Source organism: Schistocerca serialis, chromosome 3 (genome assembly GCF_023864345.2).
Source record: "Schistocerca serialis cubense isolate TAMUIC-IGC-003099 chromosome 3, iqSchSeri2.2, whole genome shotgun sequence".
NCBI classification, from domain to species: Eukaryota; Metazoa; Arthropoda; class Insecta; order Orthoptera; family Acrididae; genus Schistocerca; species Schistocerca serialis.
The window spans coordinates 382,813,219-382,885,307 of record NC_064640.1 but is presented as its reverse complement, the minus strand read 5'-3'; positions in this window follow the sequence as shown (position 1 = coordinate 382,885,307).

The window sequence follows — 72,089 nt, the reverse complement described above, 5'->3', positions numbered from 1 at the left end:
GACCGCAGCGGTCGCTCGGCTCCAGACTGTAGCGCCTAGAACCACACGGCCAGATAGAACTCAACAGAAACAACCACAGGGAAGTGTGATAGGGCCGTTGCTGCTGACAATATATGTAAATGATCCAGTAGAAAGCGTCGGATGCCCTTTAAGGCTATTCGCAGATGATGCAGTTGTTTATACCAAAGTAGGAACGCCAGAAAATAGTAAGAATTTGCAGAACGACGTGCAGAGAATTGATGAATGGTCCAAATAAAGGTTCAAATGGCTCTGAGCACTATGGGACTTAACTGCTGAGGTCATCAGTCCCCTAGAACTTAGAACTACTTAAACCTAACTAACTTTAGGACATCACACACATCCATGCCCGAGGCAGGGAGGATTCGAACCTGCGACCGTAGCGGTCGCACGGTTCCAGACTGTAGCGCCTAGAACCGCTCGGCCACTCCGGCCGGCGATGAATGGTGCAGACTCTGGCATTTGAACCTGAACGTAAATAAATGTAACATATTGCGCATACATAGGAAAAGAAATCCACTACTGTACAGCTACACTACTGATGAAAACAGCTAGAGACAGCGGCTGCCGTAAAATATCTAGGCGTAACTATACAGTGCGACCTTAAGAGGAATAACCATATAAAACAGATAGTGGGAAAAGCAGACACAAGACTCTGATTCATCGGAAGAATCTTAAGGAAATGTAACTCATCCACGAAAGAAGTGGCTTATAAGGCTCTTGTTCGCCAGATTCTTGAGTATTGTTCATCTATCTGGGATGCTTATCAGGTAGGACTGGTAGAAGAGATAGAGAAGATCCAACGAAGAGCGGCGCGTTTCGTCACGCGATCGTTTAGCTGGCGAGAGAGCGTTACGGAGATGCTAAACAAACTCCACCGGCAGACGTTCCAAGAGAGACGTTGTACATGACGGAGAGACTTACTACTGACATTTCGCGACTGCACTTTTCAGGAGGAGTCAGACAACATATTACTTCCCCCCACATACGTCTCGCGTATTGACCACGAGGAGAAAATTCGAGAAAGTAGAGCCAATACAGAGGCTTACCGACAATTATTCTTCCCACGCACTATTCGCGAGTGGAACAGGGTTGGAGGGATCAGATAGTGGTACCGACAGTACCCTCCGCCATATACCATTAGGTGGCTTGCGGAGTATTATGTAGATGTAGTTGAAAATAGGTTTACTTTTCGGAGCAAACGAAAACGCTAGAACTGTTGCTATTAGATATTAAATTAACACGCAGAAACTCAAGAAACTAAATTGTTAAAGCACACAGATGATATTATAAAATTCGCTCTTGGTTAGGAACTCGTAAAAGTCACACAATCGGTTACTTCCCTATTGTAATTGCATCGGCCATATAGCCCTCCTTTGGGGTACTACTGAAGTTCATTTCACATTTGTGCATTTTGCTCCGTAAAGAGCGACCTGTTGAGTTCTGTTTGCAAGAAAATCCCGTATCAAATATCAAATCTGGTCCGATACTCTGTAAGTATGTGTTTTTTCACCAAACAACAATGCGGAGCTGCATAGAATGCCTTCCGGAAAGTAGGGTTCAAATGGTTCTGAGCACTATGGGACTAAACTGCTGAGGTCATTAGTCCCCTAGAACTTAGAACTAGTTAAACCTAACTAACCTAAGGACATCACAAACATCCATGCCCGAGGCAGGATTCGAACCTGCGACCGTAGCGGTCTTGCGGTTCCAGACTGCAGCGCCTTTAACCGCACGGCCACTTCGGCCAGCGGAAAGTAGGGAATACGGCGTTAACGTGAACGCCTTTGCCTACGGCGCTCAGTATCTCATAGACGGACAGAGAGACAGAGAGAGACAGCTGAGCTTCGCAATATTTCTGTTTGTTGAATCAATTTCGGTTTTTATAGAGGAGAATATTCGTTCTAGAAGAATGTCATAATGCGTGAGAATAAAACGTGTTCCATAAATCTACTAGAGGCAGACGTCTGTGATGTATGCTTGTAAAGCTGCATGGTGGCAGCGTAAACACATTACTTGAAATAACACGACGCAGAATACGGAATAACTGCGGTGAATACATAATGAATGACACATATCTCAGCGATAGCTCCCAGCTTAGGAACAAAATCAACAGGAAGTTAAAGCAAGTAAAAGAAAGGTTCCTTGAAGACAGATGCAAAGAAATTGAAGACCTTCTGAAGAAAGGGAACCTTGAATTACCATACAAAACAGTGAAACGCTTCTTCTCACGAGGACAAAGGATTAGATGTAATGCCCTAATAAGAGAGGATAATAAGATGGTGTATAATCATGAAGATATAGCACTTACGTGGAAGGAATACCTAGAGAAATTATATGGAGGCAACGTACAAGATGACATGATTGAAAGTGAGGACGAAGTAGATAAAGATGAACTAGGAGACAGCATACAAAGGTCTGAATTTGATCAGGCACTACAGGCACTTAAGCACGGAAAAGCACCAGGAATTGACTCATTGCCTGCACAAATCATCAAAGCAGCTGGAACAGAAATATAAGATAAATTGTATAAATTAATCTGCCAAATATATGATACTGGAGAGCTGCCTGAGGACTTCAAAAAGTGTATTATTGTTCCATTACCAAAGAAAATGCCAGCAAAATCGTGTGCACAATACAGAACCCTCAGCCTAACATCACATGCATCAAAAATTTTGACGACCATCCTCCTCAGAAGAATTGAAGGGAACGTGGAATGCATGCTCACAGAAGACCAGTTTGGCTTTAGAAGAGGGAGAGGTACGCGAGAAGCCATTATGGCCCTAAGGCTCATAATAGAAAAAAGAATGGAAAAAGGAAAGGACACCTATATAGCATTTATTGACCTCGAAAAAGCCTTTGATAAGGTTGAATGGAAAAAACTATTCCAGATATTGAGGGAAACTGGAGCTAAGTACAAGGACAGGAGAACGATATGGATCATATACAAAGAAGAGAGATGTGGGGAACATCAACAACAAGCAAAAATTAAACAGGGTGTGAGACAGGGATGTGCACTCTCCCCTGTCCTCTTTAATATGTACATACAGAAAGCAATGGACGAGGTCAGAGAAAAAGTTAGGACAAGCTAATGGAATCAGGATCCAGGGAAAAATAGTTGATATGCTGCGTTTTGCGGATGACATTGCTGTCCTAGCGGAAAATGAGGAAGAATTACAAGTAGTGTTGGAGGAAATGGAAAACACTCTTGCTACACGGTACAACATGAAAATTAATAAGTCAAAAACAAAAATCTTAGTTGCAAGCAAACAAAATAATCAAGCAATTACGAATATAAGATTGAATGGAGAGAAGCTGAAAGAAATACAAGACTTTGTCTACTTGGGAAGCAGAATAACATCAGATGGTCGTAGTAGGAAAGATGTAATAAGTAGAATAAATCAGGCAAAGATTGCATTCTATAAAAGGAAAGGACTCCTCACATCAAATATGATAAGTCTGTCGTTAAGGAAGCGGTTAATAAAGACCTTTGTTGGGAGTGTGCTTCTCTACGGCAGCGAAACCTGGACACTTGGAGAGGACGAAAGAAGAAGGATTGAAGGATTCGAAATGTGGTGTCTGCGAAGGATGTTAAAAATTCCATGGACGGCCAGGATGACAAATGAAGAAGTCCTGCAGAGAGCGGAGGAAGTTCCAGTTCTTTGGAAGACGGTCAAGAAGAGGAGAGATATATGGATGGGACACATTCTGAGACATGACAGTCTTCTCCACACTATAACGGAAGGCCTTGTGGAGGGCAAAAGGGCAAGAGGCAGACCTAGAAGAAAGTACATAAGCCAGATAATGCAGGACCTAGGATGCGGAAGTTTCACGGAATTGAAGAGGCTGGCCGGACAATCGCACTGAATGGAGAGCTGCTGCAAATCAATCTTAGGATTGGCAACTTAAGAAGAAGAAGCTCCCAGAATCGAAGATAGATCAGCCACATTACTCACGGGGATCGGAAATGTAAAATGTTAATGTGATATTAGTAAAGCGCAGAGGCATCCATGCTGAAGTCCCAGAAATATTAAGGCTTATTAAAGGTAACAATTCCCAATTTTATTGGGAACAGAAAGTTGGTTGAAGCCACAAGTGAGCAGAAATGTAATCCTAAGTTCAGATTGGAATATATAGTGTGCCCATAATTAAGGTTCCAGTTTCAGAACGCTGTAGAAGGGAAACCACTCCTCAAAATGACGTCATATTTGAACAGCGTATTACTTACAGCAGGTGAAATGTCATGGGTAAAAAGAATAAAAAATAAATAAACAAATAAAAGTAAATTAACGAAAATTTCACCAACTTAACTGGAATCGGCTACAAACAACACACAAATCGCAGTACGAGGGGCATGGTTTGAGTTGAACATTTCGCCATCAGCGCCGCTCAGTATGCATGACTGCAAAAGTTCGGCATTCAACAGCTGTGGACCTGTTCGTTAGTACGCCCATACATCACGGCATGGTCGTATGGTATCCGATAGGAAAATCAGTATTTAATTATCCTGAAGCAACAAGCCGCATAAAAAGAAAAGACATTGTTTTCTAATTTTCGTGAGACTGCCGCAAGACATGTTCAGTAAGCTGTCCACCGTTTTCTGCCACAAGTTGAAATCGAGAAATAGCATTTTCCAAAACAGACCGAAGTCTGTCAGATGTCACGCTAAGAATGCGTTGCGTAATGCGTGTCTTCAATGCAGCTACATTCGTAATAGGAGCACTGAACAGAACGTCTTTCAGCTAACTCCACAGTCAGGAGTCACACGGATTAAGATCATGTGATGTGGGCGGCCAGCCTGTAGAGAAATGACAGCTGGTAATTCTAGCATTTCCTAAATTCCTCTGCAGCAGCCGCTTCACTGGCTGTGCAACGTGCAGAGGAGCGCCACCTGGCATAAAAATGATCCTACTCATACATCCAAGCTGTTGAAGGGTTGGAACGACATTGGTGCGCAAAAGACTTTCATAGCGTTCACCAGTGCTGGTACAGGTAAGGACCGGCAGCACCCATCTCCTTGATAAAATGCGGCTCTGCGGTAAATGATGCCGTCAACCAGCACCACACACTCAGCTTTGCAAGATTAGGTAGTACCGTCTGACGTGCGGACGGATTTTCAGTTGCTCACATTCTGCAATTCTGCGTATTGACATGCCCTTGGAGATAGAAATGGGCTTCGCTCGTCCACAGAACGTTACATGCTCATTCACTGCCAACTTCCATGCGAGCAAGAAATTCTAGAGCAAACGTTTGTCTTGCTGGCAAGTCAAGAGGAACCAAATCCTTATCATGACTGATTTTCTATGGTTAACAGTGCAGGATGTTTCACAGGATTTTATGCACCAGGTTCGCAGGCATTCTCAACTTCCGGGCAGTTGTCCGTACACTGTATGTTTGCACACCACCAGTCGACCTCTCCTGCAATGCTGTGGCCACATTTTCGACAGTCGTAGGATCAACTTCTTTCCTCCCTCTGTTTCACTGCACTTGAAAAGGACCTGTCTTTTCAAATTTTGTAATCATTGTCTCCAGACCCTTGGCATACATAGGACGAAGGCCTTTTTTCAAATCGTCTAGGAAGTTCTGCAGCGCTACATGTGCGTATTAACCGTTCTTGTAAAAGAGCCTTACCAGCACTGCGCAATACGTCATGCAGGCAGTCATGTTGTCACGTTGGGTCCCTGGGACGCAAACTCCGGAAAGGTCGTGCATCACGTGTCCGTTAGTATGCATATTCTGACGTTTATAGCGCTGTCTGTTCCTCGAATTTCTGTTGTTCTTTTGTTTCTGCTTTTTTTTTTCATGACGTTTCCCCTCACGCCAGTAATGTGCTCCTCGAGATCGACGTCATTCTGAGCAGTGGGTCTCTTCTTTTTCTACAGCGTTTTGAAACTGGAACTTTAATTATGGACACCCTGCATACACTTTAAACACCAGTAGTGGCGACACATTGCAAAATAGTACCGGGTCAAGCAACAGGCCGCTATTTTGGACGTTTTTATGAGGTACTAAAAACTATACGAACACAGATTAGACAAAGTGTGTTGCAGTAGATACTGGTGATGCAAACGCGATAACAGGAATGGACGCTCTGCTTCCTTCACAGTGGTGCCCTTGTCATAAAAACAATAAAATTCTTTCTGAAATTGTAGAAATGGTTAATTTTATTAAAATACGGAAGAGGTTGTTAAACTATGCTATGAAATGAGAGAAAATAAGGAAGTCCCATCTTTTCCAATAAGTGAAATGGTTATCACGAGGGATAGTGTTAACTCGAGTACAGGAATTGCGAGACGAATTAATAATATTTTTCCAGGATAAACAAACGCCATTCTCATTGTTTTTCAGAGTAACGAGTGTATGTTGTTGTTGCCTTCCTTAGCTGATGTATTTCCGCATTTAAACGAATTGAATCAAGATTTCAAGAACGTTATAAAAAAACGTTTCATTTGTGGCAGACAAAGTTCATACCTTGATTGAGAAGCTCGATATCTGGATTATTCGGTTTCGAGGCAAAAATTTTTATATGTTATATCTCAATGAACAAGACATTGTTACTCGCCACAGCTTGTATTGCATAAAGATCTACATCTAAATATCTACATACGTCTACATATCTGAGGGAAAAACGACTGTTTGAACGCCTCAGTACGAGCTCTAATTTCCCTTATCTTTGAATGGTGATCATTGCGCGATTTGAAAGTTGGTGGTAATAATATATACTCTACATCCTCGGCGAAGATCGGATTTTGGAATTTAGTGAGCACCCCCTTCCGTTTAGCGCGTCGTCTATCTGAAAATGTGTCCCACTTCAAACTTTCTATGAGATTTTTAACGCTCTCGCGATGGTTAAATGTACCAGTCACGAACCTTGCCGCTCTTCTATGGACCTTCTCAAACTCTTGAATCAGACCCAACTGGTAAGGGTCCCACACAGACGAACAATACTCTAAGACTGGACGAACTAAAGTATTGTAAGCAATTTCCTTTGGTGAAGGACTGCATCCCTTCAGGATTCTACCAATAAATCGCAATCTAGAGTTCGACTTACCCGTTACTTGTGTAATCTGAGCATTTCATTTGAGATCATTTCGATTAGTCACAACCAGATACCTGACGGGTGTTACCGCTTCCAAAGACTGGGCATTTATTTTGTACTCGTAGATTAATGGGAATTTTCACTTTGTTATACGCAGTATGCTACACTTACTAATATTGAGAGATAACTGCCAGTCATTACACCAGACATTTATTCTCTGCAAATCCTCATTCATTTGTTCTCAACTTCCGTGTGATACTACTTTCCTACAAACTACAGTATCATCAGCAAACAGTCTAATGCCGCTGTCAATAACGTCAACCAGACTGTTTATGTAAATCGTAAAAAGCAGCGGACGTATTACGCTGCCCTGGGGCACACCTGATGTTACACTTATTTCTGTTGAAGTCTTCCAACTCAGGACGACATACTGCTCTCTGTCTGTTACAAAACTTTCTATACAACCGCATATGTCATCGGATAGACTGTAAGCGCGCACTTTTTGGAGCAAGAAACAGTGCCGAACTAGCCGAACGGAGTGGCCGAGCGGTTCTAGGCGCTACAGTCTGGAACCGCACGACCGCTACGGTCGCAGGTTCGAATCCTGCCTCGGGCATGGATGTGTGTGATGTCCTTAGGTTAGTTAGGTTTAAGTAGTTCTAAGTTCTAGGGGACTGATGACCTCAGAAGTTAAGTCACATAGTGCTCAGAGTCATTTTTTGAACCAGTGCCGAACTAATGCATTTGTGCGACCTAAAACCCAGTTGAGTGTTTTCCGGAAGTTAAAAACGGTTTCTCGAAGGGACAGGTAGTGAATCCGTTTGGTGAAAACGTTGTTGCCGTCGCTAAGCTACCAGTTGAAATTCGCGGCCAGGTCATCGAAATGTCTATCGACAAAACGCTACAACTGCAATTTACGTCTGACGATTCAAACAGGTTTTGGCTTGCTCGTCGAAATGAATATGGAAATTTATACACAATAGCATTGAAAAACATTAATCGGTTTGGTCACGTCTTGCCCCTGTTAAAAGGACTTTTCGTCAACAGTTGCACTAAAGCTAAATACAAGAATCACCTTTAATCACTCAAAAACAAATTGATTTTTATTATTTCTGACGTAGATGCACGTACGAAGAAACTTTTAAACGACAAACAAATGCAACCATCAAATTAATTTCTTTTTCTTACGTGTGCGCTTATTGTAAGTAATATGTTTATAAGAAATTATTTATTGTCATGAAACGATTTGATTATTGTTTATGATATTTGAAAACCCCCTTTAATATCACCTCGAGCCCAATGGGGGACGCGATTCCCGGTCTGAGAAACAATGAATGAGGATTGTTCAAAATACGTTACTGTGTTAGTGAGAGGAATCGGCTGGCTGTAGAGGGAATGATTACGTATATGATCCGTCTCGATGATAACCATAAAAATATTCATGCAGTGTATGTGAAAGGGAGAAGTGGCAGCTCACACACCATCCAGATCGACAGCACTAAGTAAAGCTGCTGGTAACGCAGAGGCGCTCGATAGCATTTAGCTTCCGTAACGAATTTCCGTGGGGCGAGTGAAAGCCAGGTTAATCTGGGAAGTGTGTCACGGTTTGAGTTAAGTTGGTGGCACGCGGAAGTGCTGGGGTCGGCGCGACAGCGCGCCGCACTCAGGCCGCCTCACGAGCAATGGCGCGCCCTGTCGTTACCCCCTCCCCAGCCTGCTGCTGACCACCGGCATCCAGCTTCATGTGCTCTGCCCCTGTGGAGCTGCGGCTATACACACACTACTAAGAATCAAGGCCTTTCCGACTGAACCACTTTGCGACATTCGTTTACAATCGGGAAATTTTTTCTGTACGATGTTTTTCGTACTCAGTAGTGCAATATGTCTTAGGCATTAAGATTCTTTGAATATTAAAATTATATGTCGGATTAAGACACAGTTATATTCTCTCAGATAGAACAGAAACATATACAGTCACATCGCAGTATGCGATCTGTGCAAACACATAGAGCAACAAATTCACGACTTCCCTGTATGTATAAACATGTTTAGTACTTTAGCACTTAGAGAAGTGCAGATATCTCTTCATGCTTCGAGATTACCTTTTTTTTACTTAAGTCAAAGAATAAATATCTGGTTAACATACTGTAATGTTAAATCAGTTATCCCTTCCAGACACAACGTATGGAACTGACATATTAATCAAATATAATTGTCATAGAAAAACAGTATTTCCAACATAGTAATCTGAGTCACACAAACACACTAGTGCCAACATACGTAACACTTGTGGCACATATCATGTCCCTGCTTCCTCTAGACACACCCTGTTTCCCTTTAGGTGAAGACATAACGGTAACATGGTTCATTACTCAATTACTGGTCAATACAAGGTGATCGAAAAGTCGCGGGCATCAAAAAATAAATATATGTAAATAAAATTTCATAACCACACACACATAGCTTATAAGACCAGCTCAAAATGGTTGCCGCTTTCAATCCCCCATGCACGAACTCGTTTCGCCATGTTTGAGGTCACTTGGCGGAGAATTTTGATATTGACAATGTTAATCTCCATTGTTACGTGAATATTGTTCCTCTAGCACCTGTCGCCTGATTTTATAGAACCTTGCTTTAAGGTATCACCACAAGAAGGAGTCTGGAGACGATAAATAGGGAGAACATGGGTCATCATCATTTACAAATGAGTTATTCACCAAAAAATTCGTTTAAGATACTGGTTTCTTCATTATATCTACATGAATACTCTGAAGTTCACAATTAAGTACCTGGCAGAGTGTTCATCGAACCACCTTCAAGCTATTTCGTGACTCTTGAGCACTCTAACAGCTCTCGGGAAAAACGAAGACTTGAATCTTCTTGTGGGAACTCTGGCTTATTTTATTACAGTGATAATTATTCCCCATGTATGTAGGTGCCCACAAAATAATTTTACATTCGAGAGAGAAAGTTGCGGACTGAAATGTCATGAGTAGATTCCACAGCAACGAACAACGAATTTGTTTAAATGACTATCACATTAATTTTTGTATAATATCCGGGGCACTCCATCCTCTATTTCGCGATGGTAAAAAACTCGCTGCCCTTCTATCCTATCTGGTGCGGAACCCACACCACGTAGCAATACTCCAGAAGAGAACGGGCAATCGTAGTTTAGGCAGTCTTTCGAGTAGACCTGTTGTATTTTCTCTTTGTTCACTTTCACCACAACATTATGTGATCCTTCCAATTAACGTTATTCGAAATTGCAATCCTAAGTATTTAGTTGAATTCACCGTCTTTAGATTTGTGTGATTCATCGTGTAACCGAAATCTGTAGATGTGTAGCAGGGGGCATCGTCCAGCTACAACCAACAATTGCCTGTAGAAACAAAATGTGCAGTGTCGTTATGGCTTGCATCACTTTTCATTGTAGTTTTAAAGAAAATAGGGCCCACTAATCAACGACGTGATACTGCACACCACGCTCCAACTTTCTCGCAGTGCTACTTGTTTTCATCAAGACATGTAGATGTACGGTTGACCAAAATATTGTTTTTTTTTTTTTTTTTTTTTTTTTTACTATTCACGTAACACGTCATAAGGGGAGAAACTCGGTCCATTTCTGCGAGTCCATGGATCTCAACATACGGCCGAAAGTATATTGAGCTAGATGGTTTTCTTTAGCCGGCACCTTCAGTTCCTCCTCACCATGAAAATGATATGCACGAAATTTCAACCTCCGTATCGCTTTGCCGGCGTCTCCACATCAGATTGGCTCAAATGGCTCTAAGCACTATGGGACTTAACATCTGAGGTCATCAGTCCCCTAGACTTAGAACTACCTAAACATAAGGACATCTCACACATCCATGCCAGAGACAGGATTCGAACCTGCGACCGTAGCAGCAGCGTGGTTCCGGACTGAAGCGCCTAGAACCGCTCGGCCACAGCGGCTGGCAGATGAAATTGGATAGACAACCTCCTTCATTATTTTTATGATGAACGCAGCCAGTTTGGCGTCCGCTAGAATGGTTCAAATGGCTCTGAGCACTATGGGACTTAACATCAATGGTCATCAGTCCCCTAGAACTTAGAACTACTTAAACCTAACTAACCTAAGGACAACACACAACACCCAGTCATCACGAGGCAGAGATAATCCCTGACCCCGCCGGAAATCGAACCCGGGAACCCGGCCGTGGGAAGCGAGAACGCTACCGCACGACCACGAGCTGCGGACTGCTAGAATGGTTAGTCTCCCTGCTGTCTTCTTGTCTGCAACTGATTCACATTACCGGAAACGAGCGTTTAATCCCACTGTTGCTAAACATCGCGGCATTGGGACATCTGCATATTTCTGACTAAATGCGCCTACAACACGTGCATAAAACAAATAGGTAAAACACTGTCCAACAATGAAAATTCGTTGCATCTGCGAAACGTCATGTTTAGCAAGCAGTGAACTACGCAGTAATACAGTCATCGTGTGAACTGTAACCGGTACATTGGCGTCTTGGCTTGGACTCGGTAATACCTGTGGTAATCTCTTTAGGTGGCTGATCGATCGAATGCAGTGCAGCTCCGATTTACAGAAACATTACTTTTATGCGTGCTACTCTTCACTCTGAATTCCATAGGCTGAGGGATGTCTCGTGAAATGCATCTTAAATATGTGAGTCCCTCACAGTGTAGGGCAGCATACTCACGCGTTATTAAATTGTACGCCAGCCTAGTCCGCTGTAACTAGCTCTGACGTCATAAATATTACGCAATACTTTAAAATGAAGTAAATAACCTGAAACGTTTCTAGCATGTCAGGAGTAATACAAAATCAATCAAAATCAATATGTGTTGAATATCAGCTCAATAACTTTAACCATTTTCGAAATTTGGATGTTATTCTGTAAAAATCATTGGCGCAACAGAAAAGAGCTAGAAACTTAAAAATTTATATTTAGATTCCTTTTGCATAATAATTTAGTAGAAACAGTATTCTGGATCTCACAAATTAAAATTTTAGTTGAAATTCATGATTTTCTGGTTTTTGTCTTAGAAATTAAGGAAGCAAGATCGATTAAGTAGGCGAATAAATAAAGCTAGGATGTTTAAATTTAAGTAGAAGGGAGATCCGCTATAATGATAAAAATGTTAGAAGTTTCAACAGAATAACTATAAATCTATAGCTATAGCGTATCTCCAAAGAGCAAGTTCAGAGCTCGTCTACTGCGTGTAGTGTAATTAAATTAATTCTCTCGCCCAAAACATTTGACTTAGCCACGTCAGACTTTTATTATGATGACTTACTTGTGTGCTGATTGCACAATTAAATTGAAAGCTTCATCGGCCATCAGCAAAGGAAGCAATGATTTATTCGATAACTTAAAGTGGTGCATTACTAGCCTAGCGGCTAGTCGGGAGAGCAGATTTGATCAGGCGTTCCCTTAGCCGTCCGCACCGCGGCTTTATATGTAAGAACGCTGCGCGAGAAGAGGACGGCCCCAGTTCTCTCCAGACGCTGATTAGCGCACCACCTGTACCGAGATCGCGTCGCGTCGGTATCGTTGATATAAACAGCCTCGGATGCAGTAATAAGTTATTCGGGATACGCGTAACCATGAAATCGTTTTCGAGTGAAGTGTTAATTTTGGCATGACGTTAATGATCTGTCTTTAGTTTGCGTATGTCGTATTTTCGTGTGCCGCCGCAGGACACATTCTACCACTATTAGCGTGGCGTTTGATGAACATTACCATCAAATTATGGAGAGCATTCACTTAAACATTTAATTTGAACTGTTATAGCTGCATCAGTGCATTAGACTCTCGACTGCTCTGGTAGTTGGATTGTGTGGATTCTTTTTGGTCTGTGACTTTCAGAATATAGCGAACATTTTAGAGAGAATGGTTTTTGATTACGAATCCCAGACAATCTCCTAATTCCTCATAGCTATAAGCTGTAGCTATAAATGTATTTCTCAGATGAAGTGGGCACTAGGAATTCTAATTACAGGCTTCACGTTTTGCTAATCACTTTCTGGTTGCCAGTATTGTAGCTAGAGAGCCAGTGTTGAGAACGGCAAACACCATAAATACAAAACATTTATTCTAATATTAATCCACCCGCCGCCCCACATATGGTGTATCGGCCAGGAAACAAACTGAGTAAAAGTGAAAGTGATTTTTAAATATTCGGATTCGGAAGTGAAATGCGACACGCAACTGAGCAATGGAACAGTGAAAGACAGTGTTACGTGTGCATGTGGACGACGCAATTGGATTAACAACGCATCTGGATTGTGGAGCTGGCGCTGAGTCTAGCTGCACTGCTGGCATCGCGAGAAGTCAGTCTCGCCGCACCACAGTCATCCGTCAGAGCGACCGGAGCCGCGTCTACTGTTGCGGGCTATGCCCACAACACAGCAGTTGTCGAGGTGCCGTCTGCAGTTCAACGCGCCGCGTCACATCAGTAATCCTGGTACGCCGCGCCGGCAACGCCATACGTCGTGCAGATGGAACTAAGTTAAGTGAAAAGCTGTTAAAACTTTTACTAACCTGCACTAAAAGACTTGTCGGCGATTGAACTGCAAAAAGAAACAAAGGTTAAACCTAAGTAAGGACCTATGTCTGTTGAAGGAACTGTAAATCCAGACAACGGTTCAAGTGTAAATATGCATGAAAATAGTAATGTTAAAGTGAAATCCGAACTAGTGTCCTCTGACAGTAGTGTGAAAAAGGGCAATGATTCAATAATAGAGACCCGTAGTAAAGCAGAAATCAGAAAGTGTTAAGTTATTGGATGATAGTTTCTCTGATGAATTAAAAATGAAACAGTCATCAGAGATGGTACAGTTTAAAAAGGAGAAGTTATATATGACTGATCAATCAGAAGATTCATTTAGTTTTGATGATTCTGGTGTTGTAGCTAGTTTTTAGTCACCTGAGTGTGATAAAAAGCCAGCTAGTGAGCAACCCAAAGATACTGGGGCTATTGATTTAAATGTAATATTACAAGCAATAGCTGCCAGTAATGCAGAAATGACAGCAAGTAACGCTAGAATGACAGCTGAGTTAAAATCTGATATAATTGAGGTAAATAACAGGATTGTGGCCAGCCAAACCAATTTTAATAAACAGTTTGAGGCAATGGACAATAAATTAGAATCCAATAAAGCTGAATTAGAGACTTCATTCAAGACTGGCAGCAATAAGTTGAAAGAGGATCTGGACAGTTTAAATTATAAAATTGATTACAACCATGAGGATATTAAGAGAAAGGTTGCTGAACAGTTATCTGAGATGTATAAAACAGTAAAACCCGAAGTAGCTGAGGTTCACAAAGACTTACAAATGGAAGATGCGAAGCTGGAGCACAAGTTAACAGAAAAGATCGAGGCGGAATCTGAACTGTGCTCAGATAGGTTTAAAGATGTTAATATAAAAGTAAACATATGTTAAGCAGAAGTAGACGCAATCAGAACTGATACTACTCATATTGTGCAAAGAGTAGATAATGTTGAAATGAGAGTAGAAAATATTAGTACTAACATTGCTAACATTGAGAGTAAAGTGGCTTCAGTAACTTCTGGTAATGGTAGTATGCAACAAGTTGTAGCTGCAAACGCCGCTTTTATCGGGTGTCGGCAGTTCTTGCGGTTCGATCCAGATAAAAATATCCACCCACTAGATATCTGGAACGATTTTGATGATGTGATTCCACCAACTTGGTCTGAACGAGAGAAAATCTCATTTATTAGAAGCCATTTAGCGGGTGGCGCCATGCGTTGGTCAGCTGATGTTATGTTGAAGTGTAAAACATTAGCGGAATTTAAAACAGCTTTCATTAATGAGTATTGGTCTAGCAGTAAGCAAAATGAAGTGTTGAGAGAATTTTGGAGTGGAAAACGCTTCAATGCAGGCAAGGAATCTATTAAAGAGTTTGCCAGGTCATGGATCTCACGTTTGTCACATTTGACCGAAAAGCTAAAACCTGAAATGATAATACTAGGTCTTGAAGCCAAACTGGCATGGTATTGGCAAACTAGAATTATATCTGCCCCTGGAGACAATCTGGATCGTTTCATTGAATATTTGGAACGTGTAGAGCGTGTGGCTGCCAATGAGGAGCAAGCACGTAATAACAGAAATGCTAATAACACTAGTAGTAATTTTAAGAACGAGCAGAATGGCAATGTAAACATCAGAACAGTAGGTGTTCGCCATCCTAAGAAAGGTAGGAATTGGAAAAATAATTCCCAGAACCAACAATGGCATCCAAGTGATAGTAATTTTGTTCCTAACAAAAATGTGCAAGTAAACAACAGTGTTGAAAGCAATGCTGTGCCAGTTAACTATAATGCAAATAAAGGTAACAGTAGTAGGCAGAGGCTGGAAAACTAGTTCCCGTCTATGTGGATACTGGCGCTCACCAGGAGGTTGCTTTTCCTAAGCCAGTAATTACAATAACTAGTATAACAGATCAGAATACTCAAACTGAGGATTCGGATGATGGGTCGGAAGCATCCAATGATACTGCAGAAATAGTAAACCACTCACAAGATTTGATAGATACCGTTTTAGAGACGCTTTCTAAGTAGGAAGAGAAAGAGAGGGCGCAGCAGTGTAACGGTAGGGAAGAGCTACAAAATACTGAATTGTCAGGTGAAGAAGCAGAAGAAATTCATGCTTATATTTACGATGAGGATAATGTGCTCTTATCTAAAGTGCCTGTGCAGGATGTTGATACTGTACTAATAGATTTAGGACAGAAGGTAAGTGATAATGCAGAGGATAGCATGGTGGGGGTCGATGAACCCAGTAGCTGTGACCAGTTGTCACTGGAGAAGGAACCCGACGATAATAGTGAAAGTGGTTTAGCTGTAACTAGTGTTATGCCCGGTCTGGAGGCGAAGAATCGCTCAGACTACAGTAATTTGGGTCATGTTCAGCAAACTAAATGTAATCAAGTCGTGCGGTGTTTCGATTTGAAATTAAGAGACCGACTGGAAAAGGCAGCTGAAAATGTAGTCCAGGAAACCCTTACACACTTTAACCTAGATGTAATGAAGACAGATGTCGATAACTTTAGTTGGAGACAAATCCAAAAGGAACTATTGGATGAGTTTGAGAAACCACCTGTACAACCTAGAATAAGCCACCCTATAATAATAGTGAATATGTTGGGTATCAATGTACGTTGTCTCTTAGACAGTGGAAGTGAGGTGAGTGCGATATCTCAGTCCTTCTTTGATGTATTACCTGGTAAAGACAAGCTTAAAGTAATGAGGGTATCAGGACTAAGAATAATTGGTGCTACTGGCAAGGTGTCAAACACGGTAAAGCAAGAAGCTTTACTGCCCTTTGATATTAATGGTAATTTAATTGATCACCCATGTTGAATTGTAAACAATCTCAGTATTGAGGCTTTAACTGGCAAAGATTTCTTGTCGAAATATCAGAGAGTTGTTGACTTTGAAAGAAGCCAGTTAAAATTGGTCTTGCCGATAACCGGAGTAATTACGGTACCTTTTATTGATAAACATGTAGTAACTAATGATGAAACTTGGGAGCTGCCTATACGAGTTCTGAAAAATAGGAGATATTGGGACGAAGGTGTTAATCTTAGTAAAAGTAAGCTAAACACAGAAGAAGAAGAAGTAATTATTTTGGACAAAATAGAAGCTAAATTGCAGGAAATCGATAAAATTTCAGCTAATCAGAAGGAAGAACTGTGACAGGTTTTAAAAAGGCATCATAAGGTATTTTCAAATCGACCTCGCGTGGTCAAAGGTTATGAATGTCAATTAAAGGTGAAACATGGCCAAGTGTTTTTCAGGAAGCCATACCAAATACATGTAGCTATTCTGTAGGGAGGAGGTTGTTCTGTAACCTCTACACAGTGTGGCAACTGTGCCGTCCCAGCTGTGTGAGATCTTCTTTCCTTTTCAGATCTCACTCATTCTTCATCTTTCCTATCCACCAAAATTTTGGCTCTTACTCTCAAATACTAAAATCTTCTGGTATGACTATGAAGCCAGCATTAAGCTAATGAATTCTGTAGGGAGGAGGTTGTTCTGTAACCTCTACACAGTGTGGCAGCTGTGCAGTCCCAGCTAGGTGAAATCTTCTTTCCCATTTCAGGTATCACTCTATCTTCATCTTTCCTATCCACCAAAGTTTCGACTCCTTCTTTGCAATACAAAAATTTTCCGTCATGACTATCAAGCCATGAGTTCTGTAACCATTCTATCCACCGATTAGTGAAGAAAATACCTAATGTGACAAACCTAACAGTGACATAAACAACAGAGAAGTATGATGTAATTAAGATACAAAGGTATTTCAGTAACAAGTATGTATAGAACCCTGGTAATATTATAAGTACAAAGTTGTTGTTTTATTGGAAATGGTCCACCAACAGTAATTAAAAAAGATATACAAATTCGTGTACAAGCAGGATCTTAAGTGGCAGTGAAACCTATTGTATGCGGTAGAGCTAACTAATTAATAGTAAAAGAGATTGCTTAGTGTTATGAAAAATATGCAGATAAGTTGTAAGAATGAACTCACCTTGTATAGCAAGGAATGGCAGTGTAATAGAATTGAACAGTGTTTGTGGTTGAGGCGTGAAGGACACGTCCTTGAAGTATTTATAAGGTTGGAGCTGGCCATTATTTTGGTGTTGGGTGTGCGGTGACACATCTACATGTATTGAGGTTATGAGTTGGAGGTGTGAATGCGACCATAGGTAACCTTATGTTAGAAGACACAGAGCAGCTCATGGTGTCCGATAGGTTTAAGGAATTTAGCATTACGCTCGTCCATAATTACTTAATGCACTTTAGTGGTAGGTCGAGAGAGACTACCTGTGGTTTCAGCGTCCGATCGAGTGGAAATGAATTGCCTCGTGAGCAAACTGATCAGCTGCAATACACTATAGATATGAAATAAATGTGCTATCCTATGCTTTAAATCATAATGGAGTGAGTATTACTTAAGTTCATACACTAGCAAAGTAAGTAAGTACATAATGGCAGACGTGAAACATTATTTATAGCTCAGCATAAATACACTTCGATGAAGTAAATATATAATTGCAGATGTGGAACTGACACAGCAGCAGAGGACCAATAAGTGGATTTAGTAGTCAGCTAAACGTAGTGTGTTTTGAACACTCAGAACTGTACTATTACCACAAGTTACTCACATGTACAAAGAAGCTGAGAAGACAACTACTAATCAAATATACTCATACTATCTCTAAGAATAAGATAATCGAAGATGAGTCGGCTAAGTAAATAAAATACAATTGTATCAAGAATGTACCGAGCATTGGTTCAGTGTTCCGGCCCAGAAATAATAAATTGAGATTAAATAGGATTTATGATTGTATGCCTTGAGCATAAATTTTCTCTAGTACGTGACTAACGGCGTTTTGAGCCATTTGTTTACTGATTTTATGACAGTTAAGTAACCGCGAGAGTAAAATTGAAAAAGTTGTGTTAACTTTGTTCCAGTAACATATTTCATTGTGACCCACCCTTAGATATTAAGTGAACAGAGTCTGAGGCACTCTTTTTGTTTGTTCTACAGGACAAACCCGATAATGGCAGCCTGGTAGCTGCGTGAAAGCGTGGAGTGACTTGGACACAACTCACAGTGACCCCTCCCCTTTCCTCATGTAATTTAGAGTGAACGTGAAGGACGCACACCATAGCAAATTCCCCTCCTCTACCCTTGTGAATGGAAGTGTAGAACGCCAGCCAAAGCGGCTACAACAACGTGTGTAAAAATGAAATTGTCATGATTTGTGAAATTTTCTTTCAGGTTTAGAAAGGACTGCTAAGATATAATTATCTGTACAAGTATCGTGAATAACTGTGTTATTTTCTTTGAATGTGTTTGTGTAAAAATATTTACAGACAATTTAATGGATTTAAGATTTTCATATTTTTTCATATTTTTATGTGTTTGTCTGTCTAAGGCAATATGTATACCAAAGTTTTTCATTGCTTTTTGCTTAAATTTTGAGTGATAATGTTGCTTAAGAGGCAGTGAACATCCCAGCAATTTAAATAATTGAAGTACATAATTAGTTTTCTTTTAATATTTCTATATGTTTACACTTCAATTTTAATTTTCATAGGGAGTTAAGCTGTACTCTTGCTTCCCTTTTTGAAATTTTTTTTCATTTACATTCAAAAAAATTAAGTAGAGTGTGATGTATGGAAGCAGCATACTCACGCATTATAAAATTCACATCAGTCTTTCCATTGTGCGCCAGCCTAGTCCGCTGTAACTAGGTCTGACATCATAAATATTGTGCAATACTTCAAAATGAAGTAAATAACCTGAAACGTTTCTAGCATGTCAGGAGTAATACAAAATCAATATGTGTTGAATATCAGCTCAATAACTTTAACCATTTTCGAAATTTGGACGTTATTCTGTAAAAATCATTGGCGCAACAGAAAAGAGCTAGAAACTTAAAAATTTATATTTAGATTCCTTTTGCATAATAATTTAGTAGAAACAGTATTCTGGATCTTACAAATTAATATTTTAGTTGAAATTCATGATTTTCTGGTTTTTGTCTTAGAAATTAAGGAAGCAAGATCGATTAAGTAGGCGAATAAATAAAGCTAGGATGTTTAAATTTAAGTAGAAGGGAGATCCGCTATAATGATAAAAATGTGAGAAGTTTCAACAGAATAACTATAAATCTATAGCTATAGCGTATCTCCAAAGAGCAAGTCCAGAGCTCGTCTACTGCGTGTAGAGTAATTAAATTAATTCTCTCGCCCAAAACATTTGACTTAGCCACGTCAGACTTTTATTATGATGACTTACTTGTGTGCTGATTGCACAATTAAATTGAAAGCTTCATCGGCCATCAGCAAAGGAAGCAATGATTTATTCGATAACTTAAAGTGGTGCATTACTAGCCTAGCGGCTAGTCGGGAGAGCAGATTTGATCAGGCGTTCCCTTAGCCATCCGCACCGCGGCTTTATATGTAAGAACGCTGCGCGAGAAGAGGACGGCCCCAGTTCTCTCCAGACGCTGATTAGCGCACCACCTGTACCGGGAGTCGCGTCGCGTCGGTATCGTTGATATAAACAGCCTCGGATGCAGTAATAAGTTACTCGGGATACGCGTAACCATGAAATCGTTTTCGAGTGAAGTGTTAATTTTGGCATGACGTTAATGATCTATCTTTAGTTTGCGTATGTCGTATTTTCGCGTGCCGCCGCAGGACAGAGCGTTTGATGAACATTACCATCAAATTATGGCGAGCATTCACGTAAACATTTAATTTGAACTGTTATAGTTGCATCAGCGCATTAGACTCTCGACTGCTCTGGTAGTTGGATTGTGTGGATTCTTTTTGGTCTGTGACTTTCAGAATATAGCGAACATTTTAGAGAGAATGGTTTTTGATTATGAATCCCAGACAATCTCCTAATTCCTCAGAGCTATAAGCTGTAGCTAATTACAGGCTTCATGGTTTGCTAATCACTTTCTGGTTGCCAATATTGTAGTTAGAGAGCCAGTGTTGAGAACGGCAAACAGAATAAATACAAAACATTTATTCTAATATTAATCCACCTGCAGCCCCACAACAGATTAACAAAGGTCCGCGGGCACTGAATTAATCATTACAGAATATTGATAGAGGTGTGTTGACATGAGGATGAATGTGCTAAAAAGATGAAATAAGCCGTACCCATCATGATATTAGCACTAACTAGTTGAGTGAAATGTCCCATTCATACAGCACAGCAAACAATACGATTTGATCTAGGTAATATCCAATTACAGACATGTTTGTCTAGGCAACGTGAGTGAGAACTAATCTAAGTTTCTGTACAATGCCTTTGCTTTATTATATTAAGTAAGTTATAGAATTTTGCACGAATATAGGTTTTGAGGTATCTTTATCTCTTGTTTCGACTGAATTAAATCAGTTACTTCTAAAATCTGTTTTAAGAAGAATCTAAAAACAAGTAATGCAGTATGCTCGTATCCCTGGTTTAGTGGAATTAGCTCATGGAAATTGTCCTCGACAAAATCTCATATCTCTCTATGAATGAGAGATACTTCTGTCAATAAATTTGCCATTTTTATTCATAATTTCTAAAAAGAAAACGGAACTGAATGACAAGATAATTGCTTAAATATCTGCAAAATGACTAGGGAGCTCCAAGCAATTTCTTGTTACAATGGAAAGCGTATGTCATTTTATGTCATAACACACTTTTAATATACGAAAATTCGTATTCAGATATCCATCAAGTGTCTGCTATCGTTTTTCAAATGATGAGAGCGGTGCAGTCATGAGAATTACATCAAAAGCTGGAAAATAATTTCCGAAAATAATTCTTGGGTTATTGCCCAAGCATTCTTCACCGTTACCATCAAATGCAAGCAAAAGAGCTCCTGTGTTATTGGGGAAGCAGCAGAGATGAACAGTGTAACAGAATCCGTGCAGCAACCAATAATGCATGGCTAAATATCTCAAAAGGGAAGTGCACTGCCTGAGGAAGACAGAAATCACAGTTCGTATCCTGCTCTTTAACACAGTTTTAAGGAAAATGAGGAAGGAATATGAGGATTTAAAGTCCATTTTAAGGGATGATTGTTAAAAACTATGTAGAAGTACGGAACAGATCACTTTTCCAAAGTAAACATATCTGAATGATTAGACATGGAATTGAAACTCACTCGTCACAAGTGCATCACCTCACTCGGTCACTATTTAAAGTATCAGGAAGTCATGTAACTGATAACCTACCATCGCAGGGTTAAGGATTCGTTGTGTCTTAGGTATATCTTGGTACATGGAGGATGCACAGAATCATATTACAAGAGAAACGTTTCGTTTATGCAGTTTATACAGAAACCTTTTTATTATGCGGTACGTCAAGAGCAACAGTAGGTTTGGGGTTGGGTTGTTTGGGGGAAGAGACCAAACAGCAAAGTCATCGGTCTCATCGGATTCGGGAAGGACGTGGAAGGAAGTCGACCGTGCCCTTTCAGAGGTACCATCCCGGAATTTGCCTGGAGCGATTTGGGGAAGTCACGGAAAACCTAAATCAGGATGGCCGGACACGGGATTGAACCGTCGTCCTCCCGAATGCGAGTCCAATGTGTTAACAACTGCGCTGCCTCACTCGGTAAGAGCAACTGTATCTAGGATTATGACGATGTACGCAACGTTATCAAATTAAGTTTACAGGCGCTAAATGAAACAGTAATCATGAGTCATATTTAATTGAAAAGCATCTCAGGTTGGGGAATAACAGTGAACTGCTGCAAAGAAACTAAAAAGAAGACCTAAAATCATTGCCCTGAAAAATACGTTTTCACGTGAGCAGTTGGACGAAACCTTCATAAACTTAGCAAAAGGGTGAGAATTACCGAAAACGGTATTTTGTAGCGGGGAAGAATGTATGCGAATGTAATTCTTTGCGGCGACATTATTGAATAAATGATTCGCGGAGTCCTTGCCGCATCAGATATATCAGTCTCGAACTTTCGACGACTGCCTCCCTCGTCATCACCTGGATATATTTCAGTAGATCTTTAGGTAATTAAGATGGCCGAATTTTGTCATCGAGAGGTCACAGAGCCATATGCTACCAGAGATTACGTCAATGTCTGTTGCTGAAGGATATTGTCAGCGATGCTGATTTCGTTAGATGATGGACGACTCACGTCCTTCTCCGTTGCCTTTTAGTATCATCTTTCCTTTTCCGTGCATGGATCCCCTTCCCCATTTAATCAGCACTTACTGCTGGAAATGGTTTGACCTGTGCCAGCTTTTTCCAGGATGGAGGATAAAAGTAGTGAAATGCCCTCTAAGAGCTCCTGCAATACTTCGTCGCCTTGATTATCCAGATAGGACGTCGAAATTACCTGTAGAACTGCCCGTCGATCGACGGTTTCTGGAGTGCTGCTTGGTTCTATCTAAAACCAAGAAGCAGTGGCAGCCAGATGATCTCAAAAATCTCCTGGCTAAAATGAATATTTCACAAGACATGGACTCATACGGTTCTTTTTAGGAACCTCCAGCTATAAACTTTGGACATGTCATCAAGTTATGTCAAATCACCATTCAAGGCATAAGTAAATCAAAATGCGAAGTCTTACAGAATATTTTATCAAAGTATAACATCGATGTTGTTGTTGTTCAGGAAACGCTTACTGAAAATGAAGAGTAAATGAATCAGAGAGGAAAAATTCGTAGCTTTGAATTACTGGAAGCAACGTACCACCGTGCTTACTAATTGGCAACACACGTACGAGTGTCAGTCCAGAACGCACATCTATACTCTGTATTTGATCTCAATGTCATTCACGAAGTTATAGGAGAAACAACAATAGTTAATGTATACAAACCTCCAGCTATCTCCTGGCCTCCATATGTCATTCCGGTATCATCACAGCACCCCGCCATATACCTCGGAGATTTTAACAGCCACCGTGCACAATGGAAGTACAAGGAAAATGATGGAAATGTTGAAGCCGTAGTAAATCGGGCAGAAGACAATATCTTATATTTGGTGTTTGTTGCAAAGTATAAAGGAATGTTCTTTCAGCAGCTTGGAGACAGGAGTATAAGCCCGATCTAAGCTTTGTAACAAGTAATGAAAATATATTACCTGTCCAAAGTTCGCGGTTCTTATTACACGGCATCCCTCACAGTCAACACCATCCAATCTTAGTTGAAATAGGAACAAATATCCCACTCGTTTCATTTTTTCCACGACATAGATGGAACTTCAGAAAAGCAAAGCGGGATGTAATTGCTAAAAATCTGGACGAATGTCGTGGTTGGATTCCCCTAAAGGCAAAAAAAAAAAAAAAAAACTGTGAGATGTTTGTTGGAGCTTCAGAAAAGCAAAGCGGGATGTAATTGCTAAAAATCTGGACGAATGTCGTGGTTGGATTCCCCTAAAGGCAAAAAAAAAAAAAACTATGAGACGTTTGTTGGAGCTACGATAAGTGCAGCAAAGAAGGCAATCCCTGGCGGCTACCGGAAGCAATACATTCCAAGTTGGAACGAAACTACTGAGAAACAATATGATGAATTTCTAGAAAGCGAGGACCCGGAAACAGCGGGTAACTTACTTCATAAACCCAATACAGCTATGTGAATTAGCTGGACTGAGACTGTTGAGTCACTCAGTTTTCAAACATCAAGTAGAAAAGCATGGTCATTACTAAGGAAATTGGATGGAAATAAAGTGAAAGCAAGGAACAGCACTCACATATCAGCTAATAGGATTGCATCACACTTATCGTCAACATCAAGAGCACCAAGTGATACAACTCATACAAGATACATCAGACGCGAACTTAACAATTGTTCAAAATGAACACAAACTGAACAATATGAATTCTCAAGCACTTTCTCTATATCTGAAGTTTCTGCTGCTCTTAAAACTCTAAAACCCGAAAAGACACCGGGAAGTAACGTAATCCATCCAAAAATTCTTCTGCATAGTGGGAACTACGTAAAAAGAGGGTTGGCGGATTTCTTCTCTGACATTGCGATATCTGGTTCAGTCCCACAAAAGATGAAGCCATCAAACATCATAGCAGTACTCAAGCCTGGCAAAGCACGAGACCAGCATAAGAACCACCACCCAATAGGCCTACTGAGCTCTATTTGTAAGTTCCTTGAAAGAATTCTGTACAATCGAATTAGTCCAGTAATCTTTCAGTACCTTCCTATTGAGAGAGCGGCATACAGACCAGGACTGAGCTGTGCTGCTTAAATCTTATCTTTAACAACATTTATTGAAGCAGGATACCAAATGAAGCAAGAAACATCTGTTGCCTTCGTTGAACTAAGTACAGCATATGACACAGTTTGGAAGTATGGACTCCTTTATAGATTATTGCAACTTGTTCTATGCAAACGGGCAAAAAAACTAACTGGCAATATGTTGATTGGAAGGTCATTTACTTTAACTACGGGAAAAGACACTAGTTACCCAAAAGTATTTAATAATGGCCTAGTACAGAGATCCGTCCTAGCTCCTCTCTTGTTAATTTACATATATCTGATATCCATCCAACACAGTCCAAAAAGTTTCCCTACGCAGACGACTGGGTAATAGCTACCCAACACAAAACTTCTGAAAGAACTGAAGAAATCCTAAATTCTGATCTGTACATCTTAAGCCACTATTTCCGTAAATGGAGGTTACAGCCAAACCTAAATAAAACAGAAGTTTCAAGTTTTCATCTGTCCAATAGATTAGCACACAGAGCCCTCGGTGTCTGTTTTGAAGGAGACAAACTTCATCAAAATATGCATCCAAAAAACCTTGGGATCACGTTAGATAGGACACTTACTTTTAAGGAGCACTTGAAACGAACATCTGCTACTCTCAAAACCAGATACAAACTCTCCATAAACTCTGCGGCTCTGGTTGGGGATCGTCAGCATTCACTCTCTGGGTATCAGCACTCGGTTTGGTATTACTCAGCCGTCCGCTGTGGTCGAGCGGTTCTAGGCGCTTCAGTCCAGAACCGCGCGGCTGCTACGGTCGCAGGTTCGAATCCTGCCTCGGGCATGGATGTGTTTGATGTCCTTAAGTTAATTAGGTTTAAGTAGTTCTAAGTCTAGGGGGCTGATGACTTCAGATGTAAAGTCCCATAGTGCTTAGAGCCATTTGAACCATTTTTTTTTTTTTTTTGTATACTCAGCAGTAGAGTACAGTGCGTCTGTCTGCCTTAATGGTCGACACGTAAAAAAGACAGAAGTAAAACTTAATTACGCCATGCGCATTGTTAGTAGGCCAAAACGACCTACTTCCACTTACTGGTTGCCAGTCCTTGAGCCACATTCCACCACCTGATATCAGGCAGAAGAGCGCACTACTGAGTGAATACTAGAAGATTATCAATAACACCAACCTTCCAATAATGGACGATGTATTCCCTGCTTAGCGAAAACGACTGAGATCAAGACATCCCACTCTCATCATAGCCAGGACTCTCATGGAAACTGAATTCAGTACCATCGACGAATGGAAACGCTACTGGAAGCAAAAGTGTTCCCCACAATGCCTGAAGCTGCATTGCATCCAGAAGAAACCCCCTGGATTCGACCAGCCTCGGTCAATTCGGACTACCCGGAACCGCATCTGAACGGGCCATGAATGATGTGCAGACACTCTCTACAAGTGGGTCAAATTCTCATGACCATCATATGATTATGGTGCAGAACAACAGACAGTTGTTCATGTTGTACAGACATGTTTCGCACGTGCCTACAAGAGTCCTTTCGAAGATTTACTCGCGGCGACGATTGATGTTATAAAATACTTGATATCCATATATAGCTGTGCTTAAATGTTGACGTGTAGTAGTTTTGTAATCTTTGTACATGTACTGCCATACGATAAATGAATAAATGGTTCTGACTGCAAGGGAGTGGGTGGCAGCCGCTGTTCAGATGGAGACAGTAGTTCCGCATACATGGGCAACTCAGTCCGAGAATATTCATCCTCTGCCGAATGTTCGCTTATGTGGTCTTTGATGCTGGTTAAATCCAGAAGTGGTTGAGGGGGTGGAAAGTGTTGGAGCCTAAAACGAGGACGCAGGTTGTAGCAGGCAGGCTGGTGGGAAGATTTGTGCCGAGTGTGGTAACATGTGACATGCCCTGTCGGCTACTGAAGCCGGTTGGCGGGGTCGGAGTGGGTGAGGGGGTGGGGTGCTCTATGTCTCCCTGATATCGATTCCTTACTATGTGCTCCTGGCTAGCCACAGTCTCAAACATTTGCCACCGCTATTGCCTTGCCGACATCGACGTCTTGTGTCTACAAGGGGTTACAGCTGAAAGTCGTCAACACGGGGCCAGTACACATGGGACTGCGCTACTGTCTACATTCTGCACATTCCTCAATGTGGAGTGTGAAGGAGCTCCAGTATGCGGTGGCAGAGCGAGGGTGAATTTAAAAACTGGCATTCACATCTGTCCGTGGCTGACAATAAGACGCTATCGGTTGCGCTAACCAGCCGCGTAAAGAGTACTTGTACCATGCTGCGTCTGCACTTTTATACATGTGCTCCGGCTTACCCCGCTGTGTAGCAGATAACAAACTCCGGAGTTACGGATCACAGCAGGTTTCTTGTGCCACTTCGCACTCCTTAATTCTAAATTCGGGTACGGTGAGTCGCTGATTAGCGTCTAAAGGAAAACAAGACGCTTTGTGCCTGTTAAACTATGTATCTGGCTCACACGGCAAGCAGTAAATTGCGTCCCTGTTTTAGTAGTGCATGGTGGGTGTATAATGCATCACGTATTCATAGTTAGTAAGGAACAGCTCCCACTACTGCAGCCACTGTGCCGTCTTATTGGCAAATTTCGACTGGGGACCAAATAGAGAAGTCTCTCGTCATCGGTGATCAGCTGATGCGTAGTACCTCAGACACATACATGAAACACTATTTTACTATTTTGTCCAAAAATGACATTTTGAAAAACGTGGCTTTAATACGATAAGGTTAAGAAATTATATCACTGTGCTTATGCACTGGACACAGTGTTTAGTGTTGTTTATATATAAACTTCGTATGTGTAATCCTAACCATTCAGCATATTAGAAATCATTGTAAATAAATTTACTTCACTTTTCGTTTTTTAAACTAATCCATTGCACTAGGAGAGACATAATTTACTACCTCACATACTCTCACAACATCGGTAACGTAACATCGTTATCACTTTAACGTCTTTGAAACTATTGTTTACGTTACTCGTGCAAAGCTGGGCCACGCTTTGTAAATATTGATCATGTGTGCTGCCATTAAACAAATGGTTTGGTTTAAAATTTTTTCAAGCGAACTGAACTGAACTCAAATAGAGCACATCCACCAAATGTGTTGATTTTGAAATCAATAACAAAAGCACAGGGTGATTTCGTCACACGGGATCATACAGCACGTAAGTTTTCACTACATTTCACGTTTTTAGAACCTTAAAACCTGTTTATAAATGCTTTGATAGAGGTCAAAAGAACTAAATCTGTAGTGAAATTAACTAAACTATGAAAAAAAATTCCTGTATCCGAGTGCAGCAAACCGATACCGAATACAAAACTAAGTTCCAGCAAGAAAACGACGAAACCTGTCACAGCCGTCTGAAGATATATTTGTAAGAAATCCTATACCAGTCGTGATTTTATTCAAATAAACCTTTCCAAACAATGCTTTGAGCTGGTTACTGTTTCAATTACAAACCTTGTACATGAAACATCTTAACGTCGTATATGATAGCGAATGCCTCTTTCATTATTTGCGAGTAATTTCAACATCCTGCGTTCAATGTAAATGTCTCTTTAACTATTTTCGAGCAATGACGCATTTAAGGCTTTAGATGAAAATGCAGTGGGCTGCTCTGTGTCATCGATGGATTTGTGCGCTCCGCCAGTGCCCCAACCAGCGGGTTCAATAGCTAGCGTTACCGTTTGTCAAGATTGAACGTGGCTACACAACGGGCAAGAAGACCCTCTATGAATAGCCGTATGGTTATCAAACCAAACGCTGCGCATAAATAAATAAAAAATATAAAACGCTAGCCTTTTTTTTAAGTTATAAGAAAGCTTCCTGGCGCAGATTTAACCACGAAATGAACTTCTTTTTAGCGCAATTTGCTACGTGGATAAGAAGTTTTGGCCTTACTGCGAATCAATTTTGCATAGTAATTAACTTTTCCCAGCAACAACTATAGGTTTATCAATTGGTAGATGACACACGATAGCAAAATTTAACTAACTTCACGTTCATCTTAATTGCTTATTGTTATATATCTTTTTACCATGCTAATGAATGATAGAAAACTATTTTCTCTCTAAATTCAATATATTTGGTGTAATTTCAAAATATTAACTTTTACTGATATTACACTAACATGAGTAACTACTGTGTTCATGTAACAGAATAATATAAAAAATATTAATAGTTGCAAGCACTGCACTTCAGCAGCTCTTTTAGTGTACAATCACCATTCCACAAGAATATTCTTGAGTTTCGAGAGAATGTAGATAGTATGAACATCAGAACGGCTTCTCCGTTTGTTTAGTGCTCCCTTCGTGTAAACACAGAGCCCAAATATAGTCCCGCATCAAAGCTATATTTCACCCTCCTTTTCCTTTCATGGACAAAATGTCTTGGTGAAAACTTTCACCATCTTCTTAACTCACATATTCCAAATTCTGTCGAAAGAAATTAATATGTTAATGCAAGTAGTGTATTTTAATGACATTCTGCATCCAAGGGCATTTTAGCTTTGAATTAAAACATCTACTTCTTCTACGCAGTTCCCACTTCCTTTCTTGCCTAGAGACCCAATGCGCAAGCATTCTGAATGACTCCCATGCACTACGTTATTCTGGAGTCATTACATCCTCTAGATCTTTTGACTGTGAAATTTGTAGCCCGATGAAATCCGACCATACACTTTTGCATTAGATATCTGGAGAACCATTTGTCTTATAAAGTGATGAGTTGCAGGATTAATAGCCACACATTTAATGAGCTGTTAGTTAGTCCTAATTTAATATGCAGAGACGGCAAAGAAATTTTTCCTTATGTACAGTCAGTAACAGAATTCGCGATAGTCTCGTCTCATCATTATGCTGAACTGCACAGCTTACTCTCTCTTATATAGCATACGAAAAGCTACCACCATATTGTCTACAGGTCTCAAGGTGAAAAAATATCCGAGCATTGTCAGACTGTTTTAGATAATGAGATACACTGTTCTGCTGCTGATTAATTCATCTCTTATGTTTATTTGCTGTGTTCACAAAACTAACGAAAAAACACTCTTTAATATGCAGTTGCACTAATGCAAATGAATGATGATTTATGAAAATAACGTTACGAAAACAGTCTTTTTTAATAAAACGAAGTATCTCACATTCTTACGAATTAGTAGGATAATATGCACTTTCAGCTTCTAAATGGTCTGTGTCCACAATTAGTCCACAGTCGTACAGAGTAACATTACAGGAAGGACTACCCCGAAACTATGAAAATGTAGCACTAGAGGTAGATATATAACAAAGAGGTGAAACTCTTGTCTCCAGCTCACTTAGAGCGAATAACTAACGCAGGCCTCGCCTTGAAGGGTGAACAGTGGGCCGCTAAGAAGTCATACACCTGTAGTAGACACCGCTCCCTTCTTGACCTAATGAGAGCTGAGATGGAGAATTAGAGATGTACAGAGCAAGACAAGCTTTAGTTTCTGTCTATGGATTCATTACAGGTAGTACAGACAAGCCGTCGTGTGAATCACTTTTGGACACATTATCCGAAAACTGTCTTGAGCAGCTAAATCGACAGCCAACACGTAATGGAAATATTTTAGATCTGGTAGCCACGAACAGACCAGACCTCATCGACGGTGTCCGTGTTGAGACAAGGATTAGTGAGCATGAAGTTGTCATTACGCCCATGGTTACGAAAGTTAAAAAGTCGGCCAGGAAGACTAGGAGAGTATTCTTACTAGAAAGAGCAGATAAGCAGTTGTTAGCGTCCCACTTGGTAAATGAATCGACTTCGTTTACTTCCGGCACGATGGACGTGGAAGAATTATGAGCAAATTTTAAACACATTGCAAATCACGCATTGGACAAGTATGTGCCGAAAAAGTGGGTTACGGACGGAAAAGACCCACCGTGGTTTAACAGCGCATTTCGGAGAATGCTCAGGAAGCGTAGATAGTTGCACTCGCGGTACAAGAAAGATCGGGAGAATGAGGACGGGCAAAAGTTAGTAGAGATTCGTGCTGCTGTAAAAAGAGCGATGTGCGAAGCATTCAACCACTACAACCGTCATACCTTAGCAAAAGAACTTGCTGAAAACCCAAGGAAATTCCCGTCTTACATAAAATCGGTAAGCGGGTCGAAGGCTTCCATTCAGTCACTCACTGATCAGTCTGGCCTGGCAACTGAAGACAGCAAAACGAAAGCTGAAATTTTAAATGCAGCATTTCAGAAATCTTTCACGCAGGAGGATCGTACAAACATACCGCCGTTTGAGTCTCGTACAGATTCCCGTATGGAGGACATAGTGATAGACATCCCTGGGGTTGTGAAGCAGCTGAATGGGTTGAAAATAAATAAATCGCCAGGTCCTGATGGGATTCCAATTCGGTTTTGGAGAGAGTACTCTACTGCATTGGCTCCTTACTTAGCCTGCATTTATCGCGAATCTCTTGCCCAACGTAAAGTCCGGAGCGACTGGAAAAAGCGCAATTGACGCCTGTATATAAGAAGGGTAGAAGGACGGATCCTCAAAATTACAGACCAATATCCTTAACATTAGTTTGTTGCAGGATTCTCGAACATATTCTCAGTTCGAATGTAATGAATTTCCTTGAGACAGAGAAGTTGCTGTCCATGCATCAGCACGGCTTTAGAAAGCATCGCTCCTGCGAAACGCAACTCGCCCTTTTTTCACCTGATATCTTGCGAACTATGGATGAAGGGTATCAGACGGATGCCATATTCCTTGACTTCCGGAAAGCGTTTGACTCAGTGCCCCACTGCAGACTCCTAACTAAGGTACGAGCATATGGGATTGGTTCCCAAATATGTGAGTGGCTCGAAGACTTCTTAAGTAATAGAACACAGTACGTTGTCCTCAATGGTGAGAGTTCATCGGAGGTGAGGGTATCATCTGGAGTGCCCTAGGAAAGTGTGGCAGGTCCGTTGTTGTTTTCTATCTACATAAATGATCTTTTGGATACGGTGGATAGCAATGTGTGGCTGTTTGCTGATGATGCTGTGGTGTACGGGAAGGTGTCGCCGTTGAGTGACTGTAGGAGGATACAAAGTGACTTGGACAGGATTTGTGATTGGTGTAAAGAATGGCAGCTAACTCTAAATATAGATAAATGTAAATTAATGCAGAAGAGGAGGAAAAAGAATCCCGTAATGTTTGAATACTCCATTAGTAGTGTAGCTCTTGACACAGTCACGTCGATTAAATATTTGGGCGTAACATTGCAGAGCGATATGAACTGGGACAAGCATGTAATGGCAGTTGTGGGGAGGGCGGATAGTCGTCTTCGGTCCATTGGTAGAATTTTGGGAAGATGTGGTTCATCTGTAAAGGAGACTGCTTATAAAACACTAATACGACGTATTTTTGAGTACTGCTCGAGTGTTTGGGATCCCTATCAGGTCGGATTGAGGGAGGACATAGAAGCAGTTCAGAGGATGGCTGCTAGATTTGTTACTGGTAGGTTTGATCATCACGCGAATGTTACGTAAATGCTTCAGAAACTCGGGTGGGAGTATATAGAAGAAAGGAGGCGTTCTTTTCGTGAATCGCTACTGAGGAAATTTAGGGAACCAGCATTTGAGGCTGACTGCAGTACAATTTTATTGCTGCCAACTTATATTTCGCGGAAAGACCTCAAAGGTAAGATAAGAGAGATTAGGGCTCGTAGAGAGGCATATAGGCAATCGTTTTTCCCTCGTTCTGTTTGGGAGTGGAACAGGGAGAGAAGATGCTAGTTGTGGTACGAGGTACCCTCCGCCACGCACCGTATGGTGGATTGCGGAGTATGGATGTAGATGTAGATGTAGAAGGTAAGGATACGGATAAACAAGTGATCAGTTTTACATCATCGACATCTGTGTAGCAGTTGGATTATCTTCACATAAGTTCCAATCGAAAACACGCACGGATTCCAGCAGAGTGCTTAACAGCAGCGTTCTGATACAGACCCGGCCATCAGTATGTGACGTCACAAGTGTTCGCGCAGGCCTGTAGTCCAGGTGGTATTGCCTGAAGACGGCTGACCGTGGCCAACAGCACGCTCAGCTGCTCGCGAACCGCGGCCAGTTCCTCCTGCGCCAACACACAGCACGCAAACACTATCCCTCCTCAAGTCAGTCAAGGTTAGATTCGTCAGCTGTATCTAAACTATTTCGTTAGTACGAAGGCGAAGGAAATTGATTTGATTCCAACTAAAAATTTTTCCAGTAGTGGTAGAATTGCGTCACATAGTGGGATCGCATGCTGCATCACATACAGACTGCAATGACGATAGTAACGGGTCGCGGACACCCACAACGGCAACCTCGAGTTATCGCAGTAGTGTCTAAAACAACTCAACTAGATCTTTAGTGACACGTATTTGGCGTTTGTTGGCTATGTAGGGGACATTTCAAAATGGGGATACTTAAGGAAGTAATGATTTACGTTTGATTTCGAAGTGTTTTGTTTTGTCTAAAGTCATTGCCTTATCAAAGTTCAAAGTTTTCAAGCTGCTCCATGATGATGTAAAGAGTAAGGTGTCTAGTCTGCACATCTGTTTGTCTTTCTTGTATTGCCCTATTTATGTGTCCCCCCACTGTTAGTTAAACAAGAGTTGATAACCTATTATATGAGAAGATATGTTGATGTCATGTGCACAGTGTCTGTCTTAAAAAAGTAATTAAGTTTTTCCAGTAGTCTCTAGGATGTAACGAAATTACAGTTAGTGTTGTCCACTGAGTCAGATTAGTCCGCAAGTACTGTAGCAGTTAACACAGCTTGCTCTTTTAACAGTTACACTTCGATAATTCTCATATGAAACTTTTGATAGCCAAGAGGCTTCGTTATTGTGAAATAACTGGGAAATAAACTACTATCAATATGATACTTTTCATCCCTTTGGTTTTTATAGAATGAGTGACAGTTTTGCTTAAGAATGCTGTATTGCAGACATTACTGTCGACACTTTTTGTTCCTTGGTTCACATTCCCATAACAACTGCCCCTCCTTTCAACGCATCAGAAGCTAGAATTGCATTTGCACTGCAATCATTTAATTTTATTTGTGATTTCTTCTGTCCTATTTTTCGATCATTGTGTAAAATTTCCCTGTACAATTTGCATTTCTGTTTTGAAACTATATGTTATTCGCAGCTTATGAATTTCCTTTGGGGAAGTTTGCATTCTGTGATATGTGTTATGATGTATTTTCATTTGTGTTGTTATGAGATATAGTGCCAATGTAACCAATCACAAGGAAAATGTTTTCAAGTAAATAATATTAAAATGAAGGTTATTTGCTTATAGCGTTAATATCGTCTGGTGATGCCAAAAAAGCGAATCATTTGTGGTAAATGGCTGTTTTGCTTAAGGCATAAAATCAAAAGTAGCTACTACAGCCACTGAAGATGACAGCCACTCAAATAATTTACCCTGTTCCTTACTTATGATGTTCGAGTTGCAGCAATGCGAACAAAACTCATTGACCTATACTACGCACTTCCGTTCCCAGTCAATGCGGTGGCAGGTGGCGCTGCTGCATCTTTGAAGCGCGAGCTCCCCCAGCGGTAGTCAACTCAAGAAACTCTAGTCTCCCTGCCACTACTTTAAAGGAGAAATGGCAATATTGCAAAATACAATTGGAAACTATGTGGCCGTCAATTTACTTCTTGGAGTGGTTCACAGTTATCCTGGTAAGTTCACACAATATTTCCTTTCCATTTACATTAAATATTCGAAAAGAATCTCACTTAAAGGATGACATAGAGGTAGCAAATAAAATTTTTGAGTCAGTAAGCCTGTTCCAACAGAATCTGCAGCTTACGTCGAAGACTCCGTTAGTTACCGGCTCTAAGCTTGCTGGAGACAAGATTTTTACATGTTATCTGAAAGAGCCACTAAAAGGCAGCTCTACATTCAGTAAGGAAATCTTAAAAAATTTCTCTACCATAAATTTTGTCGCTACCTTGATTCTGTACGCTTCAGATCTAAGGATGAGAAAATTGCAAAATTTCAAACTTTTTAACGCCTGATTTTTCTGTTCCTGCCTATTGTATTGACTTAATAGTGGCACTGAATAGTTTTTAACTGGGTTTAGTTAGGTATGTACCCCTACCGCTACATTTGCTTACTTATGTTTTGACTCGTCCTGTAACGGTACTCAGTGTAACTGTGGACGTAGGCACAGACCGTCTAGAAGACAAAAGTGCCTATTATCACCCTATTTCGTGACGATTTGGGACTCTTTGTCTTAATAAAAAAAAATTATCGTCACTTTATTATGTTTCGTAATTCCTTTGTATTAGTATTATTCCATGTTAAACAGTGTTGTTTCATTAGTTTCTCAATACAGCAAATAATGTCTCCCACATTATCTGTTATGCCCCAGTATAGCAACAGTGGCGGACACGAATAACTCGTACACGTTCTGTCTTGACAGGTGCCACAAACCGTACCCCCTGTGTCTTGACCAGCAGACTGCCAGCTAGGGATAAATTCTCAGCGAGCTGCGGCACACACGATAGGTATCGCAACACGGGGGATCGGCCTAGCTCCCAAGTCTGCAAACGAAATATAATGACATCACGGAAGCCGAGAGATACCGTCATACCAGTGACAAAGCACAGTTTTGTCAGGAAGGCTACGTACAATGTAACTAAGTATTCAGCTGTCGAGCCAGCAGAATAGAGTCTCTGAAAGGTGAAGTTGCGACAGTCTGAAATCACTAGGAGAGCTGACATCGAGGAAACAGGAGGACACATGATGTCATAGCCATCCCCACCGCTGCAGAACGCCCGAAGTGCAAACGTATTTACCCCACCTTAACAATTGTCTGGTAGCTGAGTGCTGATTGCCGACTGCCCAGCTCTTAGTCTCAGCGCTTGTGTCAATTGCAGCAATCCAGTGTGAGGGGAGGCTGTGCAGGTCGAGAGCTGACCATTGTGAGACAGTGAGAACGTCAGGTGGACCTGGGGCGAGACTGCAAATTTTAGATGACAACGAGAGAAGTTTGGAGATCGATACGTAGAGCAGGAGCTGACAGAGTCCTCACGTCGACAGCCGCCCGTGAGGCAGCAGCCACTACCCGAAGCTGCGCTGTGCTGACGATACTGCAAGATGAGCGCAAGCCTGCCTACCGCCGCTGACGAGACGCTACTCAGCCGGCCCGGCTGAGATGCGGCGCTTTGAAGACATCCCTGTATTACTGCCTAATAAATGTTTTATTGTCATTGGTGTTTTCTTGGTGCTCTCGGGCGCAGCTAAGTCCTCACCATCGCAACCCGCCCGCCTCTCTCCTGACGACTGTAGGACTCTGGGAATACTTCGAAACCATCCTGACAATATGTTGGCAGCACTTCTTCTTCATGCATGTTATGCTGTATAAGAAACGGTACAGCTGTGCAGTTCAGTATAACGACTAGGCGACAGGTCTCGCGAATTGTGACGCCGATTGTATAAGGGTACTCGAAGTACGCTTTTTGTGCCAGGAATTAACTCTTCTCTCACGCGCCATTATTTCCTAATATAGTGTTGGATTGTTGCTCTGATATCTCAAAGACGAAGGAAACATGAGTACTTTGTTCCTTCTTTTTGATGTTCTAGCAGGAATCTTATAACCTTAGATTCTTCACATAATAATTCATATAACAGTAGAATGATTTTACACTTGAGTGTTACCTACTGATAACCTATGGTAAAGTTATGAGGGAAATTAGTAAACAAATAAGAGGGTAAAGTTTTTCACTTTCGAACAGCCGGCGCTGCTCAGTCACGCGGAAGTATCAACAGACGACAGTCAGAAGCATCGATTTCAACAGCATTACTCATCTAGGAAGACAGCAACATCGACCCTCGACACTCTTGTGTGTGACTTCGAGCAAACTTGAAAGAAAGTGGTTAGAAGAGCACAGACCAAACTGCCTTTGCTACTCTCGTAACGTTATATAAGAGAAACTAGGAAAGACGCAACGTCATCTAGTAGAAGAATGACTAAGCAGGAAAGACGCTGTAACGATGTTAAGCAAATGTAGCGAAACGAAAGACCGCTGACAACTTGAAAAGAGCAGAACCGATTCGATCATTATGAGGGAGGTCGTAGAGCAGAGCCACTCCTCGACGACATAAATACTTCATCCTCACTAGCTTAGAGCACTCTGTGAGTAGTATCGATGGCTTTCATATCATTCACATTTGAGTCTCCCGTTACTGTATGGTAACATCTTGTGAGTGAGATTGCTCTATTATTGGTCTTACACTGGCTGCCTCACGAGAAGATCAACAGTTCGTAGGAGCGGAAAGCAATGTCCACTATCCAGTACTGAGGTCAGCACAGCAGCTAGCACTGATGGGCAGTCCAGGGGTCCACCAACACGACTCTGGTCCAGGGCAGAATCTGCCTTAGGATTCTAGCGTCGCACGAGTCTGAAGGCCCAGCGTACCGAAGGGCCACGTTCAGCGTTCAGCACGACATCACAGAATCCGACTTCGCAGTCCACTTAGGGAAAAACACGCTCAGTGATCTTGGAGAGATTCAGTACTCGCCGAAATGGCATGTGAATCAAACACATACGTCGAGGTGACAGCCATCTCCAAGCAGCGTTAGGTACGGCGCCTGCCTACCTACAATAGCCATAAACTTACGAGTGATAAGCCAATATATTTATATGTCCTGCTGTTCCAGATATGCCTATAGAGTAGATTTATTTATATCAGCACTTGTAGAACTGAGCGGGAAACGATTTCAGTATTTCCATGTTTGAGTGTCTTCCATAAAATATTATTGTATGGGCCCTAAAGAAACGGCTGTCGTGCGTCAGACCAAGTATCATCATAATCATCACTGTCGTCGCCGTTGTCGTCGTCGTCATCGTGTGCACTGTTAGTAATTAACAAATATCATTAATGTAAATGACATCTCCAAGGTAGGTAGCATAATAAATCTGTCATCACATAAACGGTTTGTCAAAAGTGCAATTAATGAAGGAACGAGATAATGTAGTTTCCTACCATAGGGCCAACGAACTGATGATCTCAAGAAATAGGACTAGAAACAGTGTTTCATTCTGTTACAGAAACACCCAGCCCCTATAAACAACAATAAGTCAGCGTAAGGCGAGAAGGAAGTTACAAAAAAATGGCTCTGAGCACTATGGGACTTAACATCTCAGGTCATCAGTCCCCTAGAACTTAGAACTACTTAAACCTAACTAACCTACGGACATCACACACATCCATGCCCGAGGCAGGATTCGAACCTGCGACCGTAGCGGTCGCGCGGTTCCAGACTGAAGCGCCTAGAACCGCTCGGCCACACCGGCCGGCAAGGAAGTTACATGTGGACGGTTTTCACAGAAAGAATAATACTTATAAAGTCACTGAACATCCTAGAACATGCTTAAAATTTTTTAGAGAACGTACCAGTTTTGTGGAAAAGTGGCAGCGCGAATTTCTTGCGAGTAGGTATCACCAGTTGTGATTGAGCGGATAAGAATGATTGATATAAATAGATTTTGGCAACTACAACTGCGTATTTTATTTTATGTCTTTCGAGGCTTCTCGAACGAATATAGGCTGTCCATCGTAGATGAATAAGTAAATACCACGTTTGAAATTACGCTATTATTAGCTCATAAATTAGTAGCTTTTGTTAGAGAACGTTCAGTAAGTGTCTTCTAAAAGCGTATAATGCAAGTACACAGAGAATCACAGAACTGCATTTTGCGAACCTTCAAGTAAAAGGAAGTTTTCCTTTATTTGCGGCTAACTGAGAAGACAAGCGACCAACCTGTTGGACAGAGGTGAAGTGGCTATTAATCGTACTTCAGTTCACGTAATCTCACCACAGGATGAACTCTTCCAGAGGCGGATGCCCGAACTTCATTTAAAATTCCATTTCTCGCCAGTAGACCAGATCTGTGTCAAGAACAGTTTATCCACTTTCTGAAAAAGTTTACAGCAGGGTTCCCTCGCTTCCCTCTCTTGCAGAGTTTGTCAAACGCCTTATTTTCCCACAGAGTTAAGCATTTTACATCGAGTGAAATGGATAAATTTCATATAAACCTTCTATTTATAGTGGCTTATTTGACGCAGCCGTTAAATATTAGGAACTTTCTTATTCCTATGGACGACTTTTTATTAATAAGTATTATGTTCTGATGCTTAGAATCAATAAAACTGCCTCTGAACGGTAAGTTTGATTACAATATCCAGTGCAAAAATATGTTTAGAGCATCTGTTGGTAGTTCTTACCATCATGAAAGGTTTATATCCTTTACTGTTGTTCATCTTTTTCTAAAGTTTTTTCAGCTACATTTTGTATGCACTCACTGTATATACTCTTGTATGAAGTTTAGGCGTCAGAGCTAAAAGGAGCGAGGAATGTGCTCTAGGCTCAAACATGCTAACAACTGAGCCTCTAGCAGAAACATAATTTGTGGTAATTTACCTACAGTTTAGAGGGAAAAGTCGTGTAGAAAATATCTTGTCAGGATAACGAACAACAAACGTAATAGAGAAATCTTAAGATTTTTAAATGACTGTTTACATAACACCACCTTCAGACATCTGTAGCTGCGTTGTACACTTTATTCCTAGCTCTGAACATGTTTCGGAACAAAGTCTTCGTAGTAACTAAATAGAAGTTTGATAATCAACGTGAACTTCATGACCTCACAATCGTAACATCCGTCAGTGTAATGCAAAGATAGGAAAATGAGTAGGTTAGAGACAAGGTAATTTTCAGACCACGCCTGATGAAAAAGCAAGCCATATCACTTTGCTTGAGTAGCCTACAACTTCAAATGCAACTAACTACAGTCACGACGACTGTGAAAATTATCTTTGGCCACTGATATGTTGAGTGCAAAACCTGAAGAAAGTGTTTATAGAACAAAACTGTCTGAAGATTAAAACGATATGTATTGGCTGAGCCGTATGGGTCCTGCAAAAGAAATATACCGATCAACCAGAACATATTCACCACTTATCTAATAGCCGGTATGTGCCACATTTGGCACGGATAACAGCAGCGACGCGTCTTGGCACGGCAGCAGTGATGGTTTGTTAGGTCGCTGGAGGAAGTTGGTACCACATCGATACACACTAGTTACCTAATTCCCTTAAATTTCGGGGAGGGGAGCGATGAGCTCTGACGCCACTTTCAATCACCTCCCAGATGTGTTCGCTCGGTTTCATATCTGGCGAAATGGGGGCCAGAACATCAGTTGCAACTCGCAGCTATATTCCTCGAACCACTCCATAGCATTCTAGCCCCTCTGCTATGGCGCATTATCTTGTTGAAAATTCAACTGCCGTCAGGAAACTGATCGTCGTAAAGGGTTGTACGTGGTCTGCAACACATGGCTCCACTGGACCCATTGATGCCCACGTGAGTGTTCCCCAAAGCATAATGGAACCGCAGCCAGCTAATCTTCGTCCCACAGAACAAGTGTGGAGGAACTGTTCCCCTGAAAGACGACGGATTCGCGCCCTCCCATCGGCATGATGAGGAAGGTATCTGGATCCATCAGACTATGCAATCCTCTGCCGCTGTGCCAATGCACAGAACCGGTGGTCACATACTAATTTCAGCCGTAGTTGCCGACGTCATGGTGTTAACATTGGCACATGCATGGGTCTCCACTGTCGAGGCCCATAGTTAGGAGTGTTCGGTGCACTGTGTGTTCAGACACACTTGTACTCAGCCCAGAATTAAAGTCTGATTTTAGTTTCGTCACAGTTCACCGCCTGTCCTGTTTTACCAGTCTGCCTAGCCTACGGCGTCCGACATATGTAATGTGGGATGACCACGCAACCTCACGACGTCTGCATGTGGTTTCACCCTGGTTTCGCCACGTGTTGAAGACACTCGCCACAGTACTGTACAAGTCGTACAATAGCTGATATGCTCGTGCCGTGCCTCCGGGCCATCACAATCTGCCTTCGGTCAAACTGAGATAGATAGCACGCCTTCCCCATTCTACACTTGGACAGCACGCGCACTGATAGCACATGCACGGTGCGTGTGTCTGGCTAGCATTGATTCCTCGTCAGATGACGCTGCTATCGCTTGGACGGGTTTATATCGACAGTAGGTGGGTGGTCATAATGTTCTGGCTGGTCAGTGTAACTCGTTTCTAATCACACTCAAGCACAACTCTCACAGACAACACAAACGACTGTTCCTCACGAGATAATGAGCCTTTTTCACGGTTAAACTCCAGCCTCACACGACGTAAAACGGTAATCAGTGTCATACAAGACTCTGAAGAATATTAACTGAAAGCCCATATACACTCCTGGAAATGGAAAAAAGAACACATTGACACCGGTGTGTCAGACCCACCATACTTGCTCCGGAAACTGCGAGAGGGCTGTACAAGCAATGATCACACGCACGGCACAGCGGACACACCAGAAACCGCGGTGTTGGCCGTCGAATGGCGCTAGCTGCGCAGCATTTGTGCACCGCCGCCGTCAGTGTCAGCCAGTTTGCCGTGGCATACGGAGCTCCATCGCAGTCTTTAACACTGGTAGCATGCCGCGACAGCGTGGACGTGAACCGTATGTGCAGTTGACGGACTTTGAGCGAGGGCGTATAGTGGGCATGCCGGAGGCCGGGTGGACGTACCGCCGAATTGCTCAACACGTGGGGCGTGAGGTCTCCACAGTACATCGATGTTGTTGCCAGTGGTCGGCGGAAGGTGCACGTGCCCGTCGACCTGGGACCGGACCGCAGCGACGCACGGATGCACGCCAAGACCGTAGGATCCTACGCAGTGCCGTAGGGGACCGCACCGCCACTTCCCAGCAAATTAGGGACACTGTTGCTCCTGGGGTATCGGCGAGGACCATTCGCAACCGTCTCCATGAAGCTGGGCTACGGTCCCGCACACCGTTAGGCCGTCTTCCGCTCACGCCCCAACATCGTGCAGCCCGCCTCCAGTGGTGTCGCGACAGGCGTGAATGGAGGGACGAATGGAGACGTGTCGTCTTCAGCGATGAGAGTCGCTTCTGCCTTGGTGCCAATGATGGTCGTATGCGTGTTTGGCGCCGTGCAGGTGAGCGCCACAATCAGGACTGCATACGACCGAGGCACACAGGGCCAACACCCGGCATCATGGTGTGGGGAGCGATCTCCTACACTGGCCGTACACCACTGGTGATCGTCGAGGGGACACTGAATAGTGCACGGTACATCCAAACCGTCATCGAACCCATCGTTCTACCATTCCTAGACCGGCAAGGGAACTTGCTGTTCCAACAGGACAATGCACGTCCGCATGTATCCCGTGCCACCCAACGTGCTCTAGAAGGTGTAAGTCAACTACCCTGGCCAGCAAGGTCTCCGGATCTGTCCCCCATTGAGCATGTTTGGGACTGGATGAAGCGTCGTCTCACGCGGTCTGCACATCCAGCACGAACGCTGGTCCAACTGAGGCGCCAGGTGGAATTGGCATGGCAAGCCGTTCCACAGGACTACATCCAGCATCTCTACGATCGTCTCCATGGGAGAATAGCAGCCTGCATTGCTGCGAAAGGTGGATATACACTGTACTAGTGCCGACATTGTGCATGCTTTGTTGCCTGTGTCTATGTGCCTGTGGTTCTGTCAGTGTGATCATGTGATGTATCTGACCCCAGGAATGTGTCAATAAAGTTTCCCCTTCCTGGGACAATGAATTCACGGTGTTCTTATTTCAATTTCCAGGAGTGTAGTTCACATGTTATTCGACTGTGAATTTGCGACTCTGATGGCCATTAAAATTGTAACACCAGAATGATAGCAAATAACCAAGTTTTTTGCATATACAGTGTCATAGTAAAAGTACATGGATTAATTTTTACGTGAACTTTAGGTACAGCAAACCGGGTGATAAATTTTGTGCACAGAGCTGCACCTCTGATATTAACAATGGCGTTAACCCAGCAGTTCATCGAGTCAAAGGAATCCTGGAAAACAACCACAAGTACGCATTCCAAGTTGGTTCAACTAAGTGCCAGAGTCCCACGGCAGCTCATGACCAAAAGTTTTCAGTGGGCGAGAGACCTGTAGAACGTACTGGTCGGGGTACCAGCACATGATCTCCTAAGCAAGTTGGAAAATCATATCTACTGTGTTTCCAAAGCTATTTTTTCAAAATATATGACTTTCGGTCTCTGAGTCAATTGTGTCATACGGCTTTTTGTTGAGTTTTATATTTACAACATATTAAAATTTATTCATAGTTCTTTGCACACAGCACCACTGCTGTCAATATGACCTCAATCTTAATTTCTTTTTGTTCCTTAAACATAATATTTATGAAAATTGAATCATTACGGTTACAGTTAACAAATGTAATGTATGTTTTTATGGTAGTTCATAAATACACATGGAAATGAATCCAGTGTAAATTACTTGGTGTCTATACGACTCCAGTGGTTGGTTCGAATGGCTCTGAGCACTATGGGACTTAACATCTGTGGTCATCAGTCCCCTAGAACTTAGAACTACTTAAACCTAACTAACCTAAGGACATCACACACATCCACGCCCGAGGCAGGATTCGAACCTGCGACTCCAGTGGTACTCAGAGAGAAAAAAAATCCTGGTTGTAGGAGAATTAATATGGGGTGTGTCCACGCTTCGCCTTTATGGCGACTTTAACTCATTTGGGAACAAAATGGTTCAAATGGCTCTGAGCACTATGGGACTCAACTGCTGAGGTCATTAGTCCCCTAGAACTTAGAACTAGTTAAACCTAACTAACCTAAGGACATCACAAACATCCATGCCCGAGGCAGGATTCGAACCTGCGACCGTAGCGGTCTCGCGGTTCCAGACTGCAGCGCCTTTAACCGCACGGCCACTTCGACCGGCCATTTGGGAACACTTTCACTGACGTCTCTGAATGTGTTTGGAAGAAAGGGAGCCCATTCTTCCTCAAGAACGAAAACAGAGCAGGTACTTATGTTGGTCGCAGGGATCTGAAGCGAAGTTGACTCACTCATCCCAAATGTGCTCCTTTGTTTTCAGGTACGGACTATGGGATGACCAGTTCAGTTCAGTAATGATATCATCCACAAACAATTACCTTATTGGTGCTCCTTCATGAGAGGGTGCATTTTCATGCTGATACAATCCTTCGTCGTCTCCGAACTGTACCTCTACTATGCACATTACAAAATGCTGTAAAATATGTTCATATTTTTCCGCATTTCTCCTTTTCTTAAACGCATTCTTCAGGCAGTCATCAGACTAAAATCTTCCTATAGGATTGGCACAGGGTACAGAGTGCTTCATCATTCCAAACCACTCGTTGCCACTGTATAGTGGCAGAGCTGTTTATATCAACTCAAGCGTTGCTTAGCGTTGACCACAGAACTGTGTGGCTCGACCATAGCGTCCTATCTGTTCTAACTCCCTACGTACAGTCTCTGAGGTACCTGGTTTGGTGGCATCACTTTGAAACTTACGAGTGACTCCTCCTGCTGATATAATGCGATTTTTTCAACCGCCATAAACAATGCTCGACTGTCTCTATCCGCCAGTACATGAGGTCTGGCTGGTCTTGGTTTATCTGTGGTTGTTTCTTCGCGTTTGTACTTCACAATCGCATCACCGACAGTCGATTTGGGCAGCTTCAGAGGGATTGAAATGTCGCTGATGAGTTTGTTACTCAGGTGACATCCAATGACTAGTGCACCAAGTCGCTGAACTCTCCTGACCAATCCATTCTGCTGTTAATACTTCTCTGCTGCCAACACAATGCTTTTTGCCTCCTTTTATACTGGTGGGTCCTCTCTAGTGACATCTATTGATCTATTCCTCATCACACAGTTGTTTCCATATAATTTTGATTAGATAGTGTACAGATTGACGTACGCTCTCGGAATTTCGAAAGGATACCACAATGTGATGCACATCACCTCTCTTGTACCGTCTGCCTCTGGACTTTCATTAAAATCTCCGTGAAGCTATCCCGCCTATACTGAGAAAGGAAGGAAGGGAGCTGAGGGTCTAGCGATCCGTCGACGCCAAGTCATTAAAGACTGAACACGAACTCTGAAGGAATTTGGTCGTGTGTTTTCCAAATAAACCATCCCGGCAATCATCTAGCGTGAACTAAAGCTAAAGGAAGAATCGAAATCTGGTTGGCCGAATGGGGATTCTAGCTACTGCCCTCCCGACTATGAGTCCAGACCTGCCCCTTCGCAAATCGCTCAGTGCGTTTACTAAAGGAAAACGCGACGGCACACTCTGCTCTTGCTCGGATCTGCTTTATTCCCTCTGCCAGTATTACCTGGTAACAGTCTTACACAGAAGATAAACATTCGAGTATTGGTCGAACCATCTCCTTCGAGGATGGATGACGCTTCCTGACTATTATTCCAATGAACCTCAGTCTATTATCTGCCTTTTCCTCGTTTAGTTTTTTGTGGTCGTTCGACTTACATTACTCTGCACGCATAGTCTCAAACATTTAAGGGATGTTACTGTTTCCAGTGATTGCTCAGCAGTCGTGCAATCGAACACTAATACGCCTTTATGACAGTGTGCTGCTGGTCATTAAAACTGCAACACCATGAAGGTATCATGGAACAACGGTCAAATTGTAAGTAAATGAAATATATGCTTGGAAATGCAAATGATAATCATTACGGCGCAACTGCACAAAATAAGTGGAGTAACGACATCTACATTCTGCATGTACGGACTATGCAGCGGATTTCTCATTCGGATATAACATTTGAATGGTTGTTTATGAGAGGATGATGTTATGATGAAGTTACGTATTTAGAAGTTACGTCTACCTGTCTGTGTCGGGTTTCACCAGCGTCAGGGACGAAGCTGTGTTTCATTATTCCGCTATATTGCTGCTCATGTGGTCCGGGAACCCACGACTGTTACACAAATGTGGAATCGGTGGATCCAGCGGGGCCATACACAACGCCATGCACGACCTCAGTGGCCCCAGAGCCCGAGGAAACACACGTATTGTTCGCTCAGCTGTGCAGGACCGCACTGCCCCGTCACGTACCCAATCAAGAAATTGGTTGTTTGCTGTTAAACAAGCATGAAAGAGTACAGTGCGACGATGTCAGCGGCACCACGTAGTGTCAGCATGGCGACCATTGTTTAGGCGTCCCTTGAGACGGCAGCGGAGAGACAATCGCCGACAACACTGCGCAGAGGAGTAGCACCGCGTCGTGTTTGCTGACCAGTCCCAATTCGGTGTACGGCATCATGGCGAACGGATCCGTATGTGTAGCCCAGAAGAAAGTGAACACTGTCGAACTACAGTCGTGATCGTTATGCAGGCCTAGCATCGGGCACGCTGGTACGAGGTGCCACTGGGCACGTATCACGACCACCTGCAGCCATTTGGACAGAAGCCGTTGCATTCATCACGTGTTAAGGCCTGTGAGCTATCTTTTAGGCCTCCGTGACGTTACCTCTCAACAGAATAACACAAGAACGCACGTCGGTCGGGCTGTCCGCCCCTGCCTCAAAACAGTGGGTGTTCAACTGCTATCTTGGCCAGCATATTCTCCACCCATTGAAACCAACTGGTCAAGGGTCAGGCTGAGAGACTGGCACGCCACCACTCGGCAGCCGGGTTTGAGCCGCTGTTTTGACCACATTTGGCAGCTCTGTATTCTATATGCCGCTCCATGAATACCTCCAAATTACCTTAAAATTTAATTCTGTATTCTTCCTACTACACGGAATACGTGGATATATAAAATTTCGTAATTTAATACCCAGCTTTATGCTTGGTGCTACATTGTGCAGCAGGCGGGATATTAGTTATTATTATCTTTTTTTGTATCGTTCTGATTTGATGTGTGTGCCATCGGAGCGTGTACCATTTCATTCCTTGTATATGAGTGCTGCATTGAAATAGCGCGTAATACTGAACTGAGTCGGCAGACATAAGATTTACAATGTTGTCCTCTCATTTTGTGGGACTGACAGGCTGATTATCTGGCTCTGCTATAAAACACATGAACTCTTCAAACACACATTCAGCCGGCCACGGTGGTCTAGCGTTTCTAGGCGCTCAGTCCGCAACTGCGCGACTACTACGGTCTCAGGTTCGAATCCTGCCTCGGGCATGGATGTGTGTGATGTCCTTAGGTTAGTAAGGTTTAAGTAGTTCTAAGTTCTATGGGACTGATGACCACAGATGTTAAGTCCCATAGTGCTCAGAGCCATTTGAAACACACATTCAAAATTGAGTGTATACAGTTGGCAGACAGATGGCATTCACGATGCTCCATTTCTTACTCTTATGTAAACCATCCTCCCCCCATGAACCATGGACCTTGCCGTTGGTCGAGACGCTTGCGTGCCTCAACGATACAGATAGCCGTACCGTAGGTGCAACCACAACGGAGGGGTATCTGTTGAGAGGCCAGACAAACGTGTGGTACCTGAAGAGGGGCAGCAGCCTTTTCAGTAGTTGCAGGGGCAACAGTCTGGATGATTGACTGATATGGCCTTGTAACATTATCCAAAACGGCCTTGCTGTTGTGGTACTGCGAACGGCTGAAAGCAAGGGGAAACTACAGCCGTAATTTTTCCCGAGGGCATGCAGCTTTACTGTATGGTTAAATGAGGAAGGCGTCCTCTTGGGGAAAATATTCCGGAGGTAAAATAGTCCCCCATTCGGATCTCCGGGCGGGGACTACTCAAGAGGACGTCGTTATCAGGAGAAAGAAAACTGGCATTCTACGGATCGGAACGTGGTATATCAAATCCCTTAATCGGGCAGGTAGGCTAGAAAATTTAAAAAGGGAAATGGATAGGTTAAAGTTAGATATAGTGGGAACTAGTGAAGTTCGGTGGCAGGAGGAACAAGACTTTTGGTCAGGTGAATACAGGGTTATAAATACAAAATCAAATAGGGGTAATGCAGGAGTAGGTTTAATAATGAATAAAAACATAGGAGTGCGGGTAAGTTACTACAAACAGCATAGTGAACGCATTATTGTGGCCAAGATAGACACGAAGCCCATGCCTACCACAGTAGTACAAGTTTATATGCCAACTAACTCTGCAGATGACGAAGAAATTGAAGAAATGTACGATGAGATAAAAGAAATTATTCAGGTAGTGAAGGGAGACGAAAATTTAATAGTCATGGGTGACTGGAATTCGACAGTAGCAAAAGGGAGAGAAGGAAACATAGTAGGTGAATATGGATTGGGGCTAAGAAATGAAAGAGGAAGCCGTCAGCTAGAATTTTGCACAGAGCATAACTTAATCATAGGTAACACTTGGTTCAAGAATCATAAAAGAAGGTTGTATACATGGAAGAATCCTGGAGATACTAAAAGGTATCAGATAGATTACATAATGGTAAGACAGAGATTTACGAACCAGGTTTTAAATTGTAGGACATTTCCAGGGGCAGATGTGGACTCTGACCACAATCTATTGGTTATGAACTGTAGATTAAAACTGAAGAACTTGCAAAAAGCTGGGAATTTAAGGAGATGGGACCTGGATAAACTGAAAGAACCAGAGGTTGTACAGAGTTTCAGGGAGAGCATAAGGGAACAATTGACAGGAATGGGGGGAAAATACAGTAGAAGACGAATGGGTAACTCTGAGGGATGAAGTAGTGAAGGCAGCAGAGGATCAAGTAGGTAAAAAGACGAGGGCTAGTAGAAATCCTTGGGTAACAGAAGAAATATTTAATTTAATTGATGAAAGGAGAAAATATAAAAATGCAGTAAATGAAGCAGGCAAAAAGGAATACAAACGTCTCAAAAATGAGATCGACAGGAAGTGCAAAATTTCCTAAGCAGGCATGGCTAGAGAACAAATGTAAGGATGTGGAGGCTCATCTCACTAGGGGTAAGATAAATACAGCCTACACGAAAATTAGAGAGACCTTTGGAGAAAAGAAAGCCACTTGTATGAATATCAAGAGCTCAGATGGAAACCCAGTTCTAAGCAAAGAGGGGAAAGCAGAAAGGTGGAAGGAGTATATAGAGGGTCTATACAAGGGCGATGTACTTGAGGACAATATTATGGAAACGGAAGAGGATGTAGATGAAGATGAAATGGGAGATACGATACTGCGTGAAGAGTTTGACAGAGCACTGAAAGACCTGAGTCGAAACAAGGCCCCGGGAGTTGACAACATTCCATTAGAACTACTGACGGCCTTGGGAGAACCAGTCCTGACAAACTCTACCATCTGGTGAGCAAGATGTACGAGACAGGCGAAATACCCTCAAACTTCAAGAAGAATATAATAATTCCAATCCCAAAGAAAGCAGGTGTTGACAGATGTGAAAATTACCGAACTATCAGTTTAATAAGTCACAGCTTCAAAATACTAACACGAATTATTTACAGACGAATGGAAAAACTGGCAGAAGCCGACCTCGGGAAAGATCAGTTTGGATTCCGTAGAAATGTTGGAACACGTGAGGCAATACTGACCTTACGACTTATCTTAGAAGAAAGATTAAGGAAAGGTAAACCTACGTTTCTAGCATTTGTAGACTTAGAGAAAGCTTTTTACAATGTTGACTGGAATACTCTCTTTCAAATTCTAAAGGTGGCAGGGGTAAAATACAGGGAGCGAAAGGCTATTTACAATTTGTACAGAATCCAGATGGCAGTTATAAGAGTCGAGGGGCATGGAAGGGAAGCAGTGGTTGGGAAGGGAGTGAGACAGGGTTGTAGCAGTAAAGGAAACAAAAGAAATATTTGGAGTAGGTATTAAAATCCATGGAGAAGAAATAAAAACTTTGAGGTTCGCCGATGACATGGTAATTCTGTCAGAGACAGCAAAGGACTTGGAAGAGCAGTTGAACGCAATGGACAGTGTCTTGAAAGGAGGATACACAATGAACATCAACAAAAGCAAAACGAAGATAGTGGAATATAGTCGAATTAAGTCTGGTGATGCTGAGGGAATTAGATTAGGAAATGAGACACTTAAAGTAGTAAAGGAGTTTTGCTATTTGAGGAGCAAAATAACTGATGATGGTCGAAGTAGAGAGGATATAAAATGTAAACTGGCAACGGAAAGAAAAGCGTTTCTGAAGAAGAGAAATTTGTTAACATCGAGTATAGATTTAAGTGTCAGGAAGTCGTTTCTGAAAGTATTTCTATGGAGTGTAGCCATGTATGGAAGTGAAACATGGACGATAAATAGTTTGGACAAGAAGAGAATAGGAGCTTTCAAAATGTGGTACTACAGAAGAATTTTGAAGATTAGGTGGGTAGATCACGTAACTAATGAGGAGGTATTGAATAGGATTGGGGAGAAGAGAAGTTTGTGGCACAACTTGACTAGAAGAAGGGATCGGTTGGTAGGACATGTCCTGAGACATCAAGGGATCACAAATTCAGCATTGGAGGGCAGCGTGGAGGGTAAACATCGTAGAGGGAGACCAAGAGATGAATACACTAAGCAGATTCAGAAGGATGTAGGTTGCAGTAGGTACTGGGAGATGAAGGAGCTTACACAGGATGGATTAGCATGGAGAGCTGCATCAAACCTGTCTCAGGACTCAAGACCACAACAACAACAACATGTAAACCATGAAAAGAAAATAAGTTGGTGTCTACTTACAAGCGTCCTTTCACCCACTGATGATAGTACTGTTATATAAATTATGGAATAAAGTTCTGTGTAAAAGTTAGAACTGAATGAAAAACAGTACTTCCCACAAATATCAGTTCTGAAATCTAAAGTGAAACTTTTCAAAGGTAACCACCCTACGCTTCATATGGTTTGCCATAAATCACGACATTAACGGAAATGTATAAATAGAATTTCGACGCTTCCGATATATATGTGGGACTATCAGCAGCAAGCTGAGTAACAAGAGGAGAAAACATACAGTAAGAAAAATATATGAAATAATGACGCTACAGATTATGATAGATGGGAGTGAGACATCAGTCCTGTACATATTAGCTCAATTAATATTCAAACAGCGGAAATGAAATTAAAGAGATAAACCAAAGAATACTGTACGTGAGACAATATCAGTAGCCATGAATAAGAATACAACCAAAAGTCATTAATATTTGAACAAAAATAGAAGAAAATAGGAAGAAGTGGAAAAATTATTACGACAGAATGGACAAGAAAAGATGTTGTAAGCTAATATAAGACTACAGACCGAAAGGACGAAGAGACGATTTGGGACCTGAGAAAGGATAGGAGCACCTCTCTGGATGAAGCCCGAACACGCATTCGACCAGTACAGTCAAGCGAAGAAGACTAGGAATAATAGGACGATAAATAATAATAGCAAGAAGAAAATCATAAAAGTGGCATAACGCTGTCAAGATACAAGTAGGCGCAAAATAGCATGGTCAGTTTCTAAACACACTGCAAGTCAACAGACTGCAGAGAGGGACACGTCGTAGGAATATTAGCTTAATTTTGTCAGTCAAACACTTAGTATTACTTCGTTTCATAACATGTTCCCCTTGTCGATTACAGCACAAGCAACGAAGATGTTAACAAAATTATCGTGGCACAAGAAGGAAAATGGTACTTACGCGATTCCGTACGTTCTTTTGATTTATGAAAAGGAACGGAATAAGGAAAACTTGAAGACTGAACTAGAATGAGGTCCATAAATTGGAGAGTGCGTCGTTATATTGCTCGGCTCCGGTCAGAGGGTACGGCGAAAGTTTTCCGCGAGAAGCGGCCTTCGCATGGCAGTCGTGGCTGAGAGAAGCCATCCGTAACCATGTCGGCGTGTGCGAGGGCGGAAGACCGCGAGACAAGATAGGGAGGGAGATGCGCTAGCCGCTAGCCGCTAGCCCAGTTTCGCTTGGCTGCGCTTTTTGTGCCGTGGCAGCAGCGCCAGCGCCAGAGGTCGCCAGCGGCACAAAGGCACTACTAGTGGCCTCGCTCCTGTCCTCCAGTCGTCACTCACCCCCACTGCCGATCTGTCTACTCGCCACTGTGGCTCCCTCCCCATTCCGCTGCTGTCTCCCTAGGTTTATGTTCTCTCATCATTCCGACTTCATCCATACCCTCGCTTCTACGTAGTGGTTGGGAAGTGAGAGAGACTGGGCTGTAGCTTATCTCCCTTTGTTACTAAATTTGCACATAGAGCTGTAAAGCAAACTGAGGAAATATTTAGAAACGGAATTTAAGTTCAGAGAGAGTAAATCAAAACTTCAAAGATCGCCAATGACATTTTAATTCTACCAGAGGCGGCAAAGGATTTGGAAGAGCAGGTGCGCCAAATGGGTAGCATCTTGAAGAGAGGTTATGAAATGAACAACAACATAATTGAAATAAGGGTACTGGAGTGTAGTGGAATGAAATCGAGCTATTTGGGAACCAAAATAACTGACGACAGCAGACGTAAAGAGGATGTAAAATGTGCACTGGAAACAGCGAGAAAAAATTTCAGAGAAAGAAGGGTATATTAATGTCGAACGTCAATTAAGGTATTTCTCAAGTATTTGTCTACATTGCAGCCTTATATGAGGGGCGATCGGTTTGTGGACGTTGTTGCAGCGTACACTGAAGAGCCAAAGAAACTGGTACACCTGCCTAATATCGTGTAGGGTCTCCGCGAGCAGAAGTCCCGCAACACAACTTGGAATGGACTCGACTAACGTCTGAAGTAGCGCTGGAGGGAACTGAAACTGTGGATTCTGCAGGGCTGTCCATAAATCCGTAAGAGTTCGAAGGGGTGGAGATCTCTTCTGAACAGCGGGTTGCAAGGTGTTACGGCGTAAAGTCACCTCCGGCAGGCCAGTCGGGAACGACAGAAAAGAGAAGGCTATTAGAAGAAGATCAGCCAATCGCACGCTGACCGACCTCCCTCCAGGACGACAATGCGACAGCAGCGGCCCGTATGTGAAGACGACATAAGCGCCGCGCCCAACTGGTGAAGGCCCACTTCGAGAGCAGTGTCAACATTAGCCACTTCGTTAGGACTCTCTATGTAGCACAGACTGTGGTTGTCTGTGCTGAAGAAGAGTAATTATTTTGTATGTGCCCTTTGCTTGCGACACATATCAAAGTTAAGTAACTGTAATTGTATTTTGTAATAAAAGTCATTAATACCAGTTGTTTGATTGCTTGTCTAGCGATCCGAGTATGCAGGATTTCTAGGCACAACACAAAGCATCCCAGATATGGTCAATAATGTTCATGTCTAGTTAGTTTGGTAGCCAGAGGAAGTGTTTAAACTGAGAAGACTGTTCCTGGAGCCACTCTGTAGCAACTCTGGATGTGTGGGGTGTCGCATTGTCCTGCTGGAATTGCCCAAGTCTGTAGGAGTGCACAATGAAACAATGGACATGAATGGATGCAGGTGATCAGACAGGATGCTTACGTATGTGTCACCTGTCAGAGTCGTATCTACACGTATCAGGGGTCTCATATAACTGCAACTGTACACGCCCCGCATCATTACAGAGCCTCCACCAGCTTGAAGATTCCAGTGCTGACATGCAGGATCCACGGATTCATGGGGCTGTCTCCATACCTGTACACGTCCATCCGCTCGATGCAATTTGAAATGAGACTCTTCTGACCCGGCAACATGTTTCCAGTCATCAACAGTCCAATGGCGGTGTTGATGAACCCAGGCGAGGCGTAAAGCTTTGTGTCATGCAGTCATCAAGGGTATATGAGTGAGACTTCTGTTCTGAAAGCCCATATCAATGATGTTTCGTTGACTGGTTCACACGCTGACACTTGATGATCGTCCATCATTGAAATCTGCAGTAATTTGCGGAAGGATTGCACTTCTATCACGTTGAACAATTCTCCTCTGTTGTCGTTGGTCCCGTTCTTGCAGCATCATGAGCCGACTATAACATAACGTTCAAACTCACTTAAATCTTGATAACCTGGCATTATGGCTTCAGTAACCGATCTAACAACTGCGTCAGACACTTGTATTATATAGGCGTTGCCGACCGCAGCGCCGTATTCTGTCTGTTTACATACACTCCTGGAAATTGAAATAAGAACACCGTGAATTCATTGTCCCAGGAAGAGGAAACTTTATTGACACATTCCTGGGGTCAGATACATCACATGATCATACTGACAGAACCACAGGCACATAGACACAGGCAACAGAGCATGCACAATGTCGGCACTAGTACAGTGTATATCCACCTTTCGCAGCAATGCAGGCTGCTATTCTCCCATGGAGACGATCGTAGAGATGCTGGATGTAGTCCTGTGGATGGCTTGCCATGCCATTTCCACCTGGCGCCTCAATTGGACCAGCGTTCGTTCTGGACGTGCAGACCGCGTGAGACGACGCTTCATCCAGTCCCAAACATGCTCAATGGGGGACAGATCCGGAGATCTTGCTGGCCAGGGTAGTTGACTTACACCTTCTAGAGCACGTTGGGTGGCACAGGATACATGCGGACGTGCGTTGTCCTGTTGGAACAGCAAGTTCCCTTGCCGGTCTAGGAATGGTAGAACGATGGGTTCGATGACGGTTTGGATGTACCATGCACTATTCAGTGTCCCCTCGACGATCACCAGTGGTGTACGGCCAGTGTAGGAGATCGCTCCCCACACCATGATGCCTGGTGTTGGCCCTGTGTGCCTCGGTCGTATGCAGTCCTGATTGTGGCGCTCACCTGCACGGCGCCAAACACGCATACGACCATCATTGCCACCAAGGCAGAAGCGACTCTCATCGCTGAAGACGACACGTCTCCATTCGTCCCTCCATTCACGCCTGTCGCGACACCACTGGAGGCGGGCTGCACGATGTTGGGGCGTGAGCGGAAGACGGCCTAACGGTGTGCGGGACTGTAGCCCAGCTTTATGGAGACGGTTGCGAATGGTCCTCGCCGATACCCCAGGAGCAACAGTGTCCCTAATTTGCTGGGAAGTGGCGGTGCGGTCCCCTACGGCACTGCGTAGGATCCTACGGTCTTGGCGTGCATCCGTGCGTCGCTGCGGTCCGGTCCCAGGTCGACGGGCACGTGCACCTTCCGCCGACCACTGGCGACAACATCGATGTACTGTGGAGACCTCACGCCCCACGTGTTGAGCAATTCGGCGGTACGTCCACCCGGCCTCCCGCATGCCCACTATACGCCCTCGCTCAAAGTCCGTCAACTGCACATACGGTTCACGTCCACGCTGTCGCGGCATGCTACCAGTGTTAAAGACTGCGATGGAGCTCCGTCTGCCACGGCAAACTGGCTGACACTGACGGCGGCGGTGCACAAATGCTGCGCAGCTAGCGCCATTCGACGGCCAACACCGCGGTTCCTGGTGTGTCCGCTGTGCCGTGCGTGTGATCATTGCTTGTACAGCCCTCTCGCAGTGTCCGGAGCAAGTATGGTGGGTCTGACACACCGGTGTCAATGTGTTCTTTTTTCCATTTCCAGGAGTGTATTTTTGTAAATAATTACGCATACCCATACCAGTTTCTTTGGCGGTTCAGTGTATATGCAACATAGAACGTCTCTGATGTGTGCCTATAAGCTCCAAGTGCTGAAACTTGAACTATGACGAAGTTGACATCTCTGGCCGAGCGGTTCTAGGCGCTTCAGTCTGGAACCGCGCGACCGCTACGATCGCAGGTTCGAATCCTGCCTCGGGCATGGATGTGTGTGATGTCCTTAGGTTAGTTAGGTTTAAATAGTTCTAAGTTCTAGGTGACTAATGACCTCAGATGTTAAGTCCCATAGTGCTCAGAGCCATTTGAACCCCTTTTCTTTTTTTTTTTTTTTTTAAGTTAACATCTCGCTGTATCGGGTGTACTGCCGGTGGTCTGCGTTTTTCTAACACAATATTTCGACGTCGTACCTCGGCGTCTTCATCAGGTGTTTCCTGTGACTGAACGACAGGGTGACCGAGTCTGGAATTTATGTCTGGACGGTTTCTGGCGTTCCCTACACCGTCCGCTCCCACTGCGAACGCGTCGGTTGGTCGCCGGATGATCTGTCTTGCGTCCGCGCCCGCTTCCGCTGTTTCAGGACGTACCCCACTAGGTCAGCGCCCACCAGGCTGTGTTAGCTGTTGGTGACCGTTACGACTTTCTCCAGCGCCCTTGTCATTCTCCTGGTCTTGTGTTTTCTTCCGTTGTTTTTGTGATAGGTCCAAAGCCGGAGGCCACGCCGTGCTGAGTTGGTATCCATCTTCCCGGATCGACAAGTTCTCTGTCATCTTGATTTAGATTGGTTCAGTGATGATGCTATCCCAAAATTCGTGGTTCTGAGATAAGATCCTGGTTTTATCATAATCCATGGTGTGCTCAGGCTCCAAGCAATGTTCTGCTATTGCCGATGTAGTGGCTTGTCGTAGCATGGTATGCCTCTGGTGCTCTTTGTCCACGGTCCTGGTGGTCTGGCCAATGTAATACATACCACATTCACGTGGCGTATGGTAGATACCATTCCAAGAAGCGCTCTGATCTTGTTTGGTGGGCAGCACACACTCTTGATATTGTGCTTTTTCAGTATTCTGATGAACTTAGCAGTTATAGGTCCTGCATACGGTAGAAAGGCTACCTTCCTGGTCTCTTCTTCTTGTTCTTCTCCCTCAGTATGAGGTCGTCTGGAGGGATGTAGCGCCTTGCGGATGTTCCTTGTTTAGTATCCGTTGTCTGCGAACACTTGCTGTAGGTGTTCTAACTCTGCTGCCAAGCTGTCTGAGTCGGACAGTGTTTTGTCTCGGTGAACAAGTGTTCTCAGCACCCCATTCTTCGCAACGGTATCCCCTCTTTATGGATCTTTGGCTATCCATACAATCTAGGTGGTACTGGTGCCTTAGCTTTCAGTTGCTTGACAACTTTCTCAGGCCATCCTGTTCCCTTGAGCAGAGCTCAGGTTTTCCTGTCCACTCTATCGGTGGGGTCGTTCTCTAGTGGACTGTAAGCAGGGTCCTCTAAAAGCTGACTGATCTTCTGGACATAGTCGGTCTTCAACAGTATGACAATACAGTTCCCACTGTCTGCTAGTAACACCACTACGCTTTCATCTTCCCGTAAACTCTTGAGGGCCATCCTCTCATATCTTGAAATGTTTCTCTTGGGTGGATTGGCTTTTATGAGCGCCCTGCACGTCTCTCTCCGAATCTCTTCTGCAACACTTGATGGTAGTGTGTTGACCACTTACTCCACAGAGCTGATGAAGCTGGAGATTGGTAGGTCTCTAGGAGTGACTGCAAAATTGAGGCCCCTTCCGAGTACTTTTAATGTGGCATCTTCTAATGGGCGACCAATCAAATTTACCACATTGCGAATATCATGTGCCTGTTGCACTTTTTTATTCATACGTTCAAATTTCACCAGTTGTCAAGCTGTAGCGTTCTGTTTAATGCATGCCGCCAGTGACCATGACGTACTGTCCATCCAGTTCCAGTCCTCTGCTGCTAAGTTGTTTGCCAAGTCCAGGAGTAGTCGAAGCAGATCCCTGGAGGTGATGTCCAGTCTATGCCGCATATTACGGATCCTTTCCCTCACCAGGGCCATACTGGCGCGATGCTTCATTCTGTTAGCAATCTTACATGTTATATGCTGTTTAATTTTGGCAAGAACGGGCACCACGTCTTCTTCTCTGCACCTAAGTAGGAATCTGAGCGCGCTCATCATCCTCTCTTTTTCGCTGTCGTAACTTGTCCAGTAACTTCATCATCTTGCACATTTCCTCGGCGTAGAGTCTTGCAGTGTAATTTCTTAGACTTTCCCGGCGACCAACCGACACGGTCACAGCGGGAGCAGACGGCGTAGGGAACTCCAGACACCGTAAAGACATAAATACAGGACGCGGTCAGCATGTAGTTCACATTGTCCCAGCCGACTGCAAGGACATCATCAAGATGTCAGGACAACGTACGAACACTCGCCAACTTGAAGGAATAGCTCTTCCGCTTGGACTCCATCGAACAACAGGGGTCCATATGTCAGCTGCTGTCGTTCAGTCACAGAAAGCACATGATGAAGACGCCGAGGTACGATACAACCGATTCAACGAGATGTCTCAAAGTCGCAAGGAAAGTCTAAGGCGAAGTTAGTATCAAATGCGCCGAGACAGGGCCAAGATGCTGTTATTCTTTTCCTGACTGCCCAGGAACAAACATCGGTAGACATCCATCAGAAATTGAAGAATTTGTATGGGACAACATGTCTGTAGAGAACCACCGTCCGGGAAAACTGCGACAAGGGGAGCTGCTGTTTCATAATAACACAGGTGCCCATATCGCAAATGTGTTAATGCGGAGGTTACGCCAACTCGAATTGGAGAGACTCCATCGCCTGCCCTAGAGTTGCGATCTCCCACATGCGATTATCATGCTTTTGGCCACTTAGAAAAAGGCCTTGATAGGTCGAAGATTATTGTCGGACAAGGATATGCAGAATGGTTTAAATGGCTCTGAGCACTATGGGACTTAACATCTGAGGTCATCAGTCCCCTAGAACTTTGAACTACTTAAACCTAACTAACCTAAGGACATCGCACACATCCATGCCCGAGGCAGGATTCGAACCCGCGACCGTAGCAGTCGCGCGGTTACGGACTGAAGCGCCTAGAACCGTTCGGCAACCGCGGCCGGACCGAATGTGCAGAAAATAGTTGCAGACTTCTTAACACAGCAGGACATGGTGTTCTGCCAAACGGGTATTTCAACCTGGTGCGTCGGTAGGATGATAGACTCAAAGCTCAAGGTGATTTCGCTTGATTGGCACAGTGATTTTGGGCTGTACGGTCATAGAATGGAAACTTTTTGATCTCCCTTTGGACGAATGAAACGTAAGGAGCATACAAAGCATCGCTGAAGAGAATAAAAGCGGTCCATATATGGCGTATAGATGAATACTGGTGACTAGATGCTACAACATATAGCTAATCAAAAGTTACTAAACACACATGAGAAGAAAAGAGCTTTATGGCACAACGTGACTAGGTGTCACAGAAAAAAATTTTTAAATTTGTGGTAAAATCTTATGGGACCAAACTACTGAGGTCATCGGTCCCTAAGCTTACATACGATTTAATCTAACTTACGCTAAGAACAAGACACACACCCATGCCCGAGGGAGGACTCGAACCTCCGACGGGTGGAGTCGCTCGGACCGTTTCAAGGCGCCCCAGACCGTGCGGCTGCCCTGCGCGGCGTCACAAAATAGTTCATGTATTTATTTAGTTAGAGAAATACGTGTGTGTGTGCTTTTTTATGAGTTTGTGTGAGTGTGGTATGGAGGTTAGGAGGGATAGGGGTAGAGGTTAGTGATTGCTGAGGAAGACTAAAGACTGAAAATAGTAAGCAGGTTCAAATGACTGCAAGTTGTAATAGCTATGCAGATATGGCGATACTCTGCTGGCCATTAAAACCATAGCGCTATCAAGAATATCAACTAACGAACTTCTATTTGATCTGCGTATACACCATAGTAGGAAGATTTCAACGATTAAATTTGTAGATAGTTTGGGAGTACACCAGGTACGAAATTTAGTACACAGAACTGGTTCCTCTGGCAGAAGCAATGGCTGTAACACAGCTGGGCAGAGTAAACTGAACTCTGACGAAATACAGGGGTACGTCAACCTATTCAGCTGTAATTCTGTGCTAGAGTTCATCGATCATAGTGGCTAATGAGTGGTTGCTCACGACAACACATTGCCCGGAAGCTTTCTATGGGCGAGAGATGCAGAATGTTCGGGTCAGGGCAAAACACCAAGACACTCTCTATCGGGGTGGCTCAGGACAGCACAAATAGTATTAAGTTTTGCTTTATTCTGTTTAAAGATAATGTTACGGAGACCTGCAGGATGGGACATAACCACCACTCACAACACATCAGAAATTTAAAGGCTGCTGGCCAAATTACCGGCTATGCGGACCAGAGGTGATCGTTGGTTTACCCAGAGGCACCCCGTACCATCACGTCAGATGTTGCGTCCCTGTGGCCATAAAACTGCAAGCTGACAACATTTGTGCGCCTCAGAGCCTCCAAAAACAGATACGTACATCGTGATGCTATACGCAGAACGAGAACTCGTCTGAGAAGACAACGTGGTGCCACTAGTGCGCCCAGTAATGTTGAAGGGCACAGCACTGTCAGAGCGCCTTTCTCACCTGTAGCGTCTAAGGAAGCAGCAAAAATGGTCGGCGTGATGACAGTCCGTTATGATACAGACGTCGTCGTACTGTACATGTGGGTATGTGTGTTATCGTAAATCCGTCCATTTTCTGATCAAAGTACGTAAGGGGCTTTATGATGATGCACTGTCGAGCAAATAATATATCCGCCCTCTCGGGAATGAGAAACCTCCCGCGTAATATTTTCTTATTTACGTATTGTTTAGGGCGTTATTCCTACCTTCTCTGTGCGGTTGTGCTGAAATGCTAATCATCTAGGCGCTTCAGTTCGGGACCGCGCTGCTGATACGGTCGCAGATTCGTATCCTGCCTCGGGCATGGATGTGTGTGATGTCCTTAGGTTGGCTAGGTTTAAGTAGTTCTAAGTCTAGGGGACTGATGATCCCAGATGTTAAGTCCCATAGTGCCTAGAGCCCCCGTTTCTGCTAATCATCTGCATGCTACTATGATGTCATCAGCGTACTTGCACGTGTCAGAGCACTGTCGAGAGGTCTGATACCAGTTTTCGAAATGAAGACTGTAGCTGTAAACTAAGATGATTTTGAAACTTCCTGGCAGATTAAAACTGTGTGCCGGACCGAGAGTCGAACTCGGGACCTTTGCCTGTCACTGTCAAATGCTCTCCCAATTGAGCTAACCAAGCACGATTCACCTCCCGTCCTCATAGCTTTACTTCCGCCAGTACCTCGTCTCGTACCTTACAAACTTCACAGTAGCTCTCCTGCCAGCAAAAGGCAAAGGCCTCGAGTTCGAGTCTCTGTCCGACACACAGTTTTAACCTGCCAGGAAGTTTCATATCAGCGCACACTCTGCTTTAGAGTAAAAAATTTCATCCTGGATAAGCTTGTTTTGATACTCACACGTGTCTCCACATACTATGTCTAAGTTGTTTTCCAGGTCAGCGCATGAGTACGTATTTCATTAATGTCGACCAATTTCAGTATTTTGTCACTTCAATGAAATTCCACGTTTACACTTTGATGTCCAATGCGGGAAGAACATACAACAAAAAAGAAGAACATACAGCAAAATAGGAACTTCTGTTTTGCGAAATATGACTAAGTTCAGTATGTGTTCACATACGGTATCTGATCGTAAGCATGTGGCCACATTTCACTAACGTGGAATTGCCCACTAGATGCTACGAGATACGTACTCGCCAGTATTGAAGGAGGCGGTGAGGGCGGTGAATACTGTGTTGTTGGTAGAGAAATACTAACAGGAGAATGGGTCGGTCAGGATAGCTCAGTGACCTCGAACATGAACTAGTGGTGGTAGAGGTCACACATCTTCGTATTTTCAAATAGGTTCAAATAGCTCTGAGCACTATGGGACTTAGCATCTCAGGTCATCAGTCCCCTAGAACTTAGAACTACTTAAACCTAACTAACCTAAGGACGTCACACACATCCATGACCGAGGCAGGATTCGAACCTGCGACCGTAGCAGTCGCGCGGCTCCGGACTGAGCGCCTAGATCTTCGTATTTTAATATATATTTTTTAGCCATTGCACCTGGCGTACTTCCCTTGTTATCTGACTAGGTACCACGTCTTTTAGTATGAAACTATTCAAACTACAGCTCGTTAGACGTGCATCACGAAATTAAGAGGATGAACAGGAACTTCCAAATAACCGAGCTTCAACAGAATCGAGTCACATTATCAATTTTGGAAATCAGTTATTTATTAAGTGACAAATTTCCCATAAAAATACATATACCACTTATTATATTCTGTAACTGTTGATGACTGAAGACAAGCCGATATCGTTTTCTTTACTTGGGGCACCACAGCCACAAATTTATTAAACATTAGAGCGATCTGCTTATTACTTTCTCTACAAAGTTACTATTATCTGTTCGTTACTCCCTGTATCTTTTTTAATACTGATTCTATTTTACGAGCTTCGCAATTTTGTTCGTGTCCGACATCCTCATTCATGTTATGTACATACTCAAAAGGTGTTCTAAGTATTACACAGAAATGTAAAGTGCACAATATTTTTATAGAGTTTAGGTGTCATAAATAAGACTAGTGGGTAATCTATTACCTATGTTTGAACCCAAAAAAATGCCACTATACATTGTGACTTGATCTGCTAATTTTGTTTCAGGGCTTTACCACTGACAGTTTCCTGAAATCACTTTTAATTTGAGACACACTTTATTGAACATAATAGTGTCAATGGTCCATAGCTTTTGGATCTTTTTGTGCTGCAGTAGCACTGTAATCATTTTCATGGGGTACCCAGTCGTGAATTTTTTTAATTTAATAATTTACGGTCTTGGTTGTTTGTTGCTTTGTATGCAAACTTTCCATGAGTGCCAGTTGAAGCAAGTAGGTAGAAAGGTGCAAACGATCCCAAGCTCAGAGGATACAGCGAATGATTTTTCAGCAATATTTGCTTTAATTAAGTGAAAGATAGGAAAGGCAAATGGTACGGCCAGTTCATCTATTATTAATGATGTACTGAAGGAAATGGATACGCGAAATTATGTGTCACTATGGCTTGCTTGTCGCCTTCGAAAATTACAGTAGCAGCATGTGACTGAAACAGTCCTTTCCTCTGCAGAGGAGTGCTCTGTGTTCTGAAACTTCATGGCAAATTGAAACCGTGTGTCAGACCAGATACTCGAGCCTGGAATATTGCCATTCGTTAGCAATACTCTTATCAGCTTCGTAACCCACTCGTGACTTCCAACACTTCCTCACAAGTTCAGTTCTGTCCGTATCAAGATTCAGGATTCGTGTCCTAACCTTGCAGACAGTTTCAACCTTACACGAAGTTTCAGAATTATGTTTCACTACCTTTTATCATATTTCGCTTCAGTTCATAACACACACATAACTTCCAGTTAGCTTGTTCTTTCTCTCTCTGGACTATGTCAGTTACTGACCACTGTCTTGCGAAGGTGTATGAAGATGCAGAAAGTCCCGCTGTGGCTAGGTGAAACGTGTTACAGTGTTCCCCCAGGAGCAGGACGGCTTTACCAACTGCTGTTTCAGTTAGTCTGATTCCCGGATTAGTCTACCTCGAAGAGAGTGCGACATGGGGGGCTCAGCCAAGCTCACAAGTATCCTGCAATGTAAGCACGATCATGTAACACCGTCTCTAGCCTTCACAATGGTCTCACTTCAGGTAAGCCAGCCGGCCAGTGTGGCCGAGCGGTTCTAGGCGCTACAGTCTGGAACCGCGCGACTGCTACGGTCACAGGTTCGAATCCTGCCTCGGGCGTGGATGTGTGTTTTGTCCATAGGTTAGTTAGGTTTAAGTAGTTCTAAGTTCTAGGGGACTGATGACCTCAGATGTTAAGTCCCATAGTGCTCAGAGCCATTGGAACCATTTGAAGCCCAGGTAAGCCATGCCCACCTGAAGTTAATGACTTAAGATTAAATATGCTACACAGCAGAATAACTTTGTTGTGCAGGCTTAAAATTTTTATTACAGTTCCATTAGGCGAGCTCGAAATGTAATAGAATGAGCTGAATCGATGTGCCACTTGTTGAGCCAATATAGCGTACCGCCAATGTAACGGACCTCGTGACTGAGGCACCGCTGTACTACTTAGCAAGGCACACTGATGTGACACTATATAAGTCTGTGACCGAACACTGCTACAAAGTCAAACATCAACAGAAAAGACGAGCTCAACAAATTACCACAGCAAGGCAACGGGCGTTGATAGGTCCGATAAATGGGGACAAACACTGCCATGTTCTGAGAGCCACTGCGCTGTAGGTGGAACTCATTTCTCATAAATAACGCGACGTTCGGAGTGCAAGACACATTCTATCGTGCTGCGATTCTGTTGGTGTCGAAGATCCAGAGAAAGTGACAGCCTAAGTTTCAGTGAAACAACGGCGAGCTGCTCTATGACGGCCAGCCTGCTACCTGCTGGCTGATTTCAACACCAGAGAAGCCGAACCTGATACACACCATAACCGTGGTCTCCTGCTACTGCCTGCGGGGTGATCGCGGATATGAAGACTGGTGGATGGAAAGCCCACCTCCTCCACTGCATCATCGCGGATGATCTACAAGCTGCGTACTTTGGACGGACCAGTCGAGATGTGTCTGCGCAGCCTCCTGGCAGGCTGTGAACACCTGCTGCAGTTTCGATCGGTCCGTGGTGGGTGTCCATAGTCTCTCTCAACGACAAATGGCATCCTCGACCACCGTCGGTAGAGTCCATCAAAGCGTAGGAGAGGGTTATCATTGAGAACGCTGAGGTTGGAACTGATCGAGACTCCGACTGCTTCGCCGGCTGCCAGTGCCCTCTACACGTGAGAGAGGCAATGACACACGCAACTACGTCACGAAGTGCTGACGAGGCTTCAGCATTCCTTCGTGGCACTTGCGTCCCACACCCAGCAGCACTGAAGTTCGGAAGAAGCTAAAACCTTTGTAAATTCTGTTTGACGATAAATGAATTTAGAGAAAACGCTGCCCCACAGACGCTTCCGGGACACTCACCATCACACCTACCTCGACTTCCTGATTACAACTCGATCCCAGCGCTGGCTCGTAACACATCCAATACAGCTACCAAAATGCGAGGAGGTTGACTGTTGTAATTCACCCGCTGTTCCACGCAGTCCCCAGACATTTAGTACGCTATTAGTATCGGATGATTTAAGGATCAGGTCGAGGTGCCATAGGATTTCTGTATTTCCGTCAGTCTAGAGCATGCAGCCCTATGAAGACGGGTGTTGGCATCTTAGATGAAACGAATGTCCGCAGCATATACGTCATGAAGATGTAGAAGAATGGGCATCACTTTGTCACAGGGACTATTGAAATAAACGCCCTGCTTCATGTTCACTGTAATCTGAATGAGCGGGTCAAGTAATAATACGAAGAGCATCCGAAAATCATCGCAGAGTCCCCTCTAGCGTCAATGACATTCTCCACACACACCAGCGAGGTAGTGCATTGATTAGAACACAGGATTCGCCTTCGGGAGAAAGAGAGTTGAAATCCACGTCCAACCTTCATTATTTAAGTTTTCCGTGATTCTTCTAGATCCAGTCAAATGTCGGGATGATTCATGTGAAAGTGCACGGTCAATTTCGGTCCCAATCCTTGACATAATCCGACTTTGGCTCCATATCTAAAGACCTTGTTGTTGACGGGACTTTAAATCCTAATCATCCTTCCTCCCTTCCTCCACAAACTGCAGGTTAGATGCCTCATATTTGAAAAGAGCCACAACTGCGACTCGACGAACATACAGATTCTGTATTTTTTGACCCATTGAAGACGTACAGCTGCGAGAAGTGACGTTTTGCTATGTACCCGACTCGGAACATCCATGGCATGCGGTTTCCTACGCGATGTTCACTCGGAAACTGGTTGATATGGACCTACAGTCACTGACAGTAGCAATTGCTGTCGGGTTTGAAGCACATTTTCAGTGACAAGCCGTGATCTCGTCTCGAGACTTTGTCTGTTAACAACTTTTTGCGATCACTATTATTAAGACGTGTTACATGGCTGGAAGTGACATACCGTTCCTTGTAGACACGTTGGAGAGTCCGTGTTGATATGTCAACAAATCGAGCAACTTAATTTGTGGTGTGGTCATGGACAAGTCTAAACGTAATACACTGTCTATTCACACTAATGTGACCACCTGTCGAAAACCTGAATTACCACATTTGCAGCGTGTACCGCTGCGAGATGTGCAGGACAGGATGAGAGTGGGTGAGATTCTGGAAGGTGCTGACACAGATGTGAAGCCATGCGCACTCCAGTGCTGTGGACAGCTGCACTAATTTTCTCGGATGAGCGTCCATGGTGCGATCAGCCCGATCGAGGTGGTCTCAGAGATTCTCAGTTGGGTTAAATGTGGCGCGGGGAGGAAGGGGGAGGGGAAGTTGGCGAGTATGGTGGCCAGGGGAGTGCAATAGACTTCTGGTGCTCTTCGAACCACGGACGTACACTGCGGGTTGTGTGACACATTGCATTGTTATGCTGACAGATGCCATCGTGTCGACGAGAAACAAACTGCATGTAGAGTAAGACATAGTTCCTAAGGAGACATAAATACTTATGTTGATGCATAGTGTCTTCCAGAATGACGAGATCACCCAAGTGCGACACTGGCGTACAAATTCTAGCCCTCGCCGCTGATGAACGGCAGTCAGCATGGGTGAGTGAACAAGGCACCTGCTGCAGAGGTCCATATGCAGCAACGTTCGCTGAACGGTCATTGAGGAGACACTGTTGGTGGCCTCTTGGTTCATCTGGGATGTCAGTTGCTCAACAGTTGCACGTCTACTCGCCAGTACACATCTCCGCAAGTGTCGTTCACCCATGACGGCTATGTCCCTTGGTGTACCACAGTTGTCTTGGCGCCGGTTTTGGACAGAGCCATTTTGTCACACACGGTATACTTTAACCACGGCGGGACGCGAGCAGTGCAGAAGCTTAGCAGTTTTGGAGATGCTTCCATCCTTGGCCCGAAAGCCAATTTTCACGCCCTTTTGGACGTCAGATAAACTGCTCCGTTTCTGCATTACGACAGCGAGTGCATTGTTTTTCGCATCCTCTCGATACGTTTCATATACCCTCCACTGCTAGTGCTGCAACCTGCCGCCTGTGAGTGGTTACTACACACTGACGTCAAACATAGTCGGTGGTTACGTAATGTGACTGGACGTGTAGTCCTTTCTGTCGTTTTGTCACGTCTGCACGTCCATCCATTTACTGCGCTGCTTTCATAAAACTGACTGGCACATATACACCACTTCAGTGCCACGACTAACGGCAGCTAGAGGTCACATGTCCATTGGGTACCATATCTACTTTATCTACGGCGATCCAAAGCGACCAGTATGCATAGATTTCATGTTCCCTCTTGTAAAGATGATACGGCACGTACTTGGTCGTCATTCTAATCGTGCACGTGATTAGAGCTAAGGATTGTTCAGTAATAGCTGTAATGTGCACTAGCCCCTCCGCAAAGTGTTCCTCCAACCTAATGCTCCGATTCCAGTTCTTTACGTATAATTTGTTAACAATATCTCATTTTGTTTAGAGCAATTGACACCACTGTGCATGTGATTTAATAACCACCACTATATAATACACATGTGACCCGCCAGGTTAGCCGAGGCGATAAGGCGCTGCTTCCTAGACTCAGGTAGGCGCGCTGGCCCCGGACCGAATCTGCCCCGCGGCTTAACGACGGAGGCCAGTGTGCCGGCCAGCCTGGATGTGGTTTTTAGGCGGTTTTCCATATCCCACTACGTGCATACTGGGCTGGTCCCCACGTCCCGCCTCAGTTACACGGCTCACAGACATCTGAACATATTCGCAGTATTCCATGAATTACACTAGTCACTGACAGTGGGGTACAGTAATTCCGTCCCAGGGGGGTACAGGATGGCGGCAGGAAGGGCATCTGGCCACCCCTTAAATTAACCTTGCCAAATCCGATTAACCATGCCGACCCTGCGTCATTGCGAGAAAAAGGCACAAGCAAAAGAAAGAAAGACTATATAATACACATGTATAGTGTACTTAATAGCGTGAGTTACACCGTTTATTGTGATCTCAGAGTCTCCATCTTTTGATGACATTTTCCTTTCCTCTTGTCTCATTGCATATGTAATTGGAAGCAAAAGAGTTCAACCAGACAAGTAGTAAAACAAATGTTTTTCATTCTCATTCTGTTCATCAGAGGTCATTGAAATACGGAATTCCAAGAATTAAGTGGCTCAGATAAGTTGAAGTGGTAAACATACGTGTTTCAGTGTGTCTGTGTTTCGTTAGGGCAAGCTGATCCGCCTTTGTAAATAGGTTTTGCCATGCGCGACGTTTTGACACACACTGCTACGAGAGTGATACGTTTACGGAACAAGTGGAACAGAAGAAGATTGCATGCAGTGAACCACAGGCGCTGGAGTACCAAGTGCGACCACAGCACAGGATAACGGTCCTCAAAGCCTCACGACACTAAAGCCTGGCCCATGGCATTGACGCTGCACTGAAGCAGTGCAACGGCTGTAAAGTTGCAGGCGTCGGCTATTCGACGCTGTCTGTGGCTGGCTAGCTTCAGATGCACACACATCGCTTTTTCGACTTCCATTGTAATGCGACACCACACGCGTAGAGATGCGTTACAGATAAACGCCAAGACTTGCAGTGGCCATAGTGCTCAACAAGCAGTCTCGATTCATGCGTTATCTTCTTGTTATTCTTCTTCTGCTTCTTCACTGCTAGACCACCTAGCATGAAGCAGTTTAACAGTCCACATCTTTGTGGGACTTTATCGCTGTGTCTTATGGAGCAGATATAAAGTACAAATATTCTTAATGCAATTCTCGTCCACTCTCAGCATGTGTTTGAACAATTTATTCTGGTGCTAATGAAAAACTGTGCTCTTACACAAGAAATATCTGTTTCTTTTCACATTTTTATGAGGTCTCATTTGGAAGCAGGAATCTAATTTTTACTGCTTGAATCTCAGATTCATCTCGTTCCTACAGCTGAAATATTCTTTCTTTTATGGAACATAATTTTTGTTCCTCTTCTGTAACCCATATCCAGTAGCGGAAGAATTTTGCTACAAATTTTAATGGTAATCAGAACCTAATCTTCAGTTTTCGATCACGCTTATGCGTGACACAACATCCAGGCCATTTGAATTTTGATTTGTTTTGATATCAAATTGTCTATATTAATATTTGACGAATTGAGTGTTTCCATAGGAATGTCCTGATATTAATTTTTCGTTGTCGCTGTTTTTCGGTTACATCTTTCGGAAATGGTCTGGTGCCTTATTTGATTAACTCTAGCACAAAACCAATCTGTATACTATAAAACAAAATATAACCTATTCTAATTTAACGTACTGTAGCAATTTGTTTGCTTATAATGATATCTGTTTTGTGTTTAAGCAAAGATAGATATCTGCCACAGTAAACAGACTGCTGCAATACTTTGTGGTAGAATATATTTAATTTAATTTAATTTTGTATTTATTTGCTACCAAACGTGTTTTGCGCCAGGCTTAAGTAAATAAGACACCAGATGACGGTCGATAGTCCGAAATGCATAGTGCTATGCGCGTATAAGTAACAAAGCGTTTGAATTAATAATGTTATGCAACTTATTGCGGCTACAAACATACAGCCAATGTTCTGTCACAAGGCTGTTGCACTTTAATACCAAAACCGATACTGAGATAGTAAATAGAATGAGTAACAAATCTATTATATACTTGATATTTTGAGATTGTTTCACATTATTCAACGCTGTAAAACTAGCTTACATAGGACTGTCGTGTTCTGAAATGGATACTTACGTTAGCCATGTCTCAGTGTCAGTCCTTCAGAGAAAATTAGTGAAATGGATGTGCACCTGTATTCTACTTTGTATTACAGCTAGAAATTTCATCCTTTTTCATATAAAGCTGCAACTGGTGCACTCAAGTGCAAGTAGTAAGTTAAGTTTAATTAGTTAATATATACGCTGAATAGTCAATGTTTACCCAAGTTCTACTGAAATAAATCGAAAATATGTGCTAATTAAATTGAGACGGAATTACCTAAATAAATCGAACGTTGAAATAATTTTATCCTTCCGATGTAGCATAAGATACATACTGACAGAATATGTTTTAGTTACGTTACTTAACACGGAGGGTTTCCCTGTCAACAAAAATCAATAAAACTGGACAATTATTTTAGCACCATAATAAACAAACAAGGCGGAATCAGGACAAAGTTTCTTCTGATTTATGGACACTGTGCTATAGAAGACTCGTCTCACAGTTTATGGACACAGAATCAATAGCTGGTACAATTAAAAGTTGATTTGATAGTTTATTTGTATGGCTGTCGATCAGATCAAAAGAACAATAGCTGTAAAGTGCACCAGCAATCAAACGTGAATAACACGATCAATGACAGTCGTCGGAAGTCATCAAGTACCATCAAAGCGCTATTGTCATAAACCCATTATCAAGCCGTAAATTACTGGATTTTACCTGTTTGCTTATTTGCAGCTGACTTTGATACATAGTCACGGAAAAGCCGTGAGCGTGGCAGTGGAGACTGAAGACAAAAGCAGAAAGAGGAGTAATTCAAAACATACAACAGCAGTAAAATAAATTACTTCACTTCTATGTTTTTACTTGGGACTACTGTTATATGCCACCCTCCGTAAACAGAACAACAAATTTTAGTGGCAAACATTGTTGTGCAATTGTGATAATACATAAATGAGTGAACAGACAGACGAAGAGTAGAGTAGCTTAAGAGCATTAATGTGTCACATGTCTTCACTAGGTCTCAAATCAAATAAGAACGTTCCAAGTGTCCTTTTTTGCTAACTGTCTTGTATTACTTTGAGTAACTGTGTTGGTCTGCAACTCGTCGTCTTGTGGCTAGCGTTGCTGCCTCTGGATCACGGGGTCCCTGGTTGGGGATTTTCTCTGTCCGAGGACTGGATGTTTGTGTTGTCCTCAGCATTTCATCATCATCATCATCATCATCATCGTTCGCGTCACAGGATGGCGACAGAAATGGCATCCGCCCATCCCTTAAATTATCCCTGCCAAATCCAACCCTAACCATGCCGGCCCTGCGAAACTATTGCACAAAGGCACAAGAAAAAGAAGAAGAAGACTTTGAATAACAAAAGGTTAATAGCGTTCCGATTCGATGAATCACCGTAAACTGATGTTTTTCATCAACTTCAGACAGTTTCCAGACACATTTAAATGGCTCTCAGTACTATAGGACTTAAAATCTGAGGTCGTCAGTCCCCTAGAACTTAGAACTACTTAAACCTAACTAACCTAAGGGCATCACACACATCCATGCTCGAGGCAGGATTCGAACCTGCGACCGTAGCGGTCGCGCGATTCCAGACTGATGCGCCTAGAACCGCTCGGCCACACCGGCCGGCCACATTTAAGTATTCAGTAGTAAAGTGACTTTCTAAAATAAGGGACAGGTAATGTAGCCAATAAAGACAGATTTCTTGCACACAGTATTTTTCAAAGTTTTCGAGAGGGGCATGTACACACGGACAGTATCACAGCTGAGTATATTTTTATTTATTTATAACTGCCTGTAACTGCTGCAGTGAACTAATGTTATTCCCTTACAGTGCTAATATAATATGAAATAAGTCTTTCAGGTACGCTGACAAAAATTATACATTATCTATCAAATCCTGCTGAATTCGAATCATTTTCATGAATTGTCCTAAAATTTATGTATTGTTGTCTACTGATAATGCAAAAAGTAACAAAAAGGAGAAAAACAGATGTGAGAACCACTGGACTGATTGACTGGTGGAGATGTGACTCATAATGCAGTATTTCTAATATATGAAAGTTATTTTATCATCATCTATCCTTTACTTAAAGGAAACACAGAAATCTAGTTTTACTGCTTCAACCAAGATATTTGTTGTTACTAGAACACCTGCCCCGCAATTACATCTTTTTGTTGAACATTATACCAACAAAATTCAGGTCTCCAATTTTCATCCCATTAGAACGTAAGAATTTGTACCTCCACTTAATAACCCAACGTGCAGCTGACGATGGCTGTCTGTGACTTAAGAACTGAGATACGATGTCTGCGGTGGGTCCTGCTAATCCTATCGATATTTATACTCGTATTTTAACGTCTCTAAAGGGCTTTTTAATCCGTCTCCATAGCTCAAAGGTGAGCTTGTCTGAAGGCCATGCGAAGACACCGGGTTCGTTTGCAGGTAGTTCTATGGATTTTTTTCCTTTCTCGGAGGGCTGGAACGCGGTTCACTCACCGTCACGATACTAGTTGAGGAGTTAATTGAATGAGAAGTAACGGCTCCGAGGTCTGAGAAACTGACAACAGCCGGGAGAACGGTGTGCTGACTCCATCGCTCTCCATACTGCATTCAGATGACGGCAACGGTAGGGGATGACATGGCGGTCGTTCATCACTGAATGGTCCGACATGGTGGGAGCGTGGAACGTAGAACACGTTAATTATGTGAAAAACTTGAGAACAACCAGACTCCCAAACTGATTCTTCTGAAAGTTAGCAAACTTGTCAGAAACTGAATTCTTAAAATCTTCAGATAAGAGTATCTCTAACGGTAAAACATTCTATGACAACAAAATTTCGTTGTTACGCTTTAGAATCACCGGAATTGCACTGCAAAC